Source organism: Microtus pennsylvanicus, chromosome 17, assembly GCF_037038515.1.
Source record: "Microtus pennsylvanicus isolate mMicPen1 chromosome 17, mMicPen1.hap1, whole genome shotgun sequence".
Taxonomy (NCBI): Eukaryota; Metazoa; Chordata; class Mammalia; order Rodentia; family Cricetidae; genus Microtus; species Microtus pennsylvanicus.
In genome coordinates this window covers 15,682,124-15,753,702 of record NC_134595.1, presented here as the reverse complement: position 1 = coordinate 15,753,702, position 71,579 = coordinate 15,682,124, and the positions used below count along the sequence as shown (strand labels likewise).

At 44.9% G+C, this 71,579-nt stretch overlaps 2 protein-coding genes and 1 pseudogene across 2 annotated transcripts in view; all 3 read right to left on the bottom strand.

Moving 5' to 3' along the window:
- Positions 1–31,172: 31,172 nt before the first annotated feature.
- Positions 31,173–37,040, bottom strand: LOC142837186 (uncharacterized protein C2orf78 homolog; annotated as a pseudogene).
- Positions 37,041–49,046: 12,006 nt separating this feature from the next.
- Positions 49,047–54,917, bottom strand: LOC142837185 (uncharacterized protein C2orf78 homolog). The gene is made up of 3 exons (XM_075952145.1): positions 54,911–54,917; positions 52,651–52,926; positions 49,047–50,914 (listed from the first exon to the last, which is right to left on the bottom strand). The coding sequence occupies exons 1-3, from the start codon at positions 54,915–54,917 to the stop codon at positions 49,047–49,049; spliced, it is 2,151 nt and encodes a 716-aa protein (XP_075808260.1).
- An 11,997-nt stretch (positions 54,918–66,914) lies between these two features.
- The window catches only part of LOC142837183 (uncharacterized protein C2orf78 homolog), a 5,872-nt gene continuing 1,207 nt past the window's right edge, over positions 66,915–71,579 (bottom strand). Inside the window, exons 2-3 of the mRNA XM_075952144.1 lie at positions 70,519–70,794; positions 66,915–68,782 (exon numbers count right to left, since the gene is read on the bottom strand). Of these exons, the coding sequence (XP_075808259.1) occupies positions 66,915–68,782; positions 70,519–70,794 (2,144 nt within the window). The remainder of the gene's footprint in view (positions 68,783–70,518; positions 70,795–71,579) is intronic.

Genomic DNA, 71,579 nt, shown 5'->3' with positions numbered 1-71,579 from the left:
TCCTGTTTATGTGTCTGTGTGTCTGTCCATCCCCTCACCAGCACAGGATCCAAGCTGTGAGGGACGTGACACTCTGGACATATCCCAAGGCACACATGTGGTGGTCAGAGGAAACATTTGGAGGTAAGTTCTCCCCTTCCTTGTTGAGCCAAGTCTATTGATTCTTTTGGGGCTGCGTATCTCAGTCTGTCTGGCCTGCGAGCTTGCAGGCCGTTCCATCTCGCCCGCTCACTCTGCTATAGGGATCACACATGTGACCCCCCCCCCCCAAATATTTTCTACTTGGGATCTCGGGTTGTAAAAAAAAAAAATCTTGGGATGTAAAATATGCACTCAGGCTTGGGCAACCATCCCGTTTATATCCTTGTTCTCTTTTTAACCTTAAAGATATTTTTAAATAGAATATTACAGTTTAGGTTCTTTTTTCAAGCCAATTTTAAAAAAAGGGCTTCATTAAAGTAGTGTCTGTGCATGTGTGTATACCTTCGCAGGCACCATTACATTCGCTCTTTCTGTCTTCTTCTGCCTGTTCCGTACACTGTTCCTGACCTGTCTGTGTGGGTTTCCTTCCATCCCCAAGTATTTCCTCATTTTGAATTTATGTCTTATTTATTAATACTATGCCTCCTGCTTCTTTTCCAAAACATCTCTTCTTTTCTTCCTCTCCTACACTGGCCCACTCTTTTTTTCTTGTCCTAAGGATACACACGCACACACACACACACACACACACACACCACTCACACAGAAAGGCACACAGTATACATAAACCACATCTAGCTTGTGCTTATTGGAGAAAACCTGACATTTGTCTCTGAGTCTGGTTTATTTAGTTCACTTTAACATAATGATCTCTTCCTGTGTATCTCATTGTCCTCTGCAGGTACTGATGTGTTATGTTCCTGATTTCTTATCCCCATTCATGTGTTGGTAGACATTCCACATCCTGGCTGGTTCCTTTTCTGAGCCATTGGGAACAGCTATTGTGAAGAGTTCAACAATGAACCTGGCTGTGTAAGCGTCCCTGCCGTACATTGCTGGGTTAGACGGCGTCCTATTTTAGTTGTTTGTTTTTTCAAGTTATCTCTTTTTTTTATTGCTTTATAAATAATACCATTCAAAGTTTCTACCTCCTCCCCTCCTCCTATTTCTCTCCGACTCCCCCCTCCCTCTTCCCCCTCCATCCAGGCCTAGGAAGGTATGCATCCAAACAGAGTAGGATCCCAAAAAGCCTGTACATGCAGTAGAATCAAATCCCAGTACCATTATCATTGGCTTCTCAGTCAGCCCCCATTGTCAGCCACATTCAGAGAGACCGGTTTGATCACATGCTCATTCTGTCCCAGTCCAGCTGACCTTGGTGAGCTCCCATTAGATCAGGGACACTGTCTCAGTGGGTGGACGCCTCACGGTCCTGACTTCCTTGCTCATCTTCTCTCTCCTTCTGCTCTTCAGCTGGACCTTGGGAGCTCAGTCCAGTGCTCTGATGTGGGTCTCTGTCTCTGTTTCCATCCATTGCTGTTCTATGGTGATATTCAAGATATATATAATAGGAACAATGTGATACAAACAGGATTCCATATTCTTCTTCTAAGTCATGTTTGTGTAAAAGAAGAGGGGAGAAGGGAAGGGTTGGGGAGAGCTTGGGGGAGTGTGATAGTTGAGATGGAGGAATGATGGATATGGGAGCAGGGAAGGAGATATCTTAATTGAGAGAGCCATTTTAGGGTTGGCAAAAGACTTGGCTCTAGAGGGGTTCCCAGGTGTCCACGGGAATGTCCCCAGCAAGGTCCCTGGGCAGTAGAGGAGAGGGTGCCTGAACTGGCCTTATCCCTATTTTAGTTGTTATGAGGAACTTCCTGTTGGCAGTCACAGAGGCTGCCCCAGGTTCAGCTCCCACTAGCAGTGTGTAAGCATCCATGATTCTCCACACCTTGCCCAGGACCTGTCGGCCTCGGTTTCCTCGGTACTAGCCATTGTCCCCGGGGTGAGAGGTGACTTGCAAACACTCCTATCACGGATGGGGAGTATGGTGAACACTTGTTTAAGTTTGTGTCTCTTCCTCTGAGGACCACCTCTGTTCACTGCCCTCTTCATGGGTTAGATGAAGTGGTCTCTGCCGTGTCATTTCCAGCTTTCCATGCATTGGGGTGTCAATCAGCTCTAGAGCTGACAACTTTCTGGATTTGTTTTTTGCCTGTTCAACAGGTTAACCCTTTAGTGTGGTCACTTTCCCCTCGTTGTATGGAAGCTTTTAGTTTCCCATAAGCCTGCTTGTGAATCCCTGGGGTTATTTCCTACATTGTGTGGTACAGTGTGCTCTGCCTCTGTAGCACTTCAGCTCTCATCCTTGTGGCTTTGATTCATCTGGAATGATCCTGTGTGGGGTGAGACGGCTTTCAGTCTCCTCCATGCTGATCTCCATTTGGTGACCAAGCTGTTCCTTTCTCACAGATTCACACCACCACCTTTATATAGATTTAGGTGACTCCTGCTACCTGCTCCTCCTCCTCTATTTCTTCCTTTTCCTCCTCCTAGTCCTCTTCCTCTTCCTTCTTCCTTCATTCTTCACCTCTTCCTCTGCTCCTCTCCCCCCTCCCCTCTCTCTCATTTGATGCAGGGTGTCAATGTAAAGCTCTGGTTGTCATGAAACTCATTCCGTAGACCAGGCTGTCCTCAAATTCAAGGATGCACCACCTGCTCTGCCTCCCAAGTACTGGGATGAATGGCCTGTGCCAACACTCCTGACAGTATAGTGATACCTTGTGTTTTAATAAATAAAGCTTTCCTCAAGATCTGAGTGCAGAGCTAAGTCACTAGAGGCCAGGGAGTGGTGGCACACATCTTTAATCCCAGGACTCAAGGCCACCCCTGGGCTACACAAGATTGAATCTGTCTAAAAAGACAGTGCCTTTAATCCCAGCACTAGGGAGGTGGAGTCAGGAGTGACATGGCTGGGTGGAGAAGGTCTATAAGGCAGGGGGAGACAGGAGCACTGCAGTCTACAGTCACTCTGAGGACTGTATCACCTTTTGTTTGTCTGAGTCTTGATGGAGGTAATAGGTCTCTAGTGGCTTGGCTGCTTTGCTTTTCTGATCTTCAGGAAAACTTCATTTATTAAAAGACAAGTAAGATATCCCTACATGGCAGGACGGTTTTCTGCTTTAGGACTACTCCGGTTCTTTGAGGAGTTTTGTACTTCCATATGTAAGAAGATTTTTCTCCCTCAGTCTGTGAAGAACATGGCTGGAGTCAGAGTGCAGATTGAGTTTTATCAGCTGATCACTTTCAGCACTAGAGTCCCATGCTCAAGAGGTCTTTCCAGAACCTTCTTCAGGTTCTACAGTGTCTGAATGTTTTCTTTATCTATGCTGTTTTCTTATCCATGGTTAAACTTATTTGTAGCTTTCCCTCTGTACAAATTGTGAGTAGGATTGGATTTCCTGGTTTCTTTCCTAAGAAATCTGGGATTGACTTGTAGAAACAGAAGAATATCAGGATTAGACATATAGATAAGTTCTATAAACATAAAAATGTAAACACTGTATTATGTCAGAAACTGAATAATTTCTTCAGCACCTTTGGCCTGAGGATTTTTCTTGGGCCTATAGACAACTGTCACTCTGACCATTCAGGGTTAATAATGCGCTGCTTGGGACATGACAATCTGCCAGGCTGCTGGAGGCTTTCTTTGTGTCTAGCAACCTTGAAACACCAAGAATGGCCTAGAAGCTGCGTTATAGGGTTGGTGAGGGAAAGTGACTGTAAACGGTACCTCTGTTCTTCACAGTTTATTAACGATGACTAATCATATGACCTCAGACATGCAGGACCGTGGTGACATTTCATTTGCATTTTAATAAATAAAGCTTGCCTGAAGATCAGAGAGTAAAACAACCACACTGGTCAGCCTTATAGACCAGGCAGCGATGACACCGTTAATCCCAGTAGCCGTGCTAGTTTGTCATAGAAACTGGGTGGTAGTGGTGCACGCCTTTAATCCTAGCCCTAGAGAGAAATCTAAGATGGGAGGAGACGGCTCTCACACAGTCTCATTCTGATGACTTCAGGAGGCAGGATCACCATTTCCCACTGAGGTAGAGGTAAGAGCCAGTGTCTGACTGTTTTTGCTTTTCTGGTCTTCAGGTTGAACCCCATTATCTGTCTCGGGGTTTTTAATCGTGCTACACAAGACAAAGTTAAACATATGTCCTGGGACAGAAATGATATGATCTGTTATTTTGGAACTGCCGAGTTCTATAGAAATAAAGTTCTGTATAAATAAAGAAGCACCCTGACTTTCAGACAGTCTTCGAGAGTCTCCTGACCTCCAATGACCTTACTAAATTCTTTTTTTTTATTGAGAAAAGGAAAAAAAGTATCCGCTTCCTCCCAGCCTCCCCTTTCCCTCCCCCTCCTCCCACCCCTCTCCCCTCCCCCAAACTCCTCTCCCCCTCCCCCTCCAGTCCATAGAGCAGTCAGGTTTCCCTGCCCTGTGGAATGTCCAAGGTCCACACCACTCCGCCCATGTCTAGGAAGGTGAACAACCAGACTGGCTAGGCTCCCACAAAGCCAGAACATGAAGTATGGTCAAAGCCCCGTGCCAATGTCCTTGGCTTCTCATCAGCCCTCATTGTTCGCCATGTTCAGAGAGTCCGGTTTTATCCCATGCTTTTTCAGTCACAGTCCAGCTGGCCTTGGTGAGCTCCCACTAGATCAGCCCCCTTGTCTCAGGGGGTTGGTGTGCCCCTCGTGGTCCTGACTTCCTTGCTCATCTTCTCCCTCCTTCCGCTCCTCATTGGGACCTTGAGAGCTCAGACCAGTTCTCCAGTGTGGGTCCCTGTCTCCATCTCCATCCATCACCAGATGAAGGTTCTATGGTGGTATGCAAGATATTCGTCAGTATTGCCATAGGATAGGGTCATTTCAGGTTGCCTATCCTCAGCTGCCCAAGGGACTAACAGGGGACATCAACATGGGTTCCTGGGATCCCCTCTAGGGTCAAGTCTCTTGCCAACCCTCAAGTGGCTCCCTTAACTAAGAATTGTGGTTCCTTGCTCCCCTGTCCAACCTTCCTTTATCCCAATCCTCCTGTTTCCCCAAGTCCCCCCCTCCTTCCCTTCTAACTTTTCTCTCCCCATCTTCCCTTGCCCCCATCCCACCCCACCCCCAAGATCCCAATTTTCTCCCCAGCAATTTTGTCTACTTCCCATAGCCAAAAGGATAGCTATATGTTTTTCCTTGGGTTCACCTTCTTATTTAGTTTCTTTAGTTTCACCTATTGTAGACTCCGTGACCCTTATTTATGGCTAGAAACCAATTATGACTGAGTACATCCCATGTTTATCTTTTTGGGTCTGGGATACCTCACTCAGGATAGTGTTTTCTATTTCCATCCATTTGCATGCAAAATTCGAGAAGTCATTGTTTTTTACCGCAGCGTAGTACTCTAATGTGTATATATTCCATACTTTCTTCATCCATTCTTCCATTGAAGGGCATCTAGGTTGTTTCCAGGTTCTGGCTATTACAAATAATACTGCTATGAACATAGTTGAACAAATGCTTTTGTCATATGATAGGGCATCTCTTGGGTATATTCCCAAGAGTGGTATTGCTGGGTCCAGGGGTAGGTTGATCCCGAATTTCCTGAGAAACCGAAACACTGACTTCCACAAGTTTGCATTCCCACCAGCAATGGATGAGGGTACCCCTTCCTCCACAGCCTCTCCAGCAAAGGCTATCATTGGTGTTTTTGACGTTAGCCATTCTGACAGGTGTAAGATGATATCTCAAAGTTGTTTTAATTTGCATTTCCCTGATTGCTAAGGAAGTTAAGCACGACCTTAAGTGTCTTTTGGCCATTTGAACTTCTTCTGTTGAGAATTCTCTGTTCAGTTCAGTGCCCCAGTTTTTAATTGGGTTAATTAGCATTTTAAAGTCTAGTTTCTTGAGTTCTCTATATATTTTGGAGATCAGACCTTTGTCTGTTGCGGGGTTGGTGAAGATCTTCTCCCAGTCAGTAGGGTGCCTTTGTGTCTTAGTGACAGTGTCCTTTGCTTTACAGAAGCTTCTCAGTTTTAGTAGGTCCCATTTATTCAATGTTGCCCTTAATGTCTGTGCTTTTGGGGTTATACATAGGAAGGATCTCCTGTGCCCGTCTGTTGTAGGGTATTTCCCACTTTCTCTTCTATCAGGTTCAGTGTGTTCGGGCTGATATTGAGGTCTTTAATCCATTTGGACTTGAGTTTTGTGCACGGTGATAGATATGGGTCTATTTTCATTCTTCTACAGGTTGACATCCAGTTGTGCCAGCACCATTTGTTGAAGATGCTTTCTTTCTTCCAATGTATACTTTTAGCTCCTTTATCAAAAATGAGGTGTTCATAGGTTTGTGGGTTAAAATGGGCCTTCTATACGATTCCATTGGTCGACTTCTCTGTTTTTATGGCAGTACCACACTGTTTTCATTACTGTAGCTCTGTAATAGAGTTTGAAGTCAGGGATGGTAATGCCTCCAGAAGATCCTTTATTGTATAGGATTGTTTTGGCTATCCTGGATTTTTCGTTTCTCCATATAAAGTTGATTATTTTCCTCTCCAGATCTGTGAAGAATTTTGATGGGATTGCATTGAATCTATAGATTGCTTTTGGTAGAATTGCCATTTTTACTATGTTGATCCTCCCAATCCAAGAGCAAGGGAGGTCCATCCATTTTTTGGTATCCTCTTCAATTTCTTTCTTCAATGCCTTAAAGTTCTTGTCAAATAGATCTTTCACTTCCTTGGTTAGATTTACCCTAAGATATTTTATGCTGTTTGTGGCTATCGTGAACAGTGAAGCTTCTCTGATTTCCCTCTCTGCTTCCATATCCTTTGTGTATAAGAGGGCGGCTGATTTTTTGGAATTGATCTTGTATCCTGCCACATTACTAAAGCTGTTTATCAGCTGTAAAAGTTCTTTGGTGGAGTTTTGGGGGTCGCTTAATTACACTATCATATCATCTGCGAATAACGAAAGTTTAACTTCTTCCTTTCCAATTCGTATCCCCTTGATCCCATTATGTTGTCTAATTGCTATTGCTAGAACTTCAAGCACTATATTGAAGAGGTATGGCGAGAGTGGACAGCCTTGTCGTGTTCCTGAGTTAAGCGGGATGGCTTTGAGTTTCTCTCCGTTTAATTTGATGTTAGCTGTCGGCTTGCTGTATATAGCTTTTATTATATTTAAGTATGACCCTTGTATCCCTAATCTCTCCAAGACTTTTAACATAAATGGATGTTGAATTTTGTCGAATGCTTTTTCAGCATCTAATGAAATGATCATATGGTTTTTTCTTTCAGTTTATTTATATGCTGGATTACATTGATAGATTTTCGTATGTTGAACCAGCCCTGCATCTCAGGAATGAAGCCTACTTGATCATAATGGATAATTTTTCGGATGTGTTCTTGGATTCGGTTTGCCAATATTTTGTTGAGGATTTTTGCGTTGATGTTCATGAGTGAGATTGGCCTGTAATTCTCTTTCCTGGTTGAGTCTTTGTGTGGTTTTGGTATCAGAGTAACTGTAGCTTCATAAAAGGAATTAGGTAATGTCCCTTCTGTTTCTATATTGTGGAATACATTAAGGAGTATAGGTATTAGCTCTTCTTGGAAGTTCTGGTAGAATTCTGCAATGAAACCATCTGGTCCTGGGCTTTTTTTGGTAGGGAGGTTTTTGATAACAGCTTTTAATTCTTCGCGACCAACAGGTCTGTTTAGATTGTTCACCTGGTCCTGGTTTAACTTTGGTATATGGTATTTACCTAAAAAAGTGTCCATTTCTTTTACATTTTCCAGTTTTGTGTTATACAGGCTTTTGTAATAAGATCTAATGATTCTCTGAATTTCCTCTGTGTCTGTGGTTATGTCCCCCTTTTCATTTCTGATCTTATTAATTTGCGTATTCTCTCTCTGCCGTTTGATTAGTTTGGATAGGGGTTTATCAATCTTGTTGATTTTCTCCAGGAACCAGCTTCTTGATTCATTGATTCTTTGGATTGTTTTCTGTGTTTCTATTTTGTTGATTTCTGCCCTCAGTTTGATTATTTCCAGTCTCCTACTCCTCCTAGGTGAGTCTGCTTCTTTTTTTTTCTAGAGCTTTCAGGTGGGCTGTTAAGTCTCCAATATGTGCTTTCTCTGTTTTCTTTAAGTGGGCACTTAGTGCTATGAACTTTCCTCTTAGCACTGCTTTCATAGTGTCCCATAAGTTCGAGTATGTTGTTTCTTTATTTTCATTGAATTCAAGGAAGACTTTAATTTCTTTCTTTATTTCTTCCTTAATCCAGGTATGGCTCAGTAGTTGACTGTTCAGTTTCCAAGAGTTTGTAGGCTTTCTGGGGGTAGCATTGTTGTTGAATTCTAACTTTAATCCATGGTGATCTGATAAGACACAGGTGGTTACTAATATTTTTTTGTAACTTTGTAAGTTAGCTTTGCTACCGAGTATGTGGTCAATTTTCGAGAAGGTTCCATGAGCTGCAGAGAAGAAGGTATATTCTTTCCTATTTGGGTGGAATAATCTATAGATGTCTGTTAAGTCCATTTGCTTCATTACCTCCATTAATTCTCTAATTTCTCTGTTAGGTTTCTGTTTGATTGACCTGTCCATTGGTGAGAGAGGAGTGTTGAAGTCTCCTACTATTAGTATGTGTGGTTTGATGGCTGCCTTGAGTTTTAGTAATGTTTCTTTTACGTACGTGGGCGCTTTTATATTAGGGGTGTAGATATTCAGGATTGAGACTTCATCCTGATGAATTGTTCCTGTTATGAGTATAAAATATCCCTCTCCATCTCTTCTGATTGATTTAAGTTTGAAGTCAACTTTGTTAGAAATTAGTATGGCCACACCTGCTTGTTTCTTAGGTCCATTTGCTTGATAAGCCTTTTCCCAGCCCTTTACTCTGAGTAGGTGCCTGTCTTTGTGGTTGAGGTGTGTTTCTTGTAAACAGCAGAATGTTGGATCCTGTTTTCGTATCCAATCTCTTAGCCTGTGCCTTTTTATAGGTGAGTTGAGCCCATTGACATTAAGTGATATTAATGACCAGTGGTTGTTAACTCCGGTCACTTTTTTAGTAGTAGGGTTTGTGTGTTTCCCTTCTTTGAGTTGCACTGGTGAAGGGTCTCTAGATGTCTGAGTTATTGTGGTTATTGTTGGACTCCTTGGTTACTGATTTTCTTTCTATTATTTTCTGTAAGGCTGGATTTGTGGCCACGTATTGTTTAAATTTGTTTTTATCCTGGAAAATTTTGTTTTCTCCATTTATAGTGAATGAAAGCTTGGCTGGATATAGTAGTCTGGGCTTGCATCCATGATCTCTTAGTTTTTGCAGTACATCTATCCAAGACCTTCTGGCTTTCATGGTTTCCAATGAGAAGTCTGGTGTAAGTCTGATAGGTTTACCTTTATAAGTACCTTGGCCTTTTTCCTTTGCGGCTCTTACTATTCTTTCTTTATTTTGTATATTTTGTGTTTTGATTATTATATGGCGAGGGGATGTTTTTTTTTGATCCAGACTATTTGGTGTTCTGTATGCTTCTTGAACCTTCATAGGTACATCTTTCTTCAGGTTGGGAAAGTTTTCTTCTATAATTTTATTAAGTATATTTCCTGGACCATTGAGCTGTACTTCTTCTCCTTCTTCTACTCCAATTATTCTTAGGTTTGGTCTTTTTATTGTGTCCCATATTTCCTGAATGTTTTGTGATGAGAGTTTGTTGGACTTGCTGTTTTCTTTGATCAGTGCGTTTATTTTCTCTATGTTATCCTCAGAATCTGAGATTCTTTCTTCTATCTCTTGTATTCTGCTGGTTATGCTTGTTTCTGTAGTCTTTATTCGTTTACCTAGATTTTCCATGTCCAGCCGGCCCTCTGTTTGTGTTTTCTTCTTTGCCTCCATTTCAGTTTTCAAGTCATGAACTGTTTCCATTATCTGCTTGATTGTTTTTCCTTGGTTTCCTAGGGTATCATTCACTGATTTACTCAATTCCTCAAACTTTCTGTTATACTTCTCATCCATTCTTATAAGGGCATTTTTTTATATGCTGTTTAAGGGCCTCTATCACTTTCATTAAGTCAGTTTTTTCTACTTCTTCTTGATTAAGGTGTTCATGTCCTTCTGTTGTGAGGTCGCTGGGTTCTGGTGGTTTCATGTTGTTTTTCAGATTGTTGGGTGAATTCTTGCCTTGGCGCCTGCCCATCTTTTCCTCCGAGTGCTCCCCGATGGATCTTCCTTTACAAGATCAGGTCTTCTTGCCTACTGATGTACCTTCCCAGTGATGTCACTCCCCAGTGATGTTTCTCCTGGTGTTCAGATCGAATCTCTGTGCTGCTTGGGTGGCTCGCAAACAAAGCGCCCACCTTGCTTGCTGCAGGCAGGCTATGGAGACAAAGGAGCTACCGCCCTCCCTTTTGCCCTCCAGATTCAGGTTTGGTCCCAGCGCCTGAGCAGGCTGAGCTGGGAGGTGCTATGCCGCCAAAGAAGGGAGGGAGGGAGGGAAACAGGAGGTGGGGGGATCTGGATGTAAGCTACATGGGGTAGGAAGAGAGAGGAGGTATCGGGCAGTATAGCTCCTGTAGGATGACCAGGAAGTAAGATGTTTTGAATCAACTTACACATCACCCTCAGGATGGGTCTTACTAACTCAGAGACACCTCTTCCAGAAAGACCCTCAGAGCGTGCCCAGATATCTGCCTCTTAAGCAAACCTAGAGCCTGCCATAGTACCCAGAGCAGGTTCAGGTCTGGGAATCCAAGGTGCACTTAAAGAGAAGAAATAAAGTACAGAAAAATCACTTTAGGTTAAGACATAGGAGGGCTTACAGAGGGTAGGGGAGGGCACAAAAGGTAGATTTGGAAAAACTCCAGAGGAATTGAGTCCGGTCCCACCAGGGAAGATGTTGCTGAGAGATACACTGTGAATAATAAGTACATCTTGATGCTGGAGCCACCAGCTTCTTAGAGCCACTGTCACTTCTCCGTCTGCAGGACAGGAAGGAAGTAGACTGACTGAGAGAGGGCAGGAGTACTCGTTGGTTTCTGTCAACTTGACACAAATGAGTCACAGGAAAGAGGAAACTCAACTAAAAAATTACCTTTGTCTCTTTGTCTTGTGGGCATGTCCATGGGCCGCTTTCTTCATCGTTGATGAGGCCCTTGCAGCCCACCCTGGGCAGTGCCAGCTTTTGTCAGTGGTCCTGAGTCATATGACAATGTAAGCTGAGCAGGCCATGGAGAACAAGTCAGTTATTTTCCCCCAAGGCGATTGCCTCTTCTCCTGCTTGAGTTCTTACCATGACTTTCCTCAGTGGTAGGTTTTGATTGGGATTCACAAGGTAAGTAGACCCTTTCCTCCCTTAGTTGCTTTTGGTCATGATGTAAGACAACAAGCAAGCTGAATGGTGGTTCCACCATTGATGAAACAATGAAGGGCCCTAGTCCATTCCTTCAGGACAAAGTAGTGTAGGAGAAGGCCTCTTGTTTGTTCCCGGCTGCCCAGCCCTGAAATAATCACATAGAAACCGTTCTAATTAAATCTATACTTGGCCCATTAGCTCTGACTTCTTATTGGCTAACTATTACATACTAATTTAACCCATTTCTCTTCATATTTATATCACCATGAGGTGGTGGCTTACCAGCAAAGTTTCAGCATATCTATCTCCTGCAGTGGATCCTGGCATCTTCTGACTCCGCCCTTCTTTCTCCCAGCATTCAGTCCAGTCCTCCCCGCTGACCTAAGTTCTGTCCTATCAACAGGCCAAGGCAGTTTCTTTTTTCATAAATGGTAATCACAGCACACAGAGGGGACTCCACATCAAGGAGGTGAGGTCTGATGGAGAACATGAGCAAGAGAACTGGAAAGATGGATCACGACAGAATGGTCATTTTACTTTGGTCTCTCAGTTCCCACCAGGCATTAGGATCTAGTTTACATTTGTCTCAAAGACAAGTTCTCACTTCCTCCCCTCCTCCCAATCCCTCCACACACCCTCCCACCTCATCCCCATCCACTCCTCAGAGAGGGTAAAGCACATTGCTTTGTGGAAGGTCAGAGGCCCTCTGTACAGTATCCAGGCTGAGCAAGGTATCCATCCAAAGAGAATGGAGTCCCAAAAAGCCAGCACAAGCAGTAGGGATAAATTCTGGTGCTACTGTCAGTGGCCCCTCAGTCTGCCCCAGCCATGCAACTGTCAAGGACATTCCGAGGGACTAGTTTGGTCCTATTCTTTTTTTTTTTTGCTTTTTGTTTTGGCTTTTATTTAAATTTTTTTTATTGAAAAAAAAATTCCACGTCCTCCCAGCCTCCCATTTCCCTCCACCTCCTTCCCCTTCTCTACCCCTCCCCCCACTCCTCTCCTCCTTCCTCTCCAGTCCGAAGAGCAGTCAGGGTTCCCTGACTTGTGGGAAGTCCAAGGTCCTCCCCCCTCCATCCAGGTCTAGGAATGTGAGCGTCCAAACTGGCTAGGCTCCCACAAAGCTAGTACATGCAGTAGGATCAAAACCCAGTGCCATTGTCCCTGGCTTCTCATTAGACCTCATTGTTCGCCATGTTCAGAGTGTCTGGTTTTATCCCATGCTTTTTCAGTCACAGTCCAGCTGGGCTTGGTGAGCTCCCAATAGATCAGCCCCACTGTCTCAGTGGGTGGGTGCACTTCTTGCAGTCCTGACTTCCTTGCTAATGTTCTCCCTCCTTCTGCTCCTCATTGGAACCTTGGGAGCTCATTCCGGTGCTCCAATGTGGGTCTCTGTCTCTATCTCCATCCATCGCCAGATGAATGCATATGGTGATATGCAAGATATTCATCAGTATGGCTATAGGATAGGGCCATTTCAGGTTCCCTATCCTCAGCTGACCAAGGAACTAACTGAGGACATTTCCCTGGGCACCTGGGAGCCCCTCTAGGTTCAAGACTCTTGCCAACCCTAAGGGAGCCATAATTAAGATATATACTTCCCTGCTCCCATATCCACCCTTCCTGTATACCAAACATCCCATTCCCCCAAGTACCCCCATCCTCCCCTTCTCACTTTTCTCTCCCCATCTCCCCTTTCCCCCATCCCACCCCACCCCCAAGATCCCAATTTTTTGCCCGGCAATCTTGTCTACTTCTAATATCCAGGAGGATACCTATATGTTTTTCTTTGGGTTCACCTTCTTATTTAGCTTCTTGTTCCTTCCCAGTATGGCTGGAGTTGGTGAGCTCCCGTTAGCTCAGGTAGACTGTTTCAGGGGGTGTCCCCATAATTGTCTTGATTTCTTTGCTCATATTCTTACTCCTCCCATTCTTCAACTGGACTTTGGAAGCTCAGTTCAGTGCTCTGATGCAGGTCTTTGCCTCTATTTCCATCAATTGCTGGATGAAGGTTCTATGGTGACATTTAAAATATTCATCAGTTTGTCTACAGGGCAAGGCCAGTTCGGGCACCCTCTCCTCTGTTGCTTAGAGTCTTAGCTGGGGTCATCCTTTTGAATTCCTGGGAATTTCTCTAGAGTCAAGGTTTCATACTAGTCCCATAATGGCTCCCTCAATCAAAATATCTCTTTCCTTGCTCTCATCTCTGACCTTCCTCCATCTAGACTATCCTATTCCCTCAAGTTCTACTCACCCCTCCCCTTCTACTTTCCTCTTCCATCCTCCATTCTCCCCTCTACCCCGATGTTCCCAATTTTGTCAGGTGATCTTGTCTATTTCCCCTTTCCAGGTGGATCTATATATGTTTTTCTTAGGGTTCACCTTGTTCCTTAACTTCACTAGAATTATGAAATATAGGCTCAATATCCTTTGTTTATAGCTAGTATCCACTTATTTACATACATACATAGTGAGTACATACCATATTCATCTGTTTGGGTCTGGGTTACCTCACTCAGGATGGTGTTTTCTAGTTCCACCATTTTGCACACAAGTTCCAAGATGTCATTCATTGTTTCCATGTTCTGGCTATTACAAATACTGCTGCTATGAACATATTCAAACAAACGTCTTTAGAGTATGATTGAACATCTTTTGGGAATATGCCTAGGAGTGGTATTGCTGGATTCTGAGGTAGGTTGACGGCCAATTTTCTGAGAAATCACCATACTGATTTCCAAATTGGTTGTACAAGTTTTCTTTCCCACCAGCAATGGATGAGTGTTCTCCTTATTCCACATCCTCTCCAGCATAAGCATCATTGGTGTTTTTGATCTTAGTCATTCTGACAGGTGTAAGATGGTATCTCAGAGTAATTTTGAATTTCTCTTCTGCCTTGACTCTGTGACTTGATGGCTTCAGCTCCTGTGTTTTCTTGGAGCTGTTTTCTCTGGTCTCTTTGGCCTTTTCTTTCCCCTGTGCTCTTGCTACGCTGGGCCTCTTGGGTACAAATATCTGAGATTTGCTCTGCACTTGGTTGGCCGTGTTGTCTATGGTTCCAGGATCATCTTCCTTCAGCATATCCTCGTGATGGGTTCTGGCCTGAAGAGCTCCATGAAACACATCAGAGACTTTCTGGCTTTTCTTTTTGCCTAGTTCAGATAGTCCATTAAAGATGCTGGTGCGTGACTGGGCCTGATCCCTCCTGATGTCTTTGGAGTCTTTGGTTTGGCTTGCTGTGTGATCTTCCATTTGGTCAAGGTCAGTGATGGAGTTTAAGAGTTGGGGAAGGTGAATATCTGCCACCAGAGTAGTCATGTCTGTAAAGTCATTGCTAGACTCCATGACACTCTGCAGAGCCTCAGGGTCTTCCAGACCAAGGCCACTGTTTCCCAAAGTGGCATTTTGAGAAGCTAGCTTCTGCCTCAGGCTCCCAACATCACTGTAGTTCAAGGGCTGCTGCATGCCGGGGTGTGCTGAAGGGAGGGGTGATGCGTCTTGGTTGCATTTTGTGCCCTCATAGGAATCCAGAGGTGTTGATTGCTCAGCATTCATCTCATCTGCATTGTTCTTCTGTGTCTTTTCCAGGCTTGGGGCTGGAGGCAAGGCCAGGAATTCAGAAGGACTGTGCATGAGGGCAGTTAATGACCTGTCCCCACTGACATGTGCTGTTGTCATATGGGCATCCTGGGTGCAGGCATTGCTGAGGTCTGGACTCTGCAGCAGACACAGTGTCTGCTCTGAAGGTGTCAATCCCAGGGTCATCTCCCTCTCCACCACAGAAAAAGAGGAAGTTCAAAGTCAGTGCCTGGTAAGTGAGATGCTACCCCCCCTTTCAGTGCACTTGAGCACTGAGGCTCCTGCAGCAAGCAGTGTTACAGGCATTGCTATGAGTTCTGCTGGAGGAGCAGGGAAAGCAGCCCTCTTTGGAGACACATAGTAACTACTCATTTGTTTCTCATGACCGTGTGATATCATGTTTCTTTTGTGATTGTGTGGTGTGTACATGCTTAGTGATCATGGGGAGGTGACAGAATTCCTTGGTGTGCGTTCTTCCCTGTCTCCCATATTTTCCTTTGGAACAGTGCCTCTCATTGCCTTGGAAGTTTGCTCTGAAACAGGTTGTGTTGCTCACTATTTCCTAATCTTACTCATATCTACCAGTTTCTTTCTGTTCATTGTATTACTCATATGGCCTTGAAGCCTGGATTTTTATATGAGTTTAGGTATCCATATCAGTTCCTCAATTCTGAAAGGCAAGCAGTTCAAAAGCCCTGATATTCCTTAAGCTCCACATTTCACAGATATTTTGTTAGTGATGTGAAAATGTAAGACTGTAGTAGCTTTTAGCTTCAACTTTGTAACAGAGAACATGTCTACATAGTCTTGGCCTTGGGTCACTGCTGAAGATTCAGAAAGAAAAAGAAAAAGAGAAAGAGAAAGTGGAAGAGAGATCTAGAGGAAGAAAAGAGACAGAGACAAAGACAGAGAGAGGTTGAGCGAGACAGATAGGGCTAGATGCTTCATTCCTACTTATCAATATTACACAGGTCAAAGCAAACTGTCACTACATCTTAAGTGTTAGAGAATGTCACAGCAGACACTAGGAGTGTGGGAGAAGACCTCCTCTAGGTCAGATTCAGGGTTCCATTTCTCTCGATACTAGTTTCAACTCAGGGGAAACTTGGTGATACAAAAACAGAAAAAAAATTCTTGGTGACATCTAGAAACTGGAGACATAGATTAGGAAGGAGGTGATTTTAGTGAGCTGGTACGTGGGGCTGATTAGCCTTGGCAGTGAAATGCGTTCCTGTGGTGTGGTCCTTGGACATGTCTAATGAAGGTTGAATGTCACTCACTTTCCTGTATTCTCTCTCATTATAGAGACTGAATATAGGGGTAATAAGCCTGAGCCACAGCCAACATGTCAGGACTCCCATTCTTCCTCTGTGTGGACATCCACTTCTGAAAGGTAGAGCTGTGTCTCATCTGAGGGCTGATCTCACACCTCTCCTCCTGGCTTTACTCACCTTGAAGACTGGTGTCTGGCATGGTTTGAGCAGATGTGGGCCAGTAGATGGGAGAGGTGGAGAAAGGTATTTGGATGTTCATTGGCTGAATCTCCTGTAGTGCCATCACCATCTCTGGGTGCAGAGAGGAAGCCTGATTCCCAGAGCAGGACACAGAGCCATAGGCCTGCTGGCACTGCCAGAATTCTTCAGCCATCGGAGGACCCAGGCTGTTCTGGTCATAATAATAGACCTGACTTCCATGCAGGTAGCAAGGTGCCAGGATATATCGTTGATCTGGTAGATTTGATGGCGTTGCCTGTACAAGGCAGGCAGACAGTGTTGGATAGGATGGTGGTAATGCATTGATATGGAAAGTGTTATCACACTGGGCTGTTATAGACCGAGACGAGGGGGTGGTATTCTGGTCAATGACAGTTAAAGGGGCATCCAGGAACGGAGCTTCCCTTCTGGTGGTGCTTTCTCTGAGATCCCAGTGGAGAACACTTGGATAGAAAAATGTCGAAGTAGAGATCTGGTTCTGGTCAGTTGGCTTAGTCAGCATGGTCGTGCCAGCTCGTTGGTAAAGACAGGCACTGTCCGTGAGCTGCTGGCAGCATGTGCTGGAGTCTGATGACAGGAGCCATGCTGAGCTCACAGCTGGGGTACAGACCCCATAGAAATTGCACACACTTCCTGCTGAGGGTGTGGCATTCCTCAGCACAGGCACAGAGGGCTGCAGAGCACATTCTGTCCCAGTGAAAGGTGCACTTTGGCAATTTTCTGTAGGAAGCAAGAAGAGAGTTGGAAAAATTTGAGATGGAAGCTTTCTATCCCCTGGGAGGGACTGTGTTATCTCCAGGTTGTACTGAGTGGGAGAGTCTAGCACCTATGTTCCCTTACATATCTCAAGCAAATGGGTTAAGATCGATCGGTGGTGCTATGTAGGATGACAATCACTAGATGAACTGTCTGCTTTTTCCTGTGTGGGCATGGAAATCCTGGTCAATCTGCCTTAATCCTCACTCAGATCTAGACACGATGCTCCTTTTTCCTGATTGTAATATAATAATGCCTGTTGGGAGACTTCCTTGCAAATATATTCTACAACAGAGGTTATTATTGGGAAGAGACCCATAGGCATATTCCATACCTGGAACTTTGTCCTGTTCTCTGCAGATCTTACAGTATAGAGTGACCTAAACTCACTCTACGTTGATCAGTCTGGCTTTGAAATCACACAGACAGGTCTGCTTCTGCCTCTAAAGTGCTGGTGCTGGAGCCCCTGCCATGACCACCAGGCCAATCTCTATTTTATTGAGTTTTTTTCTGAAATGATGTTTAACAAATGTGTAAGGAATTTAGGTAATTATTCCTTTCCCCTCTCTCTTTTTTCCCCCTTGGATTTCTTGTATAAATAGGATCTCTTATAATTTCATAACTTTCAAGCATTATTCAAATATGATTTCAGAAATACAACCTACTGACAACATTTCTTCTTGTTTGCACCAGTTTAGTGTGTCCTCTTGAGAATGCTAATGTTTTATGGGGTTCATCTCTGAATATGATTACTTCTCAATTTAATATCTGTTGATTAAATTGTTTTCTTAACAGCTCCTCAGTAACTGTTAATTTTTATATCTCTTCTAAGGGGGAATCCTTGTGAGAATCCCCTCCCCCACAACAGCGTGTCAGTTGCCATGGTCAGACTCTAACTGACTGGACTTCGCAGCCCCAGTTGATCCTATCCAACACCACCAGTGCACATGAGACATGGGGAACTGGGCAGAAAGTGGTTCGGATGCAGTGCAAGAGTAGGGACCAGATCAGGATATTCTTTCTATATGTGCCAGGGAACCTTTGTACAGACTAATCTGAACAGTTACGTTTGGTTAAACATGGCTTGGGAAATGACAATGCCTTGTCTGTTTTGATTATAATCTGGTCGTCTTCAACATTGTGTTCTAAACTACCATTGTTGACCACCAGAGTCCCCTCTGCAGTTTGCCTTCATATATTTATATACTTTTAGACCCGTACTGTGTTTGCCCCCTTCCCTGACTTCCTGTGGGTCTGTCCTTCCAGCAACACTGTCAATATTTCTTTCAGTACAACAACTGCCTTCTCAGATTCCACAATCGTCTTATTCTCTTCCACTCTCCATGTTTAATCCAGGGAAGTCCAAGTAACTGCACACCATGGCAGTCGCCATTTTGTCCACAGTCAATATTCATTTGGTGAGTATAGAGAGAGGCCAGTGTAGAGCTAGTTAGACTTGAACTGACCTCCATCCCACCCAGTTCTCTCTATGTTGTGATTATAGTTGTGTGCCCCCATCCGTGGTGTGACCGATACTGTTAGAGTCGCCCTGAATTTTAAACTAAGACTGGAAACAGTAGTGGGGGGAGACTGTCTCATCAGTGGTGTGGAGTGCTAGATCTCTGCGTGCCTTGTTCATTTTCCTGTGTCTCTGTAGTTTAATACCATCCAAAAAGGCCTGATTTTATTCCCTGGTCACTTTCCTCTGAAAACCCAACAGTACAGACCCCAAGCATAGTGACACTGTTCACTCCTTGAGGTGGATGGAAAACACTTGAGAATAAACTTTCTGTCTAAAATCACATACTTAGTAAGAACCAAAGCTAAATGTGACATTCAAATCTAGATATCTATATCAACATCAATACTATCCACATTCAGCAAAGATTTACTAGTATAGTAAAAGTCAGTGGAGAGGATCACATGTTTTAAAGTCTCTTTCCTTACCTGACATGGTCAAGGGGAGAGGATTAGCAATCCAAAGAACAATGGAACAAGATAATCGGTCGGCTTTGTCTGATCAGCTGACCTCAGTGGCAAGTGTGTCCAGTATCAGACAGCACTCACTGGTCACTGGTCACCTGGACCTGTGATGATCCAAATTTGTTTACAGTCATCACCATGGAAACACCAAGATTCTACCAGGTGCTGGTAGGGTTGGAGGGAGAATGATGTCATAAATGAGGCAACAGCCAATGGGAAGGCTCGATTCCTAACTAGAAGATGGGATTGGTTGGAGAAGATGCCAGGAGACCAACAGTAGCCTTGGAGGCTGGGGTGTGGGCTACTGAAAGAGGCAATCAAGGCATGGGCGTGCCACTTCCCATGGCGTTTAGTCTAGGCTATCATGGCTGTGCTCTTATAAGGTTCACTGATGAAGCAGTGTATAATGTACATATAATGGGTCACCTTCCAACAGAAAGTGTCCCATCAGCCAACACTTACATACAGTGAGTAGTCTTGGGCAGGAGGGAGAACTGCTGTTGAGGGAACTCAGGTGATAGGCCATTCCAGTCCGTCTGGCTTTTGTGCCATCAGCATCTGTCCATGACCCAAGGAAGAGATCAAAGTGTTCCTTTGTGACTATGTGCAAGGTCAGGGCTCGGTGTGCTGCGTGCATATTGATGAACTCTAAGACACTTGTCTTCTTGTTGCTTCTGTTATTCTTTTTTGTCTTGTTTGTCTGTCTGCGGGATTAGAGAGTGGAGACTTTACGCGAGACACCCGGCGATGCGGGGTTAGGACGGAGACACAGACACGCGACCGTCCCACGTGGGTGCACTTTAATGTTGGGGTAACAACAAGTAAGGGACAGGTGTGCAGAGACAAAAGGAGAGAGGGGCAGAGAGAGAGAGAGCTCGTGGTGACCCCTGTTTTTAACGGGGAACACACGGGCGTTTGGGAGAAATGCCCTGCGCCTTTGCGGCTTCCAGTCCAGGGGGATGCTGGGAGCTGTAGTCTGCAAAAGGAACAACATTTCACCCTTTTGGTGTTATTCAAAAAAAATTGTGGGGGGGTCTTAAAGGGTAGGGAATGGGGGCGTAGCCCGGTCTCTCATGACTGCTTCCTGCTGGCTTTGGGCGTCGAGGGATCCAGGGAGTGTCCAGTTATTCTGACGATGTCCTTTGGGCGTCGAGGGATCCAGGGAGTGTCCGATTCTTCTGGCGATGTCCTGTTGGTTATGTCCTGTTTGCAGGCTTTTAAAGGTGGCTGACTGAAGAAATCACATCTGTCTGGCTCCTCCTGAGTATCTGGGTCATAGTTATGTTTCTGGAAGACAAAAGTCGCATTAGTAGAGAGAAAAAAATTAAAGGGGAGAGGAGGTTTGGAAGGAGGTTTGGAAAATTAAAGGGGAAATTTGGGGTGGAGGAGTTTTTGGAGGTCTGGGGTTAAGAATGATAAAAAATTAAATGATACTTATTCCGTTAATGATCCGCTTGTGTTTGATTTGTTTAGGTGGGTCGGGCTGGCTTCCTAGAGCTTAAAGAAAGTGTCTTAAAAGAAAATAGCTTTTAACCGTATACTCCTTAACATTTCAGGGGTCACTGCTGCAGTCAGCGACTGACCTGTTATGTCAAGGAACTTTGTTAAGAATCTGCTTACCGCCTGAGCCCTTGACTCCGTACTTGATGATGATATCTGTAACGGCAGCTGGATGGTTATTTAGGAATTTAAAGAAGGGAGGGTGTGTTAACACAGGAGGATTAAGTGACGGATGGGACCACTGTTTCCCTTAGACTGGAGTCGAGGGGGCTGAACCTGGTATCCTTTGGAACTTAAGAGAACAAGGTCCTGTCTGAGTTACCGTGTATGAAGGATTATCTTGAGCCATGGAGATGAACAGTTTAAGATGTGACAGGTGAATCCAATGGGGAATTCCTTCAAGCTTGGCAGCTGTGGGGGTTAGAAGAATTTCTCTGAGAGAACCCTGCCATTTAGGGGAAAGAGGTGAGGGACGTTGGCCTGGAGGTGAGAGTAATACCTTATCTCCTATTTTAACCGGCGTTGGACATGTATTAGCACATGCTTGAGGTAATGAGTGATCTGTGAAGTCCCACAGTAGCGAAGGTAAGTGGAAAAGGAGGGGAGTGAGCAGGTGATCAGGAAGGGGAGAGGTTCCCGATGAGAGGCTGGGGGTTAAAACCGGCCGCCCATATATGAGTTCAAAGGGTGAAATGAAAAGGGGGCCCTTTGTGAGAGCCCAAAGCCTGAGAAGAGCAAGGGACAGAAGGCTTACCCAGTCGAGGTGGAGTTCCTGTGACATCTTAACAAGAGCTTCCTTTAAAGAGCAGTTAGTCCGTTCTACCTTACCTGAAGACTGAGGGTGGTACAGTGTGTGGAAGTTCCAGGGGATTACAAGTGCCCTAGACAGATTTTGAGAAATCTGGGAAGTAAACTCTGGGCCATTATCTTTTGGCAGATCTGACAGGGGGTCGCTGTGGCTTTTAGGAACCTGATATCCTTAGGTGTGGGTGTTTTAACTATGGGAGAATGGTGATCAGTGACAGCGGGAGCCTAGAGGGGCTTTGGAAGATCGAGGGGGCGGAGCAGGGTGGGGAGGAGACTGAGAGGAGTCTGAAGATGCTTTTGTCTGTCTGTGTGACCTGTGGCAGGGGGAAGCCTCCAGCTGCTTGCATGACCTGTTGGACGAATATTTATGAGGGACTCTATCGGAGGGGCTATGCAAAGTCCTTGTAGATCTGGAATGGGACTTTCTTGGGGATCTGGAAGGGGAACGTTTAGAGGTGTTAGGTGCGTCCTTCCTGTGCCTAGAAGAGACCTTGGAGGAAAGAGGAATGGGTAAGCTGTTGCTGTCACTCGACTGGGGAGAGCGAGAGCGAGTGGCCCCTCGATGCCGGGGGTGGTGGTGGTGGAGGTTTGTCCGCGGGATCCATGGCGGGAGCAGAGGGTTCCTGGAGGGATGGCATTGATAAGAACATGTGTGCAGGTGAACAGTGAGAGGCAACGGAGGGGTCAATCTTAATGGCCATGTAGAAAAATGCCATAATGTACATCATTTCTTTCCATTTAGCCGAACGGTGACAGAAGTTAGCCAATTCCTGTAAAATATCGGGGTCAAATGAACCCTGAGAAGGCCACCTGAAGGAACCCTGTAAATTGTACTTTGGCCAAGTTTTAGAGCAAAGACGGATTAATGTATATCACGGAGGGAATTAGGGCATGAGGTTTCAGAGCTTCCAGCAGCTGCCCCAATGGGGAGGCCAGGGGAACCGTTTGAGAAGGCTTAGCACCCATGGCTATTACTGTGAAACTATCCGCAGATGGCACAGGGAGGTGCCACGAACAAAGCAGCCCTAATTACAGGCGTCCGAGCAACCAGGGGGCCTTGCTATAGCCTAACTGACCCGAACCGAGCTTCCGATGGGGAACAATCCCGGCTAGGAGGAGGCAGTTAAGCCTTTGGGGGCTGCCTGTTGCAGCCGAGAGGCGCTCGCCCCGTAGGGAGCCCGTAAAGAGGACAGAAAAGCGATCAGAAAGAAAACAGAAAAAGATAGAACTGGGAGCTCCGAGCTCCCAGGTGCGGATAAAAAAACAGGTCTAGCTAGCCAAGGGTGGAAGGCCGGGTGGAGGGGGGAGGAGTCGCCAACCTTACCCACTATGCACCAAAGAGAGCCGGGACCTCTCTGGGCTTAATGGGAAGGCGATCCAACCCAGGTGAACTCACGAATTAGTCGCTCTTGGTTCCAGATGGCTGCATTGAACACGTGGGGGAGGTCACAGGTTGTTGGTCCTGACCTTGTCCCGGGGGAGGCCCCGAGCTCTGGGAGGCGCCAAAAGCCCAGAGTAAAGGCCTCAGGCGAGGGCACCGGGACAGAAAGGTTACCGTGTCGAAGACGGCACCAAAAACATGTTATTCTTTTGATCTTAGTCATTCTGACAGGTGTAAGATGGTATCTCAGAGTTATTTTGATTTTCATTTCCCTGACTGCTAAGGATGTTGAACATTCATATTTATCCCCAAGCACAAAACTCAAGTCTAAATGGATCAAAGACCTTAATATAAATCTGACCACACACAACCAAATAGAAGAGAAAGTGGGAAGTAGTCTTCAATGCATGGGCACGTGAGACCACTTCCTAAATATTACCCCAGTAGCACAGACCCTGAGAGCAACAATAAATAAATGGAACTTCCTGAAACTGAGAAACTTCTGTAAAGCAAAGGACACAGTCAATAAGAGGAAAAGGCAGCCTACTGAACGGGAAAAGATCTTCACCAACCCCACATCAGACAAAGGACTGATGTCCAAAATATGTAAAGAACTCAAGAAATTAGACATCAACATTTCAAATAACCCAATTAAAAAATGAGATACAGACCTAAACAGAGAAATCTCAGCTAACTTGGTGCAGGATCAAGTGTCTTTCATGTTATCCTTTACAGACCATTGTCTAAGCAATCCAGAACAGGAGACCAAAGCAGTACATTGAGGTAAGAGGTAAATCAGAGACCACAGGGGATTTCTCCTTCCTGGTACTCTCTAGATTTGCTCAGCCAACATTCTTATATATTCCAAGTCAACTGTGTTTGTATAGTATTGCCGAGCATAGACTAGGTCCTTCTGTGCCATTTAATGATAAAGATCATGTTCTAGGGGCTAGAGAAATGGCTCAGAGTTTAAGAGCATTGCCTGCTCTTCCAAAGGTCCTGAGTTCAATTCCCAGCAACCACGTGTTGGCTCACAACCATCGGTAATTGGGTCTGGTGCCCTCTTCTGGCCTGCAGGCATACACACAGACAGAATATTGTATACATAATAAATAAATATTAAAAAAAGATCATGTTTCACAATCAGTCTGAGAGGCTACTTCAGGGAGGCAACCACTGAATTGAACTCTCCTCTTTCCTTAGGATCCTGGTTTGTTTTATGCTATATAAGCTAAATAGGAGTGTGTGCATTGGTATTTGCAGTCGTCACTATTGCCCCTTTGTTGTATCTCAGTTGTGCTCCAAGTAGCATCGCAAAGTAAGCATTTTTCTGACCAATTGTTTATTATTATCCAATTTTGGGGTTCCCATGAATAACATGGTCCAGAGGTGTCAATGGAATAGTGCATTGTGGGTGATCTCTGATGTCTTTCTTGTGCCTTGCCCCATTACTAGGGGAGCACTTTACATAGCTGTGTTGCTGGCTTCCATTAATGAAAGAGCCCTAGGGACTTTGATTTACTGTCCCATATACCATATCCATGTGAGTTTTTGCTTTATTTTACATATCTACGTATATAAATGATGTCCAGTGCTTGTAACCCACCATTCCTTCACTTTCAATTAATGTGGGCAATCCCACAAGATCATTACTGTTGACGTGGGTGAGAAGGTGTTTGTTCTCTTATTCTGTAGGAATGTACATTGTTAGGGAGACACACATGTGACATTACTTACGCTGACTGCATTTTATGAAAGAAATTAACTGAAATCCACATACCCTGTCAATGAACTCCTGAAGTCTTTAACTCAAAATGACAAAAGTCTTAGTTGTGCCAAGTGTATAGGTGAGAGCAAACTAAAACATAGACCATGCTGTGTTCAATAATACACTCAAGTAAATTCAATAATACATTCAAGTGGATGGGTATATGATGGCCATGTTCTTGTCTTTGAGTCAGTGTAAAGAGATTGGTTTGATACTACCAGATGCGTAAGAGCTGTTATGATGTGCGCTGGCCCCATGAGAATCCTGAAAACTAGGAGCTGAAGGGACTTGTTGTATTATCTAGATTACAAAATTCCATGTGAGGGGATCTTTGCAAGCTGCAGCGGAATAGACTGCCCTCCCTATTTAGAGAATCTTCTTAGTGTGTGACTTTGCACAAAGGCTATCCCCTGATAGAATTGGCATTGGCAGGTCTGCCCAGAGACTGCTCACATGTGTACGAAACATTTCTTATCGTCGGTGGTACCGTGGTATCGTCACAGTGCCTGAAAATTATGGATAGCATCTCCAAGGAGAGCAAAAGTAAGTTAGAGGAAGTTGAGAAATGGGACCCTGAATGAGTGGAATATGGCACTCACTGAAGCCATATGCCTGCTATATTCTATGTCCCAGAAATGATCTTAAGACTCAGGAGATGCTGGTCAAGAAACTCTTCAAGACCTCCCAAAAGATGAAGCTCTTTGGATCCTTTTATTTGGTATGAGTAAGAAGTAGATGATTGTCCCTCTGTTTCAGTTGTAGGATATCTAGAAGTCAGACTTGGACTGAACTGTAACCTCCCTTTCTGCTAGCAGGCTGGCTTTCATAGAAGGGAATTTTTATGTTGTGCCGTGAAGTACAACAGAATCTCCTGTGGCTCAGAGGATCACAGGTCACAGTGGGAAGGGAACTCCTACTGTTTTATTGAAGGGAATGGATGGGCCTTTGTATTTCCCTTCTAAACCTTTGTGCTTCTGCGTGAGATTAGTGCAGCTGCAGGTGTCCATGGAACTGCTCCAGTCTGTCTCCTTTCTCGACTTCCTTTTCTGTGTGCTTTTGGTGCTGATGGAAAAACTGTAAAAGTTTTGGCTGCTGATACTCAGTGGCTGTGGCTGCTGTTGTGGTGAGATGATTGCCTCTTATGCCAAAATGGATCATGCAGAATGCAGTCCATCCAAATATCAGGGACTGTCATGCAAGCAGGAGTGCAGTGGTTTGTATGTAAGAGCTAATGCACTCAGGTAGAGCAGTGTAGCCTGGTTTTTTACCCCATAATAAAATGACTATCCCATAGAGATATGTTAGCTAAGATCAGTTGGACTTGATCTTTCTAGATGGTACAGAATATAAGAAGTAGAGAGTTATCTGAAAGTTGGGGACTTGCAAGTATTGCTCCCGTAGGAGCAGCAAATCAGTTGGTGGGTGTAATGTGAAGTATTGTACCCTCCGTGTATTTCAATATACAGTGTCTTTAAACACCAAAGCAGGTCTACCACTCCTCCTGTCCATGCTGTTCCAAGGCGTTGGATGGATTATTGCTCTGCACATTGCTGTATATTGCAGTTTGTTCAGGATTAGGATATCTGTGTTAGGGCCTGGACTTGGTATCCAGTAGCAGAGCAAATGATAAGAAATTTGTGATGTTGCACACAGTGGAACTCGTTACAGTAAAAACAATGAATGCAGTCAAGGTGATTGCAGGAGAATCCTTGGAACTCGAGATAATTATATTGTACCAAATGTATCCAGTCCCACAGAAACATCTTCTTATCCTGTCTCACTATGTGGATCCTTGGCGACACATCTCTACCTATAGACATTCATGAAATTGTAAGCAGTCCTATAAAGCAGAAGAACATTTCCTAAGATATTTGGTGAGAGCTAAGGAATGGCCAGGTAGTGGGAACTGAGTGCTGTTGTCAGTATACAATATACAGAATAAAATCTGTTCATTGAATAAATAGTACAGTGAGACTTAAAGTCCATGAGAAGAATTCAGTACATCTTTTTGTTAATTGCTTTAATATGTAAAATAATTCCTGAGCTTTGTTCAACAAGTGTTATTCTACAAGACACTTAATTTGAAAACATAAAGATTAAAACAATAATCTTAACATGAATGTATATCCATTCAAATGCCTTTCTGTTTTTCTGAGGAGTACAGTGAAGCCCAGTAGACTCATGGAGTCCCAAGTTCTGTAGTTAAAAAACACAGAGAGAGTGATCAAACAAGAGACCTCCCTAAACTATTGCTTTCCTTCATTCTCTTGTAGTCAATTGTGCCCCTGTCAGGATGCTTGGATAACGGTTGTGGGATCCTTTCGTGCTGGCTTTGTTATATTTATCTAGACCAGTGACTCTGGACAGCAAATAGGCTTTGTTAGAATGGACAGTATTGTGTCTACACAGTAGCTGGGGATTGCCTATTGAGAAAATACAAACACCATAAATATCTAGGGACTGGTTGAATACATTCCTTGAGTCAAATCCAGATGTTGTACTATCTGGAAGTAGATAGGCATTGTCAGAAGTCCAGCCTACAAGTGAAACAAAGGTACTGTCAGAAAAAAGAATCTGAGTTGAGTTGCAGTTGTAAATCCATGCAGCTAAGTCAATACATTCAGTTAAGTCTCTTGTGATTTTAGGTCAGTAGCAAGAATTGCCTTGGCCTACACATGGACTCTTCATCAAATCATGCTGGAAAACCTGGTGATCCACATGTACAGAAAGAATCTTGATTCTACCTGGATCGTTGAAGCATATTTTCAGTTCCAGCACTCTTGAGACAGGGACTCAAAAGACAGAGGAAGCGGCAGAGGCAGAGTCTAGCAGATCACTGAGTTCAAGGCTAACCTGGTCTATGATGTTATTACCAGGACATAGAGCGCTTTGGAGAGAACTCTCTCTCAAGGAAATAAAAGAAAGTGAATAAATGTCACCCTGCGAATATCCAATGCCACTTCCCCAGAGATCAAAGTTCAATAAACTCTTGTAATAATAGAGGACAGAGTAGCAGGAAGAGTTGACAGAGTTCAGGGGAGGCCAGTTTTCTTCTCTCACTTCACCCACAAGAGGTGAAAGCCCTTCCCGGACTCCCGTGTGTGCATGCTGGGGTGGGTTCGAGGCTTTTTCAAGCTGTGGTGGCTGAGCACAGGTGGATTCCTCCTTCTTTTGGTCCTGGGATGGTGTGCTTCTCTTCTGACTTGACTCTTCCTAAACTGCTTCAGCTCCTCTGTTTTCTTGAAGCTGTTTTCTCTGGTCTTCTTGGTATTGTCTTGCTCATGAGCCCCAGCTTATTCCCTCCTGATGACTATGGAGTCTTTGCATAAGGATGCTGTGCATCTCTGAATATGTTTAATACATTGAGTTATTTGAAAAATTGTGGAAGGTGAATATCTGGCCCCGGTGTAGTCATGTCAGCAAAGTCTATGCTGGAGACCATCACAGTGTGCATGTCCAGGCTCATGATGGCCAAAGGTGCTGCTTCTCAAGGAGACATGGTCAACAGCCAGCTTCTGCCTCAGGGTGTTAGTGTCAGTAAAGCATAGCGTGTGCTGCAAGTTGGGGTGTGCTAAAGGGAGAAGTGATGGGACTAGATTTCCTGTGTACCCTTAAGGAATCCATAAGCATTGATAGATTGGCTGTCATCTCATTTAAATTCTTTTCCATTCCCCCCCCCTCCCCAGGATTAGAGCTGTTGGCAAGAACAGGAATTCTGGAGACCTTTGGATGGGGGCAGTCAATGACCTGTCCCTATCAACAGGTGGCGTCCTCATCTGTGAATGCAGGGTGGAATACTAGCAATATTGTGGACTGCAACTGATGGACTGTCTGTCCTGAGGTGTCAGTCCCACGGACACCCCCTTCTCTAACACTGAAAAAGAGTCAAGGAAGAAGTTAGTGACTGGTAAGTGAGATGCTCCCCTCCTTCTGTGCCCTCTCCACTTAGGCCCTTATAGTGATGAGGAAGGCGTTCCTATGATCTCTGTTTGAGTAGCAATTTTTCAGAACAATGAATCTGTGTGGAATTACAGTTGTAAGCGCAAGCAGTTCAGCCTCTGTGACTCTTGGTAGCTATCAAAAAATGTACTGTTGCTAACATACATCCTCACATAATCATGGTGGGGAAATCGGTGACCCACATATACAGAAAGGAAGGTGCTTTCCCCTGTGATTTTGGTGCATTCCTTTAGTCGCAGCACTCTTGAGGCAGGGACACAGGCAAAGGCATTACAAAGGCAGTGTCAGGCATATCTTTGTGATTTCAAGGCTAGCCTGATTAGTGAGGTCAGTTCCCAAATATTCAGTGATATGAAGAGAAACATTGTCTCAAGAAACTAAACTTATAAATAAATTAATTCTATTTCTTATGTGTCACCCCATACAAGGTTAATGGCATATGCCTCAGAGGACAATGTGTTACAAACTCTGAAACAGTTAGAGCACAGAATAGTGCAAGGAGGTTAAGATTCAGGGACAGGTCAGGATGGAGGAAAATATCAGGCGATCAAATGTCAGTTGATCAATGGTTGCTCAGGGAAGTAAAGGATTCTTTGCCAGCAAGAGAAGCCATTATTTGAGGGTTTTTTCTTGAAAACCAAGTGAAATCTTTGCTACTGATAGCTCGGTTAGAAGATTAATATCTAGATGATTTAGAATTAAATAAGTAAATCGTAAGAAAGAAGACAACACAGGTATTAAAGGGGATAGAAAAAGACTGTTCTCACAGATTTTGGAAAAACTGAGGGTGAGTACATCCAAATGTTCTGATTCAGGAGGAATCAGGGAAATGCATAGTGAACCTCCAGTGGATGCCATTCAAGGCCGACTAGAAAAAGTGACCAATGCTGCTAATGGGAATTCACAGTGAGGAATGCTATCTACTGCTGCTGGGGATTGGACGTTTTCCATCCTGACTGGCTGTCAGTGTTCCGGGACCACCAAAGCCTGCATCTGGCCCACCCCATGGTTCATGTGCACCTTCCCAAAGAACTCGGGACATTAGAGAGGCACTTGCCCGTCAGTGTTGATTGCAGCACTGTCTACAGTACATCAGGGAACCAGGCGTGGTGTCCAACAGTGTTTCCATGGGTGAAAAACATGTGATGTTCGTAGACAGTCAAGTCTTTGCAGCAATAGAGAGGCTAAGGTTATGTTGTTTGCATTATGTGTACTCAACTTGGGTGTGATGAGATGGCTTCTTAGACAAGAACACTTGATTTTCTCGCAGAGTCCCCAGGTCGAATTCAGAGCACCTCATGATGGTTTTCAGTCTCTCTTAATTCCAGACTCCAGAGACCTGATGCCCAGATTTGGCCTCTGTGAGCACTCCACACATTTGTTACACAGTAGCTCTTGTGGACAACACACACACACACACACACACACACACACACACACACACACGAGAAATGAACATGTTAAATGGATAATTTCAAAGATTGATACAATTTGAGATAAACCCAGTAATCCAAATCAACCCATATCAGAAAGATACTTGCCTTGAAGAATTTCTTTCAAGGTAGGATCTTGATTATGCATACATGGACTCTATGTTTCATATCATGAAAATGCAGGCAGATCTCTATGGCAGAGTACTGATGTTTAAAGGGCTCGTGTTTGAGGTTCATAATGGGAGAAAGTGTGGTGACAGCAGGAGTGTGTTCAGTTTACAGTATACACTCTAGGAAACCTACCATGTTTAGTAACTCTGACCCGGATAATCACACAGAAACCACATTAATTACAGTACTGTTCGGCCAATGACCCCAGCATATTCCTGGCTAACTCTAACATCTTAATAAAGCCAAGTAATATTAATCTGTTCTCACCGTGAGTCTGTGACCTATTGGCAATGTTCTGGCATTCAGGCATCTTTCTCCTTCGGCAGCTACATGGCATCTTTTTGAGTTTGCCTGCTTTCTCTCTATATCTCAGCTCGAATTTCCTACCTAGCTTTGACCTGCTCAGTCATTGGCTGAAACAGCTTTACTCATTAATGACCAATGGTAATAAAACATATTCACAGCATACAGAGGGGACTTCCACATCATCCTAGGATCCTGAAAATTAAAGTCCAGGAAAATAATCTTATTGCCACTAGAGCTTTTTGCTACAGCTTTAACATTAAATAAGTAGTACCACTGACTTATAGCATATGTTGTATCTATGTAACATGTATTATTACATAACTAGGAAACATAAATTAATAATAGTAAAGTTCTAAGGAAGACATCAAAGCCCTCTCTATATACTCATGGATAAAATCACAGTCTTAAGTTTCTACAGTCAATTATAGTGTCTTCAAATATTTATAAATTTATAAACTATGTCTTTCCATTCATATATATGCATATATCTAAATATTATTCTGCATTACTATGTATGTATCTACATATCTACACATTAGGCTAAGCCTCTAAGCTTCATGTATGCATGAATATCTATGTGTATCTACATCTTACCTGTGTATGATGAACAGCGTTGTGTCCCAAAGGTTTGGGCAGCACTTACACTGCATAGCCATAATATCTCGAAATTTCCATATCTTTCTCCCTCTGAAGGAAAAGCTGTGGTTTTCCCAGGGAGGTACACTTGGCAGCATTCTCTCGCTCCTGTTGAGCCCGCCTCTTCATGGCCTCCCTCTCTGGCCTCTGCTCTTCAGTGATGGGCTGTGAGATGACTGGCCCTGGAATGTCCACTTTCCTCCATGGGATGGGTTGGCAACTGAAGTCTAGCAGCAGGTATTGGGTTTTAGCTTTGGGAGATGAGAGGGCCTTGTTGCTGGCAGCAGAAAGAGGCTCCCTGTGGAGTGAAGTGTGAGATGATGCTCTGTAGGGTGCAGGCAAAGAGGCAGCCGGCTGAGGCCCAGGGCAAGACTGGATGGGCTTGGTTATGTTGGCTCGTGTGGCACTGGTGCCGTTTGGCAGAGCTGGCTTGTCAGAGGCCATCAGTGATGTGCTGGCAGGAGCTGGTTGGGATGGCTTGAGCGTGGGAGGCTGAGCTGAGTGGGAGTGAGGCCTCACTGGGTAAGCCACAGTGGGCCTGCGTGAAGCCAGGCAGAGGAGCTTTCTAGAAACAGGTTTGGTTTGAGGCTTGTCCAGGACTGGGAAAGGCAGAGGTACTAACTTGACCTTCCCAGGTTGGGGAAGCTCATACTGGGATGGAGATGGATACCGCTTGGGAGCACTGCTCCCTGGTCTCTGAATCTTGCCCAGGCTTTTGTCAAGGCTTTGGCCCTCACGTGGCATATCCAGCAGTGATGTGGTATCAGGACCCGTCCTGGGATCTTTGTTGCTGCTGAAGTTCAGCAGAGCCCGGGAGGAGGAGATGCCAGTTTTCCTCTCACTCTTCTTCCCCAGTGGGTGAAAGACCTGCACGGACTCCAGCATGTGCATGCCGAGGTGAGTTCGAGGCTTCTTAAAGCTGTCATGGCTGAGCTCAGGTGGATTCCTCTTCCTCTTGGTCTTGGGGATGGCGGGCTTCTCTTTTGCCTTGACTCTGTGACTTGATGGCTTCAGCTCCTGTGTTTTCTTGGAGCCGTTTTCTCTGGTCTCTTTGGCCTTTTCTTTCCCCTGTGCTCTTGCTACGCTGGGCCTCTTGGGTACAAATATCTGAGATTTGCTCTGCACGTGGTTGGCCGTGTTGTCTATGGTCCCAGGATCATTTTCCTTCAGCATATCCTCGTGATGGGTTCTGGCCTGAAGAGCTCCATGAAACACATCAGAGACTTTCTGGCTTTTCTTTTTGCCTAGTTCAGATAGTCCATTAAAGATGCTGGTGCGTGACTGGGCCTGATCCCTCCTGATGTCTTTGGAGTCTTTGGTTTGGCTTGCTGTGTGATCTTCCATTTGGTCAAGGTCAGTGATAGAGTTTAAGAGTTGGGGAAGGTGAATATCTGCCACCAGAGTAGTCATGTCTGTAAAGTCATTGCTAGACTCCATGACACTCTGCAGAGCCTCAGGGTCTTCCAGACCAAGGCCACTGTTTCCCAAAGTGGCATTTTGAGAAGCTAGCTTCTGCCTCAGGCTCCCAACATCACTGTAGTTGAAGGGCTGCTGCATGCCAGGGTGTGCTGAAGGGAGGGGTGATGCGTCTTGGTTGCATTTTGTGCCCTCATAGGAATCCAGAGGTGTTGATTGCTCAGCATTCATCTCATCTGCATTGTTCTTCTGTGTCTTTTCCAGGCTTGGGGCTGGAGGCAAGGCCAGGAATTCAGAAGGACTGTGCATGAGGGCAGTTAATGACCTGTTCCCACTGACAGGTGCTGTCTTCATCTGGGCATCCTGGGTGCAGGCATTGCCGAGGTCTGGACTCTGTAGCAGACACAGTGTCTGCTCTGAAGGTGTCAATCCCAGGGTCATCTCCCTCTCCACCACTGAAAAAGAGGAAGTTCAAAGTCAGTGCCTGGTAAGTGAGATGCTACCCCCCCTTTCAGTGCACCTGAGAACTGAGGCTCCTGCAGCAAGCAGTGTTACAGGCATTGCTATGAGTTCTGCTGGAGGAGCAGGGAAAGCAGCCCTCTTTGGAGACACATAGTAACTTACTCATTTGTTTCTCATGACCGTGTGATATCATGTTTTCTTTTGTGATTGTGTGGTGTGTACATGCTTAGTGATCATGGGGAGGTGGTAGAATTCCTTGGTGTGTGCTCTTCCCTGTCTCCCATATTTTCCTTTGGAACAGTGCCTCTCATTGCCTTGGAAGTTTGCTCTGAGACAGGTTGTGTTGTTCACTATTTCCTAATCTTACTCATCTCTACCAGTTTCTTTCTGTTCATTGTATTACTCATATGGCCTTGAAGCCTGGATTTTTATATGAGTTTAGGTATCCATATCAGTTCCTCAATTCTGAAAGGCAAGCAGTTCAAAAGCCCTGATATTCCTTAAGCTCCACATTTCACAGATTTTTTTGTTAGTGATGTGAAAATGTAAGACTCTAGTAGGTTTTAGCTTCAACTTTGTAACAGAGAACATGTCTACATAGTCTTGGCCTTGGGTCACTGCTGAAGATTCAGAAAGAAAAGAGAAAGAGAAAGTGGAAGAGAGATCTAGAGGAAGAAAAGAGACAGAGACAAAGACAGAGAGAGGTTGAGCGAGACAGATAGGGCTAGATGCTTCATTCCTACTTATCAATATTACACAGGTCAAAGCAAACTGTCACTACATCTTAAGTGTTAGAGAATGTCACAGCAGACACTAGGAGTGTGGGAGAAGACCTCCTCTAGGTCAGATTCAGGGTTCCATTTCTCTCGATACTAGTTTCAACTCAGGGGAAACTTAGTGATACAAAAACAGAAAAAAAATTCTTGGTGACATCTAGAAACTGGAGACATAGATTAGGAAGGAGGTGATTTTAGTGAGCTGGTACGTGGGGCTGATTAGCCTTGGCAGTGAAATGCGTTCCTGTGGTGTGGTCCTTGGACATGTCTAATGAAGGTTGAATGTCACTCACTTTCCTGTATTCTCTCTCATTATAGAGACTGAATATAGGGGTAATAAGCCTGAGCCACAGCCAACATGTCAGGACTCCCATTCTTCCTCTGTGTGGACATCCACTTCTGAAAGGTAGAGCTGTGTCTCGTCTGAGGGCTGATCTCACACCTCTCCTCCTGGCTTTACTCACCTTGAAGACTGGTGTCTGGCATGGTTTGAGCAGATGTGGGCCAGTAGATGGGAGAGGTGGAGAAAGGTGTTTGGATGTTCATTGGCTGAATCTCCTGTAGTGCCATCACCATCTCTGGGTGCAGAGAGGAAGCCTGATTCCCAGAGCAGGACACAGAGCCATAGGCCTGCTGGCACTGCCAGAATTCTTCAGCCATCGGAGGACCCAGGCTGTTCTGGTCATAATAATAGACCTGACTTCCATGCAGGTAGCAAGGTGCCAGGATATATCGTTGATCTGGTAGATTTGATGGCGTTGCCTGTACAAGGCAGGCAGACAGTGTTGGATAGGATGGTGGTAAACATTGATATGGAAAGTGTTATCACACTGGGCTGTTATAGACCGAGACGAGGGGGTGGTATTCTGGTCAATGACAGTTAAAGGGGCATCCAGGAACGGAGCTTCCCTTCTGGTGGTGCTTTCTCTGAGATCCCAGTGGAGAACACTTGGATAGAAAAATGTCGAAGTAGAGATCTGGTTCTGGTCAGTTGGCTTAGTCAGCATGGTCGTGCCAACTCGTTGGTAAAGACAGGCACTGTCCGTGAGCTGCTGGCAGCATGTGCTGGAGTCTGATGACAGGAGCCATGCTGAGCTCACAGCTGGGGTACAGACCCCATAGAAATTGCACACACTTCCTGCTGAGGGTGTGGCATTCCTCAGCACAGGCACAGAGGGCTGCAGAGCACATTCCGTCCCAGTGAAAGGTGCACTTTGGCAATTTTCTGTAGGAAGCAAGAAGAGAGTTGGAAAAATTTGAGATGGAAGCTTTCTATCCCCTGGGAGGGACTGTGTTATCTCCAGGTTGTACTGAGTGGGAGAGTCTAGCACCTATGTTCCCTTACATATCTCAAGCAAATGGGTTAAGATCGATCGGTGGTGCTATGTAGGATGACAATCACTAGATGAACTGTCTGCTTTTTCCTGTGTGGGCATGGAAATCCTGGTCAATCTGCCTTAATCCTCACTCAGATCTAGACACGATGCTCCTTTTTCCTGATTGTAATATAATAATGCCTGTTGGGAGACTTCCTTGCAAATATATTCTACAACAGAGGTTATTATTGGGAAGAGACCCATAGGCATATTCCATACCTGGAACTTTGTCCTGTTCTCTGCAGATCTTACAGTATAGAGTGACCTAAACTCACTCTACGTTGATCAGTCTGGCTTTGAAATCACAGAGACAGGTCTGCTGCTGCCTCTAAAGTGCTGGTGCTGGAGCCCCTGCCATGACCACCAGGCCAATCTCTATTTTATTGAGTTTTTTTTTCTGAAATGATGTTTAACAAATGTGTAAGGAATTTAGGTAATTATTCCTTTCCCCTCTCTCTTTTTTCCCCCTTGGATTTCTTGTATAAATAGGATCTCTTATAATTTCATAACTTTCAAGCATTATTCAAATATGATTTCAGAAATACAACCTACTGACAACATTTCTTCTTGTTTGCACCAGTTTAGTGTGTCCTCTTGAGAATGCTAATGTTTTATGGGGTTCATCTCTGAATATGATTGCTTCTCAATTTAATATCTGTTGATTAAATTGTTTTCTTAACAGCTCCTCAGTAACTGTTAATTTTTATATCTCTTCTAAGGGGGAATCCTTGTGAGAATCCCCTCCCCCACAACAGCGTGTCAGTTGCCATGGTCAGACTCTAACTGACTGGACTTCGCAGCCCCAGTTGATCCTATCCAACACCACCAGTGCACATGAGACATGGGGAACTGGGCAGAAAGTGGTCTGGATGGAGTGCAAGAGTAGGGACCAGATCAGGATATTCTTTCTATATGTGCCAGGGAACCTTTGTACAGACTAATCTGAACAGTTACGTTTGGTTAAACATGGCTTGGGAAATGACAATGCCTTGTCTGTTTTGATTATAATCTGGTCGTCTTCAACATTGTGTTCTAAACTACCATTGTTGACCACCAGGGTCCCCTCTGCAGTGTGCCTTCATATATTTATATACTTTTAGACCCGTACTGTGTTTGCCCCCTTCCCTGACTTCCTGTGGGTCTGTCCTTCCAGCAACACTGTCAATATTTCTTTCAGTACAACAACTGCCTTCTCAGATTCCACAATCGTCTTATTCTCTTCCACTCTCCATGTTTAATCCAGGGAAGTCCAAGTAACTGCACACCATGGCAGTCGCCATTTTGTCCATAGTCAATATTCATTTGGTGAGTATAGAGAGAGGCCAGTGTAGAGCTAGTTAGACTTGAACTGACCTCCATCCCACCCAGTTCTCTCTATGTTGTGATTATAGTTGTGTGCCACCATCCGTGGTGTGACCGATACTGTTAGAGTCGCCCTGAATTTTAAACTAAGACTGGAAACAGTAGTGGGGGGAGACTGTCTCATCAGTGGTGTGGAGTGCTAGATCTCTGCGTGCCTTGTTCATTTTCCCGTGTCTCTGTAGTTTAATACCATCCAAAAGGGCCTGATTTTATTCCCTGGTCACTTTCCTCTGAAAACCCAACAGTACAGACCCCAAGCATAGTGACACTGTTCACTCCTTGAGGTGGATGGAAAACACTTGAGAATAAACTTTCTGTCTAAAATCACATACTTAGTAAGAACCAAAGCTAAATGTGACATTCAAATCTAGATATCTATATCAACATCAATACTATCCACATTCAGCAAAGATTTACTAGTATAGTAAAAGTCAGTGGAGAGGATCACATGTTTTAAAGTCTCTTTCCTTACCTGACATGGTCAAGGGGAGAGGATTAGCAATCCAAAGAACAATGGAGCAAGATAATCGGTCGGCTTTGTCTGATCAGCTGACCTCAGTGGCAAGTGTGTCCAGTATCAGACAGCACTCACTGGTCACTGGTCACCTGGACCTGTGATGATCCAAATTTGTTTACAGTCATCACCATGGAAACACCAAGATTCTACCAGGTGCTGGTAGGGTTGGAGGGAGAATGATGTCATAAATGAGGCAACAGCCAATGGGAAGGCTCGATTCCTAACTAGAAGATGGGATTGGTTGGAGAAGATGCCAGGAGACCAACAGTAGCCTTGGAGGCTGGGGTGTGGGCTACTGAAAGAGGCAATCAAGGCATGGGCGTGCCACTTCCCATGGCGTTTAGTCTAGGCTATCATGGCAGTGCTCTTATATGGTTCACTGATGAAGCAGTGTATAATGTACATATAATGGGTCACCTTCCAACAGAAAGTGTCCCATCAGCCAACACTTACATACAGTGAGTAGTCTTGGGCAGGAGGGAGAACTGCTGTTGAGGGAATTCAGGTGATAGGCCATTCCAGTCCGTCTGGCTTTTGTGCCATCAGCATCTGTCCATGACCCAAGGAAGAGATCAAAGTGTTCCTTTGTGACTATGTGCAAGGTCAGGGCTCGGTGTGCTGCGTGCATGTTGATGAACTCTAAGACACTTGTCTTCTTGTTGGTTCTGTTATTCTTTTTTGTCTTGTTTGTCTGTCTGCGGGATTAGAGAGTGGAGACTTTACGTGAGACACCCGGCGATGCGGGGTTAGGACGGAGACACAGACACGCGACCGTCCCACGTGGGTGCACTTTAATGTTGGGGTAACAACAAGTAAGGGACAGGTGTGCAGAGACGAAAGGAGAGAGGGGCAGAGAGAGAGAGAGAGCTCGTGGTGACCCTGTTTTTAACGGGGAACACACGGGCGTCTTGGAGAAATGCCCTGCGCCTTTGCGGCTTCCAGTCCAGGGGGATGCTGGGAGCTGTAGTCTGCAAAAGGAACAACATTTCACCCTTTTGGTTTTATTAAAAAAATTGTGGGGGGTCTTAAAGGGTAGGGAATGGGGGCGTAGCCCGGTCTCTCATGACTGCTTCCTGCTGGCTTTGGGCGTCGAGGGATCCAGGGAGTGTCCAGTTATTCTGATGATGTCCTTTGGGCGTCGAGGGATCCAGGAGTGTCCGATTATTCTGGCAATGTCCTGTTGGTTATGTCCTGTTTGCAGGCTTTTAAAGGTGGCTGACTGAAGAAATCACATCTGTCTGGCTCCTCCTGAGTATCTGGGTCATAGTTATGTTGCTGGAAGACAAAAGTCGCATTAGTAGAGAGAAAAAAATTAAAGGGGAGAGGAGGTTTGGGAGGAGGTTTGGAAAATTAAAGGGGAAATTTGGGGTGGAGGAGTTTTTGGAGGTCTGGGGTTAAGAATGATAAAAAAATTAAATGATACTTATTCCGTTAATGATCCGCTTGTGTTTGATTTGTTTAGGTGGGTCGGGCTGGCTTCCTAGAGCTTAAAGAAAGTGTCTTAAAAGAAAATAGCTTTTAACCGTATACTCCTTAACATTTCAGGGGTCACTGCTGCAGTCAGCGACTGACCTGTTGTGTCAAGGAACTTTGTTAAGAATCTGCTTACCGCCTGAGCCCTTGACTCCGTACTTGATGATGATATCTGTAACGGCAGCTGGATGGTTATTTAGGAATTTAAAGAAGGGAGGGTGTGTTAACACAGGAGGATTAAGTGACGGATGGGACCACTGTTTCCCTTAGACTGGAGTCGAGGGGGCTGAACCTGGTATCCTTTGGAACTTAAGAGAACAAGGTCCTGTCTGAGTTACCGTGTATGAAGGATTATCTTGAGCCGTGGAGATGAACAGTTTAAGATGTGACAGGTGAATCCAATGGGGAATTCCTTCAAGCTTGGCAGCTGTGGGGGTTAGAAGAATTTCTCTGAGAGAACCCTGCCATTTAGGGGAAAGAGGTGAGGGACGTTGGCCTGGAGGTGAGAGTAATACCTTATCTCCTATTTTAACCGGCGTTGGACATGTATTAGCACATGCTTGAGGTAATGAGTGATCTGTGAAGTCCCACAGTAGCGAAGGTAAGTGGAAAAGGAGGGGAGTGAGCAGGTGATCAGGAAGGGGAGAGAGAGGTTCCCGATGAGAGGCTGGGGGTTAAAACCGGCCGCCCATACATGAGTTCAAAGGGTGAAATGAAAAGGGGGCCCTTTGTGAGAGCCCAAAGCCTGAGAAGAGCAAGGGACAGAAGGCTTACCCGGTCGAGGTGGAGTTCCTGTGACATCTTAACGAGAGCTTCCTTTAAAGAGCAGTTAGTCCGTTCTACCTTACCTGAAGACTGAGGGTGGTACAGTGTGTGGAAGTTCCAGGGGATTACAAGTGCCCTAGACAGATTTTGAGAAATCTGGGAAGTAAACTCTGGGCCATTATCTTTTGGCAGATCTGACAGGGGGCCGCTGTGGCTTTTAGGAACCTGATATCCTTAGGTGTGGGTGTTTTAACAACGGGAGAATGGTGATCAGTGACAGCGGGAGCCTAGAGGGGCTTTGGAAGATCGAGGGGGCGGAGCAGGGTGGGGAGGAGACTGAGAGGAGTCTGAAGATGCTTTTGTCTGTCTGTGTGACCTGTGGCAGGGGGAAGCCTCCAGCTGCTTGCATGACCTGTTGGACGAATATTTATGAGGGACTCTATCGGAGGGGCTATGCGAAGTCCTTGTAGATCTGGAATGGGACTTTCTTGGGTATCTGGAAGGGGAACGTTTAGAGGTGTTAGGTGCGTCCTTCCTGTGCCTAGAAGAGACCTTGGAGGAAAGAGGAATGGGTAAGCTGTTGCTGTCACTCGACTGGGGAGAGCGAGAGCGAGTGGCCCCTCGAGGCCGGGGGTGGTGGTGGTGGAGGTTTGTCCGCGGGATCCATGGCGGGAGCAGAGGGTTCCTGGAGGGATGGCATTGATAAGAACATGTGTGCAGGTGAACAGTGAGAGGCAACGGAGGGGTCAATCTTAATGGCCATGTAGAAAAATGCCATAATGTACATCATTTCTTTCCATTTAGCCGAACGGTGACAGAAGTTAGCCAATTCCTGTAAAATATCGGGGTCAAATGAACCCTGAGAAGGCCACCTGAAGGAACCCTGTAAATTGTACTTTGGCCAAGTTTTAGAGCAAAGACGGATTAATGTATATCACGGAGGGAATTAGGGCATGAGGTTTCAGAGCTTCCAGCAGCTGCCCCAATGGGGAGGCCAGGGGAACCGTTTGAGAAGGCTTAGCACCCATGGCTATTACCGTGAAACTATCCGCAGATGGCACAGGGAGGTGCCACGAACAAAGCAGCCCTAATTACAGGCGTCCGAGCAACCAGGTGGCCTTGCTATAGCCTAACTGACCCGAACCGAGCTTCCGATGGGGAACAATCCCGGCTAGGAGGAGGCAGTTAAGCCTTTGGGGGCTGCCTGTTGCAGCCGAGAGGCGCTCGCCCCGTAGGGAGCCCGTAAAGAGGACAGAAAAGCGATCAGAAAGAAAACAGAAAAAGATAGAACTGGGAGCTCCGAGCTCCCAGGTGCGGATAAAAAAACAGGTCTAGCTAGCCAAGGGTGGAAGGCCGGGTGGAGGGGGGAGGAGTCGCCAACCTTACCCACTATGCACCAAAGAGAGCCGGGACCTCTCTGGGCTTAATGGGAAGGCGATCCAACCCAGGTGAACTCACGAATTAGTCGCTCTTGGTTCCAGATGGCTGCATTGAACACGTGGGGGAGGTCACAGGTTGTTGGTCCTGACCTTGTCCCGGGGGAGGCCCCGAGCTCTGGGAGGCGCCAAAAGCCCAGAGTAAAGGCCTCAGGCGAGGGCACCGGGACAGAAAGGTTACCGTGTCGAAGACGGCACCAAAAACATGTTATTCTTTTGATCTTAGTCATTCTGACAGGTGTAAGATGGTATCTCAGAGTTATTTTGATTTTCATTTCCCTGACTGCTAAGGATGTTGAACATTCATATTTATCCCCAAGCACAAAACTCAAGTCTAAATGGATCAAAGACCTTAATATAAATCTGACCACACACAACCAAATAGAAGAGAAAGTGGGAAGTAGTCTTCAATGCATGGGCACGTGAGACCACTTCCTAAATATTACCCCAGTAGCACAGACCCTGAGAGCAACAATAAATAAATGGAACTTCCTGAAACTGAGAAACTTCTGTAAAGCAAAGGACACAGTCAATAAGAGGAAAAGGCAGCCTACTGAATGGGAAAAGATCTTCACCAACCCCACATCAGACAAAGGACTGATGTCCAAAATATGTAAAGAACTCAAGAAATTAGACATCAACATTTCAAATAACCCAATTAAAAAATGAGATACAGACCTAAACAGAGAAATCTCAGCTAACTTGGTGCAGGATCAAGTGTCTTTCATGTTATCCTTTACAGACCATTGTCTAAGCAATCCAGAACAGGAGACCAAAGCAGTACATTGAGGTAAGAGGTAAATCAGAGACCACAGGGGATTTCTCCTTCCTGGTACTCTCTAGATTTGCTCAGCCAACATTCTTATATATTCCAAGTCAACTGTGTTTGTATAGTATTGCCGAGCATAGACTAGGTCCTTCTGTGCCATTTAATGATAAAGATCATGTTCTAGGGGCTAGAGAAATGGCTCAGAGTTTAAGAGCATTGCCTGCTCTTCCAAAGGTCCTGAGTTCAATTCCCAGCAACCACGTGTTGGCTCACAACCATCGGTAATGGGGTCTGGTGCCCTCTTCTGGCCTGCAGGCATACACACAGACAGAATATTGTATACATAATAAATAAATATTAAAAAGAGATCATGTTTCACAATCAGTCTGAGAGGCTACTCCAGGGAGGCAACCACTGAATTGAACTCTCCTCTTTCCTTAGGATCCTGGTTTGTTTTATGCTATATAAGCTAAATAGGAGTGTGTGCATTGGTACTTGCAGTCGTCACTATTGCCCCTTTGTTGTATCTCAGTTGTGCTCCAAGTAGCATCGCAAAGTAAGCATTTTTTCTGACCAATTGTTTATTATTATCCAATTTTGGGGTTCCCATGAATAACATGGTCCAGAGGTGTCAATGGAATAGTGCATTGTGGGTGATCTCTGATGTCTTTCTTGTGCCTTGCCCCATTACTAGGGGAGCACTTTACATAGCTGTGTTGCTGGCTTCCATTAATGAAAGAGCCCTAGGGACTTTGATTTCCTGTCCCATATACCATATCCATGTGAGTTTTTGCTTTATTTTACATATCTACGTATATAAATGATGTCCAGTGCTTGTAACCCACCATTCCTTCACTTTCAAGTAACGTGGGCAATCCCACAAGATCATTACTGTTGACGTGGGTGAGAAGGTGTTTGTTCTCTTATTCTGTAGGAATGTACATTGTTAGGGAGACACACATGTGACATTACTTACGCTGACTGCATTTTATGAAAGAAATTAACTGAAATCCACATACCCTGTCAATGAACTCCTGAAGTCTTTAACTCAAAATGACAAAAGTCTTAGTTGTGCCAAGTGTATAGGTGAGAGCAAACTAAAACATAGACCATGCTGTGTTCAATAATACACTCAAGTAAATTCAATAATACATTCAAGTGGATGGGTATATGATGGCCATGTTCTTGTCTTTGAGTCAGTGTAAAGAGATTGGTTTGATACTACCAGATGCGTAAGAGCTGTTATGATGTGCGCTGGCCCCATGAGAATCCTGAAAACTAGGAGCTGAAGGGACTTGTTGTATTATCTAGATTACAAAATTCCATGTGAGGGGATCTTTGCAAGCTGCAGCAGAATAGACTGCACTCCCTATTTAGAGAATCTTCTTAGTGTGTGACTTTGCACAAAGGCTATCCCCTGATAGAATTGGCATTGGCAGGTCTGCCCAGAGACTGCTCACATGTGTACGAAACATTTCTTATCGTCGGTGGTACCGTGGTATCGTCACAGTGCCTGAAAATTATGGATAGCATCTCCAAGGAGAGCAAAAGTAAGTTAGAGAAGTTGAGAAATGGGACCCTGAGTGAGTGGAATATGGCACTCACTGAAGCCATATGCCTGCTATATTCTATGTCCCAGAAATGATCTTAAGACTCAGGAGATGCTGGTCAAGAAACTCTTCAAGACCTCCCAAAAGATGAAGCTCTTTGGATCCTTTTATTTGGTATGAGTAAGAAGTAGATGATTGTCCCTCTGTTTCAGTTGTAGGATATCTAGAAGTCAGACTTGGACTGAACTGTAACCTCCCTTTCTGCTAGCAGGCTGGCTTTCATAGAAGGGAATTTTTATGTTGTGCCGTGACGTACAACAGAATCTCCTGTGGCTCAGAGGATCACAGGTCACAGTGGGAAGGGAACTCCTACTGTTTTATTGAAGGGAATGGATGGGCCTTTGTATTTCCCTTCTAAACCTTTGTGCTTCTGCGTGAGATTAGTGCAGCTGCAGGTGTCCATGGAACTGCTCCAGTCTGTCTCCTTTCTCGACTTCCTTTTCTGTGTGCTTTTGGTGCTGATGGAAAAACTGTAAAAGTTTTGGCTGCTGATACTCAGTGGCTGTGGCTGCTGTTGTGGTGAGATGATTGCCTCTTATGCCAAAATGGATCATGCAGAATGCAGTCCATCCAAATATCAGGGACTGTCATGCAAGCAGGAGTGCAGTGGTTTGTATGTAAGAGCTAATGCACTCAGGTAGAGCAGTGTAGCCTGGTATTTTACCCCATAATAACATGACTATCCCATAGAGATATGTTAGCTAAGATCAGTTGGACTTGATCTTTCTATATGGTACAGAATATAAGAAGTAGAGAGTTATCTGAAAGTTGGGGACTTGCAAGTATTGCTCCCGTAGGAGCAGCAAATCAGTTGGTGGGTGTAATGTGAAGTATTGTACCCTCCGTGTATTTCAATATACAGTGTCTTTAAACACCAAAGCAGGTCTACCACTCCTCCTGTCCATGCTGTTCCAAGGCGTTGGATGGATTATTGCTCTGCACATTGCTGTATATTGCAGTTTGTTCAGGATTAGGATATCTGTGTTAGGGCCTGGACTTGGTATCCAGTAGCAGAGCAAATGATAAGAAATTTGTGATGTTGCACACAGTGGAACTCGTTACAGTAAAAACAATGAATGCAGTCAAGGTGATTGCAGGAGAATCCTTGGAACTCGAGATAATTATATTGTACCAAATGTATCCAGTCCCACAGAAACATCTTCTTATCCTGTCTCACTATGTGGATCCTTGGCGACACATCTCTACCTATAGACATTCATGAAATTGTAAGCAGTCCTATAAAGCAGAAGAACATTTCCTAAGATATTTGGTGAGAGCTAAGGAATGGCCAGGTAGTGGGAACTGAGTGCTGTTGTCAGTATACAATATACAGAATAAAATCTGTTCATTGAATAAATAGTACAGTGAGACTTAAAGTCCATGAGAAGAATTCAGTACATCTTTTTGTTAATTGCTTTAATATGTAAAATAATTCCTGAGCTTTGTTCAACAAGTGTTATTCTACAAGACACTTAATTTGAAAACATAAAGATTAAAACAATAATCTTAACATGAATGTATATCCATTCAAATGCCTTTCTGTTTTTCTGAGGAGTACAGTGAAGCCCAGTAGACTCATGGAGTCCCAAGTTCTGTAGTTAAAAAACACAGAGAGAGTGATCAAACAAGAGACCTCCCTAAACTATTGCTTTCCTTCATTCTCTTGTAGTCAATTGTGCCCCTGTCAGGATGCTTGGATACAGGTTGTGGGATCCTTTCGTGCTGGCTTTGTTATATTTATCTAGACCAGTGACTCTGGACAGCAAATAGGCTTTGTTAGAATGGACAGTATTGTGTCTACACAGTAGCTGGGGATTGCCTATTGAGAAAATACAAACACCATAAATATCTAGGGACTGGTTGAATACATTCCTTGAGTCAAATCCAGATGTTGTACTATCTGGAAGTAGATAGGCATTGTCAGAAGTCCAGCCTACAAGTGAAACACAGGTACTGTCAGAAAAAAGAATCTGAGTTGAGTTGCAGTTGTAAATCCATGCAGCTAAGTCAATACATTCAGTTAAGTCTCTTGTGATTTTAGGTCAGTAGCAAGAATTGCCTTGGCCTACACATGGACTCTTCATCAAATCATGCTGGGAAACCTGGTGATCCACATGTACAGAAAGAATCTTGATTCTACCTGGATCGTTGAAGCATATTTTCAGTTCCAGCACTCTTGAGACAGGGACTCAAAAGACAGAGGAAGCGGCAGAGGCAGAGTCTAGCAGATCACTGAGTTCAAGGCTAACCTGGTCTATGATGTTATTACCAGGACATAGAGCGCTTTGGAGAGAACTCTCTCTCAAGGAACTAAAAGAAAGTGAATAAATGTCACCCTGCGAATATCCAATGCCACTTCCCCAGAGATCAAAGTTCAATAAACTCTTGTAATAATAGAGGACAGAGTAGCAGGAAGAGTTGACAGAGTTCAGGGGAGGCCAGTTTTCTTCTCTCACTTCCCCCACAAGAGGTGAAAGCCCTTCCCGGACTCCCGTGTGTGCATGCTGGGGTGGGTTCGAGGCTTTTTCAAGCTGTGGTGGCTGAGCACAGGTGGATTCCTCCTCCTTTTGGTCCTGGGATGGTGTGCTTCTCTTCTGACTTGACTCTTCCTAAACTGCTTCAGCTCCTCTGTTTTCTTGAAGCTGTTTTCTCTGGTCTTCTTGGTATTGTCTTGCTCATGAGCCCCAGCTTATTCCCTCCTGATGACTATGGAGTCTTTGCATAAGGATGCTGTGCATCTCTGAATATGTTTAATACATTGAGTTATTTGAAAAATTGTGGAAGGTGAATATCTGGCCCCGGTGTAGTCATGTCAGCAAAGTCTATGCTGGAGACCATCACAGTGTACATGTCCAGGCTCATGATGGCCAAAGGTGCTGCTTCTCAAGGAGACATGGTCAACAGCCAGCTTCTGCCTCAGGGTGTTAGTGTCAGTAAAGCACAGCGTGTGCTGCAAGTTGGGGTGTGCTAAAGGGAGAAGTGATGGGACTAGGTTTCCCGTGTGCCTTTAAGTAATTCATAAGCATTGATAGATTGGCTGTCATCTCATTTAAATTCTTTTCCATCCCCCCCACCCCCAGGATTAGAGCTGTTGGCAAGAACAGGAATTCTGGAGACCTTTGGATGGGGGCAGTCAATGACCTGTCCCTATCAACAGGTGGCGTCCTCATCTGTGAATGCAGGGTGGAATACTAGCAATATTGTGGACTGCAACTGATGGACTGTCTGTCCTGAGGTGTCAGTCCCACGGACACCTCCTTCTCCAACACTGAAAAAGAGTCAAGGAAGAAGTTAGTGACTGGTAAGTGAGATGCTCCCCTCCTTCTGTGCCCTCTCCACTTAGGCCCTTATAGTGATGAGGAAGGCGTTCCTATGATCTCTGTTTGAGTAGCAATTTTTCAGAACAATGAATCTGTGTGGAATGACAGTTGTAAGCGCAAGCAGTTCAGCCTCTGTGACTCTTGGTAGCTATCAAAAAATGTACTGTTGCTAACATACATCCTCACATAATCATGGTGGGGAAATCGGTGACCCACATATACAGAAAGGAAGGTGCTTTCCCCTGTGATTTTGGTGCATTCCTTTAGTCGCAGCACTCTTGAGGCAGGGACACAGGCAAAGGCATTACAAAGGCAGTGTCAGGCATATCTTTGTGATTTCAAGGCTAGCCTGATTAGTGAGGTCAGTTCCCAAATATTCAGTGATATGAAGAGAAACATTGTCTCAAGAAACTAAACTTATAAATAAATTAATTCTATTTCTTATGTGTCACCCCATACAAGGTTAATGGCATATGCCTCAGAGGACAATGTGTTACAAACTCTGAAACAGTTAGAGCACAGAATAGTGCAAGGAGGTTAAGATTCAGGGACAGGTCAGGATGGAGGAAAATATCAGGCGATCAAATGTCAGTTGATCAATGGTTGCTCAGGGAAGTAAAGGATTCTTTGCCAGCAAGAGAAGCCATTATTTGAGGGTTTTTTCTTGAAAACCAAGTGAAATCTTTGCTACTGATAGCTCGGTTAGAAGATTAATATCTAGATGATTTAGAATTAAATAAGTAAATCGTAAGAAAGAAGACAACACAGGTATTAAAGGGGATAGAAAAAGACTGTTCTCACAGATTTTGGAAAAACTGAGGGTGAGTACATCCAAATGTTCTGATTCAGGAGGAATCAGGGAAATGCATAGTGAACCTCCAGTGGATGCCATTCAAGGCCGACTAGAAAAAGTGACCAATGCTGCTAATGGGAATTCACAGTGAGGAATGCTATCTACTGCTGCTGGGGATTGGACGTTTTCCATCCTGACTGGCTGTCAGTGTTCCGGGACCACCAAAGCCTGCATCTGGCCCACCCCATGGTTCATGTGCACCTTCCCAAAGAACTCGGGACATTAGAGAGGCACTTGCCCGTCAGTGTTGATTGCAGCACTGTCTACAGTACATCAGGGAACCAGGCGTGGTGTCCAACAGTGTTTCCATGGGTGAAAAACATGTGATGTTCGTAGACAGTCAAGTCTTTGCAGCAATAGAGAGGCTAAGGTTATGTTGTTTGCATTATGTGTACTCAACTTGGGTGTGATGAGATGGCTTCTTAGACAAGAACACTTGATTTTCTCGCAGAGTCCCCAGGTCGAATTCAGAGCACCTCATGATGGTTTTCAGTCTCTCTTAATTCCAGACTCCAGAGACCTGATGCCCAGATTTGGCCTCTGTGAGCACTCCACACATTTGTTACACAGTAGCTCATGTGGACAACACACACACACACACACACACACACACACACACACACACACACACACACACAAGAGAAATGAACATGTTAAATGGATAATTTCAAAGATTGATACAATTTGAGATAAACCCAGTAATCCAAATCAACCCATATCAGAAAGATACTTGCCTTGAAGAATTTCTTTCAAGGTAGGATCTTGATTATGCATACATGGACTCTATGTTTCATATCATGAAAATGCAGGCAGATCTCTATGGCAGAGTACTGATGTTTAAAGGGCTCGTGTTTGAGGTTCATAATGGGAGAAAGTGTGGTGACAGCAGGAGTGTGTTCAGTTTACAGTATACACTCTAGGAAACCTACCATGTTTATTAACTCTGACCCGGATAATCACACAGAAACCACATTAATTACAGTACTGTTCGGCCAATGACCCCAGCATATTCCTGGCTAACTCTAACATCTTAATAAAGCCAAGTAATATTAATCTGTTCTCACCGTGAGTCTGTGACCTATTGGCAATGTTCTGGCATTCAGGCATCTTTCTCCTTCGGCAGCTACATGGCATCTTTTTGAGTTTGCCTGCTTTCTCTCTATATCTCAGCTCGAATTTCCTACCTAGCTTTGACCTGCTCAGTCATTGGCTGAAACAGCTTTACTCATTAATGACCAATGGTAATAAAACATATTCACAGCATACAGAGGGGACTTCCACATCATCCTAGGATCCTGAAAATTAAAGTCCAGGAAAATAATCTTATTGCCACTAGAGCTTTTTGCTACAGCTTTAACATTAAATAAGTAGTACCACTGACTTATAGCATATGTTGTATCTATGTAACATGTATTATTACATAACTAGGAAACATAAATTAATAATAGTAAAGTTCTAAGGAAGACATCAAAGCCCTCTCTATATACTCATGGATAAAATCACAGTCTTAAGTTTCTACAGTCAATTATAGTGTCTTCAAATATTTATAAATTTATAAACTATGTCTTTCCATTCATATATATGCATATATCTAAATATTATTCTGCATTACTATGTATGTATCTACATATCTACACATTAGGCTAAGCCTCTAAGCTTCATGTATGCATGAATATCTATGTGTATCTACATCTTACCTGTGTATGATGAACAGCGTTGTGTCCCAAAGGTTTGGGCAGCACTTACACTGCATAGCCATAATATCTCGAAATTTCCATATCTTTCTCCCTCTGAAGGAAAAGCTGTGGTTTTCCCAGGGAGGTACACTTGGCAGCATTCTCTCGCTCCTGTTGAGCCCGCCTCTTCATGGCCTCCCTCTCTGGCCTCTGCTCTTCAGTGATGGGCTGTGAGATGACTGGCCCTGGAATGTCCACTTTCCTCCATGGGATGGGTTGGCAACTGAAGTCTAGCAGCAGGTATTGGGTTTTAGCTTTGGGAGATGAGAGGGCCTTGTTGCTGGCAGCAGAAAGAGGCTCCCTGTGGAGTGAAGTGTGAGATGATGCTCTGTAGGGTGCAGGCAAAGAGGCAGCCGGCTGAGGCCCAGGGCAAGACTGGATGGGCTTGGTTATGTTGGCTCGTGTGGCACTGGTGCCGTTTGGCAGAGCTGGCTTGTCAGAGGCCATCAGTGATGTGCTGGCAGGAGCTGGTTGGGATGGCTTGAGCGTGGGAGGCTGAGCTGAGTGGGAGTGAGGCCTCACTGGGTAAGCCACAGTGGGCCTGCGTGAAGCCAGGCAGAGGAGCTTTCTAGAAACAGGTTTGGTTTGAGGCTTGTCCAGGACTGGGAAAGGCAGAGGTACTAACTTGACCTTCCCAGGTTGGGGAAGCTCATACTGGGATGGAGATGGATACCGCTTGGGAGCACTGCTCCCTGGTCTCTGAATCTTGCCCAGGCTTTTGTCAAGGCTTTGGCCCTCACGTGGCATATCCAGCAGTGATGTGGTATCAGGACCCGTCCTGGGATCTTTGTTGCTGCTGAAGTTCAGCAGAGCCCGGGAGGAGGAGATGCCAGTTTTCCTCTCACTCTTCTTCCCCAGTGGGTGAAAGACCTGCACGGACTCCAGCATGTGCATGCCGAGGTGAGTTCGAGGCTTCTTAAAGCTGTCATGGCTGAGCTCAGGTGGATTCCTCTTCCTCTTGGTCTTGGGGATGGCGGGCTTCTCTTTTGCCTTGACTCTGTGACTTGATGGCTTCAGCTCCTGTGTTTTCTTGGAGCCGTTTTCTCTGGTCTCTTTGGCCTTTTCTTTCCCCTGTGCTCTTGCTACGCTGGGCCTCTTGGGTACAAATATCTGAGATTTGCTCTGCACGTGGTTGGCCGTGTTGTCTATGGTCCCAGGATCATCTTCCTTCAGCATATCCTCGTGATGGGTTCTGGCCTGAAGAGTTCCATGAAACACATCAGAGACTTTCTGGCTTTTCTTTTTGCCTAGTTCAGATAGTCCATTAAAGATGCTGGTGCGTGACTGGGCCTGATCCCTCCTGATGTCTTTGGAGTCTTTGGTTTGGCTTGCTGTGTGATCTTCCATTTGGTCAAGGTCAGTGATGGAGTTTAAGAGTTGGGGAAGGTGAATATCTGCCACCAGAGTAGTCATGTCTGTAAAGTCATTGCTAGACTCCATGACACTCTGCAGAGCCTCAGGGTCTTCCAGACCAAGGCCACTGTTTCCCAAAGTGGCATTTTGAGAAGCTAGCTTCTGCCTCAGGCTCCCAACATCACTGTAGTTGAAGGGCTGCTGCATGCCAGGGTGTGCTGAAGGGAGGGGTGATGCGTCTTGGTTGCATTTTGTGCCCTCATAGGAATCCAGAGGTGTTGATTGCTCAGCATTCATCTCATCTGCATTGTTCTTCTGTGTCTTTTCCAGGCTTGGGGCTGGAGGCAAGGCCAGGAATTCAGAAGGACTGTGCATGAGGGCAGTTAATGACCTGTTCCCACTGACAGGTGCTGTCGTTGTCTGGGCATCCTGGGTGCAGGCATTGCCGAGGTCAGGACTCTGTAGCAGACACAGTGTCTGCTCTGAAGGTGTCAATCCCAGGGTCATCTCCCTCTCCACCACTGAAAGAGAGGAAGTTCAATATCAGTGCCTGGTAAGTGAGATGCTACCCCCCCTTTCAGTGCACCTGAGCACTGAGGCTCCTGCAGCAGTGTTACAGGCATTGCTATGAGTTCTGCTGGAGGAGCAGGGAAAGCAGCCCTCTTTGGAGACACATAGTAACTACTCATTTGTTTCTCATGACCGTGTGATATCATGTTTTCTTTTGTGATTGTGTGGTGTGTACATGCTTAGTGATCATGGGGAGGTGGTAGAATTCCTTGGTGTGTGCTCTTCCCTGTCTCCCATATTTTCCTTTGGAACAGTGCCTCTCATTGCCTTGGAAGTTTGCTCTGAGACAGGTTGTGTTGTTCACTATTTCCTAATCTTACTCATCTCTACCAGTTTCTTTCTGTTCATTGTATTACTCATATGGCCTTGAAGCCTGGATTTTTATATGAGTTTAGGTATCCATATCAGTTCCTCAATTCTGAAAGGCAAGCAGTTCAAAAGCCCTGATATTCCTTAAGCTCCACATTTCACAGATTTTTTTGTTAGTGATGCGAAAATGTAAGACTGTAGTAGCTTTTAGCTTCAACTTTGTAACAGAGAACATGTCTACATAGTCTTGGCCTTGGGTCACTGCTGAAGATTCAGAAAGAAAAAGAAAAAGAGAAAGAGAAAGTGGAAGAGAGATCTAGAGGAAGAAAAGAGACAGAGACAAAGACAGAGAGAGGTTGAGCGAGACAGATAGGGCTAGATGCTTCATTCCTACTTATCAATATTACACAGGTCAAAGCAAACTGTCACTACATCTTAAGTGTTAGAGAATGTCACTAGCAGACACTAGGAGTGTGGGAGAAGACCTCCTCTAGGTCAGATTCAGGGTTCCATTTCTCTCGATACTAGTTTCAACTCAGGGGAAACTTAGTGATACAAAAACAGAAAAAAAATTCTTGGTGACATCTAGAAACTGGAGACATAGATTAGGAAGGAGGTGATTTTAGTGAGCTGGTACGTGGGGCTGATTAGCCTTGGCAGTGAAATGCGTTCCTGTGGTGTGGTCCTTGGACATGTCTAATGAAGGTTGAATGTCACTCACTTTCCTGTATTCTCTCTCATTATAGAGACTGAATATAGGGGTAATAAGCCTGAGCCACAGCCAACATGTCAGGACTCCCATTCTTCCTCTGTGTGGACATCCACTTCTGAAAGGTAGAGCTGTGTCTCGTCTGAGGGCTGATCTCACACCTCTCCTCCTGGCTTTACTCACCTTGAAGACTGGTGTCTGGCATGGTTTGAGCAGATGTGGGCCAGTAGATGGGAGAGGTGGAGAAAGGTGTTTGGATGTTCATTGGCTGAATCTCCTGTAGTGCCATCACCATCTCTGGGTGCAGAGAGGAAGCCTGATTCCCAGAGCAGGACACAGAGCCATAGGCCTGCTGGCACTGCCAGAATTCTTCAGCCATCGGAGGACCCAGGCTGTTCTGGTCATAATAATAGACCTGACTTCCATGCAGGTAGCAAGGTGCCAGGATATATCGTTGATCTGGTAGATTTGATGGCGTTGCCTGTACAAGGCAGGCAGACAGTGTTGGATAGGATGGTGGTAATGCATTGATATGGAAAGTGTTATCACACTGGGCTGTTATAGACCGAGACGAGGGGGTGGTATTCTGGTCAATGACAGTTAAAGGGGCATCCAGGAACGGAGCTTCCCTTCTGGTGGTGCTTTCTCTGAGATCCCAGTGGAGAACACTTGGATAGAAAAATGTCGAAGTAGAGATCTGGTTCTGGTCAGTTGGCTTAGTCAGCATGGTCGTGCCAACTCGTTGGTAAAGACAGGCACTGTCCGTGAGCTGCTGGCAGCATGTGCTGGAGTCTGATGACAGGAGCCATGCTGAGCTCACAGCTGGGGTACAGACCCCATAGAAATTGCACACACTTCCTGCTGAGGGTGTGGCATTCCTCAGCACAGGCACAGAGGGCTGCAGAGCACATTCTGTCCCAGTGAAAGGTGCACTTTGGCAATTTTCTGTAGGAAGCAAGAAGAGAGTTGGAAAAATTTGAGATGGAAGCTTTCTATCCCCTGGGAGGGACTGTGTTATCTCCAGGTTGTACTGAGTGGGAGAGTCTAGCACCTATGTTCCCTTACATATCTCAAGCAAATGGGTTAAGATCGATCGGTGGTGCTATGTAGGATGACAATCACTAGATGAACTGTCTGCTTTTTCCTGTGTGGGCATGGAAATCCTGGTCAATCTGCCTTAATCCTCACTCAGATCTAGACACGATGCTCCTTTTTCCTGATTGTAATATAATAATGCCTGTTGGGAGACTTCCTTGCAAATATATTCTACAACAGAGGTTATTATTGGGAAGAGACCCATAGGCATATTCCATACCTGGAACTTTGTCCTGTTCTCTGCAGATCTTACAGTATAGAGTGACCTAAACTCACTCTACGTTGATCAGTCTGGCTTTGAAATCACAGAGACAGGTCTGCTGCTGCCTCTAAAGTGCTGGTGCTGGAGCCCCTGCCATGACCACCAGGCCAATCTCTATTTTATTGAGTTTTTTTTCTGAAATGATGTTTAACAAATGTGTAAGGAATTTAGGTAATTATTCCTTTCCCCTCTCTCTTTTTTCCCCCTTGGATTTCTTGTATAAATAGGATCTCTTATAATTTCATAACTTTCAAGCATTATTCAAATATGATTTCAGAAATACAACCTACTGACAACATTTCTTCTTGTTTGCACCAGTTTAGTGTGTCCTCTTGAGAATGCTAATGTTTTATGGGGTTCATCTCTGAATATGATTGCTTCTCAATTTAATATCTGTTGATTAAATTGTTTTCTTAACAGCTCCTCAGTAACTGTTAATTTTTATATCTCTTCTAAGGGGGAATCCTTGTGAGAATCCCCTCCCCCACAACAGCATGTCAGTTGCCATGGTCAGACTCTAACTGACTGGACTTCGCAGCCCCAGTTGATCCTATCCAACACCACCAGTGCACATGAGACATGGGGAACTGGGCAGAAAGTGGTCTGGATGGAGTGCAAGAGTAGGGACCAGATCAGGATATTCTTTCTATATGTGCCAGGGAACCTTTGTACAGACTAATCTGAACAGTTACGTTTGGTTAAACATGGCTTGGGAAATGACAATGCCTTGTCTGTTTTGATTATAATCTGGTCGTCTTCAACATTGTGTTCTAAACTACCATTGTTGACCACCAGGGTCCCCTCTGCAGTGTGCCTTCATATATTTATATACTTTTAGACCCGTACTGTGTTTGCCCCCTTCCCTGACTTCCTGTGGGTCTGTCCTTCCAGCAACACTGTCAATATTTCTTTCAGTACAACAACTGCCTTCTCAGATTCCACAATCGTCTTATTCTCTTCCACTCTCCATGTTTAATCCAGGGAAGTCCAAGTAACTGCACACCATGGCAGTCGCCATTTTGTCCATAGTCAATATTCATTTGGTGAGTATAGAGAGAGGCCAGTGTAGAGCTAGTTAGACTTGAACTGACCTCCATCCCACCCAGTTCTCTCTATGTTGTGATTATAGTTGTGTGCCACCATCCGTGGTGTGACCGATACTGTTAGAGTCGCCCTGAATTTTAAACTAAGACTGGAAACAGTAGTGGGGGGAGACTGTCTCATCAGTGGTGTGGAGTGCTAGATCTCTGCGTGCCTTGTTCATTTTCCTGTGTCTCTGTAGTTTAATACCATCCAAAAGGGCCTGATTTTATTCCCTGGTCACTTTCCTCTGAAAACCCAACAGTACAGACCCCAAGCATAGTGACACTGTTCACTCCTTGAGGTGGATGGAAAACACTTGAGAATAAACTTTCTGTCTAAAATCACATACTTAGTAAGAACCAAAGCTAAATGTGACATTCAAATCTAGATATCTATATCAACATCAATACTATCCACATTCAGCAAAGATTTACTAGTATAGTAAAAGTCAGTGGAGAGGATCACATGTTTTAAAGTCTCTTTCCTTACCTGACATGGTCAAGGGGAGAGGATTAGCAATCCAAAGAACAATGGAGCAAGATAATCGGTCGGCTTTGTCTGATCAGCTGACCTCAGTGGCAAGTGTGTCCAGTATCAGACAGCACTCACTGGTCACTGGTCACCTGGACCTGTGATGATCCAAATTTGTTTACAGTCATCACCATGGAAACACCAAGATTCTACCAGGTGCTGGTAGGGTTGGAGGGAGAATGATGTCATAAATGAGGCAACAGCCAATGGGAAGGCTCGATTCCTAACTAGAAGATGGGATTGGTTGGAGAAGATGCCAGGAGACCAACAGTAGCCTTGGAGGCTGGGGTGTGGGCTACTGAAAGAGGCAATCAAGGCATGGACGTGCCACTTCCCATGGCGTTTAGTCTAGGCTATCATGGCAGTGCTCTTATATGGTTCACTGATGAAGCAGTGTATAATGTACATATAATGGGTCACCTTCCAACAGAAAGTGTCCCATCAGCCAACACTTACATACAGTGAGTAGTCTTGGGCAGGAGGGAGAACTGCTGTTGAGGGAACTCAGGTGATAGGCCATTCCAGTCCGTCTGGCTTTTGTGCCATCAGCATCTGTCCATGACCCAAGGAAGAGATCAAAGTGTTCCTTTGTGACTATGTGCAAGGTCAGGGCTCGGTGTGCTGCGTGCATGTTGATGAACACTAAGACACTTGTCTTCTTGTTGCTTCTGTTATTCTTTTTTGTCTTGTTTGTCTGTCTGCGGGATTAGAGAGTGGAGACTTTACGCGAGACACCCGGCGATGCGGGGTTAGGACGGAGACACAGACACGCGACCGTCCCACGTGGGTGCACTTTAATGTTGGGGTAACAACAAGTAAGGGACAGGTGTGCAGAGACGAAAGGAGAGAGGGGCAGAGAGAGAGAGAGAGCTCGTGGTGACCCCTGTTTTTAACGGGGAACACACGGGCGTCTGGCAGAAATGCCCTGCGCCTTTGCGGCTTCCAGTCCAGGGGGATGCTGGGAGCTGTAGTCTGCAAAAGGAACAACATTTCACCCTTTTGGTTTTATTAAAAAAAATTGTGGGGGGTCTTAAAGGGTAGGGAATGGGGGCGTAGCCCGGTCTCTCATGACTGCTTCCTGCTGGCTTTGGGCGTCGAGGGATCCAGGGAGTGTCCAGTTATTCTGACGATGTCCTTTGGGCGTCGAGGGATCCAGGGAGTGTCCGATTATTCTGGCGATGTCCTGTTGGTTATGTCCTGTTTGCAGGCTTTTAAAGGTGGCTGACTGAAGAAATCACATCTGTCTGGCTCCTCCTGAGTATCTGGGTCATAGTTATGTTGCTGGAAGACAAAAGTCGCATTAGTAGAGAGAAAAAATTTAAAGGGGAGAGGAGGTTTGGGAGGAGGTTTGGAAAATTAAAGGGGAAGTTTGGGGTGGAGGAGTTTTTGGAGGTCTGGGGTTAAGAATGATAAAAAAATTAAATGATACTTATTCCGTTAATGATCCGCTTGTGTTTGATTTGTTTAGGTGGGTCGGGCTGGCTTCCTAGAGCTTAAAGAAAGTGTCTTAAAAGAAAATAGCTTTTAACCGTATACTCCTTAACATTTCAGGGGTCACTGCTGCAGTCAGCGACTGACCTGTTATGTCAAGGAACTTTGTTAAGAATCTGCTTACCGCCTGAGCCCTTGACTCCGTACTTGATGATGATATCTGTAACGGCAGCTGGATGGTTATTTAGGAATTTAAAGAAGGGAGGGCGTGTTAACACAGGAGGATTAAGTGACGGATGGGACCACTGTTTCCCTTAGACTGGAGTCGAGGGGGCTGAACCTGGTATCCTTTGGAACTTAAGAGAACAAGGTCCTGTCTGAGTTACCGTGTATGAAGGATTATCTTGAGCCATGGAGATGAACAGTTTAAGATGTGACAGGTGAATCCAATGGGGAATTCCTTCAAGCTTGGCAGCTGTGGGGGTTAGAAGAATTTCTCTGAGAGAACCCTGCCATTTAGGGGAAAGAGGTGAGGGACGTTGGCCTGGAGGTGAGAGTAATACCTTATCTCCTATTTTAACCGGCGTTGGACATGTATTAGCACATGCTTGAGGTAATGAGTGATCTGTGAAGTCCCACAGTAGCGAAGGTAAGTGGAAAAGGAGGGGAGTGAGCAGGTGATCAGGAAGGGGAGAGAGAGGTTCCCGATGAGAGGCTGGGGGTTAAAACCGGCCGCCCATACATGAGTTCAAAGGGTGAAATGAAAAGGGGGCCCTTTGTGAGAGCCCAAAGCCTGAGAAGAGCAAGGGACAGAAGGCTTACCCAGTCGAGGTGGAGTTCCTTTGACATCTTAACGAGAGCTTCCTTTAAAGAGCAGTTAGTCCGTTCTACCTTACCTGAAGACTGAGGGTGGTACAGTGTGTGGAAGTTCCAGGGGATTACAAGTGCCCTAGACAGATTTTGAGAAATCTGGGAAGTAAACTCTGGGCCATTATCTTTTGGCAGATCTGACAGGGGGCCGCTGTGGCCTTTAGGAACCTGATATCCTTAGGTGTGGTTGTTTTAACAACGGGAGAATGGTGATCAGTGACAGCGGGAGCCTAGAGGGGCTTTGGAAGATCGAGGGGGCGGAGCAGGGTGGGGAGGAGACTGAGAGGAGTCTGAAGATGCTTTTGTCTGTCTGTGTGACCTGTGGCAGGGGGAAGCCTCCAGCTGCTTGCATGACCTGTTGGACGAATATTTATGAGGGACTCTATCGGAGGGGCTATGCGAAGTCCTTGTAGATCTGGAATGGGACTTTCTTGGGTATCTGGAAGGGGAACGTTTAGAGGTGTTAGGTGCGTCCTTCCTGTGCCTAGAAGAGACCTTGGAGGAAAGAGGAATGGGTAAGCTGTTGCTGTCACTCGACTGGGGAGAGCGAGAGCGAGTGGCCCCTCGAGGCCGGGGGTGGTGGTGGTGGAGGTTTGTCCGCGGGATCCATGGCGGGAGCAGAGGGTTCCTGGAGGGATGGCATTGATAAGAACATGTGTGCAGGTGAACAGTGAGAGGCAACGGAGGGGTCAATCTTAATGGCCATGTAGAAAAATGCCATAATGTACATCATTTCTTTCCATTTAGCCGAACGGTGACAGAAGTTAGCCAATTCCTGTAAAATATCGGGGTCAAATGAACCCTGAGAAGGCCACCTGAAGGAACCCTGTAAATTGTACTTTGGCCAAGTTTTAGAGCAAAGACGGATTAATGTATATCACGGAGGGAATTAGGGCATGAGGTTTCAGAGCTTCCAGCAGCTGCCCCAATGGGGAGGCCAGGGGAACCGTTTGAGAAGGCTTAGCACCCATGGCTATTACCGTGAAACTATCCGCAGATGGCACAGGGAGGTGCCACGAACAAAGCAGCCCTAATTACAGGCGTCCGAGCAACCAGGGGGCCTTGCTATAGCCTAACTGACCCGAACCGAGCTTCCGATGGGGAACAATCCCGGCTAGGAGGAGGCAGTTAAGCCTTTGGGGGCTGCCTGTTGCAGCTGAGAGGCGCTCGCCCCGTAGGGAGCCCGTAAAGAGGACAGAAAAGCGATCAGAAAGAAAACAGAAAAAGATAGAACTGGGAGCTCCGAGCTCCCAGGTGCGGATAAAAAAACAGGTCTAGCTAGCCAAGGGTGGAAGGCCGGGTGGAGGGGGGAGGAGTCGCCAACCTTACCCACTATGCACCAAAGAGAGCCGGGACCTCTCTGGGCTTAATGGGAAGGCGATCCAACCCAGGTGAACTCACGAATTAGTCGCTCTTGGTTCCAGATGGCTGCATTGAACACGTGGGGGAGGTCACAGGTTGTTGGTCCTGACCTTGTCCCGGGGGAGGCCCCGAGCTCTGGGAGGTGCCAAAAGCCCAGAGTAAAGGCCTCAGGCGAGGGCACCGGGACAGAAAGGTTACCGTGTCGAAGATGGCACCAAAAACATGTTATTCTTTTGATCTTAGTCATTCTGACAGGTGTAAGATGGTATCTCAGAGTTATTTTGATTTTCATTTCCCTGACTGCTAAGGATGTTGAACATTCATATTTATCCCCAAGCACAAAACTCAAGTCTAAATGGATCAAAGACCTTAATATAAATCTGACCACACACAACCAAATAGAAGAGAAAGTGGGAAGTAGTCTTCAATGCATGGGCACGTGAGACCACTTCCTAAATATTACCCCAGTAGCACAGACCCTGAGAGCAACAATAAATAAATGGAACTTCCTGAAACTGAGAAACTTCTGTAAAGCAAAGGACACAGTCAATAAGAGGGAAAGGCAGCCTACTGAATGGGAAAAGATCTTCACCAACCCCACATCAGACAAAGGACTGATGTCCAAAATATGTAAAGAACTCAAGAAATTAGACATCAACATTTCAAATAACCCAATTAAAAAATGAGATACAGACCTAAACAGAGAAATCTCAGCTAACTTGGTGCAGGATCAAGTGTCTTTCATGTTATCCTTTACAGACCATTGTCTAAGCAATCCAGAACAGGAGACCAAAGCAGTACATTGAGGTAAGAGGTAAATCAGAGACCACAGGGGATTTCTCCTTCCTGGTACTCTCTAGATTTGCTCAGCCAACATTCTTATATATTCCAAGTCAACTGTGTTTGTATAGTATTGCCGAGCATAGACTAGGTCCTTCTGTGCCATTTAATGATAAAGATCATGTTCTAGGGGCTAGAGAAATGGCTCAGAGTTTAAGAGCATTGCCTGCTCTTCCAAAGGTCCTGAGTTCAATTCCCAGCAACCACGTGTTGGCTCACAACCATCGGTAATGGGGTCTGGTGCCCTCTTCTGGCCTGCAGGCATACACACAGACAGAATATTGTATACATAATAAATAAATATTAAAAAAAGATCATGTTTCACAATCAGTCTGAGAGGCTACTCCAGGGAGGCAACCACTGAATTGAACTCTCCTCTTTCCTTAGGATCCTGGTTTGTTTTATGCTATATAAGCTAAATAGGAGTGTGTGCATTGGTACTTGCAGTCGTCACTATTGCCCCTTTGTTGTATCTCAGTTGTGCTCCAAGTAGCATCGCAAAGTAAGCATTTTTCTGACCAATTGTTTATTATTATCCAATTTTGGGGTTCCCATGAATAACATGGTCCAGAGGTGTCAATGGAATAGTGCATTGTGGGTGATCTCTGATGTCTTTCTTGTGCCTTGCCCCATTACTAGGGGAGCACTTTACATAGCTGTGTTGCTGGCTTCCATTAATGAAAGAGCCCTAGGGACTTTGATTTCCTGTCCCATATACCATATCCATGTGAGTTTTTGCTTTATTTTACATATCTACGTATATAAATGATGTCCAGTGCTTGTAACCCACCATTCCTTCACTTTCAAGTAACGTGGGCAATCCCACAAGATCATTACTGTTGACGTGGGTGAGAAGGTGATTGTTCTCTTATTCTGTAGGAATGTACATTGTTAGGGAGACACACATGTGACATTACTTACGCTGACTGCATTTTATGAAAGAAATTAACTGAAATCCACATACCCTGTCAATGAACTCCTGAAGTCTTTAACTCAAAATGACAAAAGTCTTAGTTGTGCCAAGTGTATAGGTGAGAGCAAACTAAAACATAGACCATGCTGTGTTCAATAATACACTCAAGTAAATTCAATAATACATTCAAGTGGATGGGTATATGGTGGCCAAGTTCTTGTCTTTGAGTCAGTGTAAAGAGATTGGTTTGATACTACCAGATGCGTAAGAGCTGTTATGATGTGCGCTGGCCCCATGAGAATCCTAAAAACTAGGAGCTGAAGGGACTTGTTGTATTATCTAGATTACAAAATTCCATGTGAGGGGATCTTTGCAAGCTGCAGCGGAATAGACTGCCCTCCCTATTTAGAGAATCTTCTTAGTGTGTGACTTTGCACAAAGGCTATCCCCTGATAGAATTGGCATTGGCAGGTCTGCCCAGAGACTGCTCACATGTGTACGAAACATTTCTTATCGTCGGTGGTACCGTGGTATCGTCACAGTGCCTGAAAATTATGGATAGCATCTCCAAGGAGAGCAAAAGTAAGTTAGAGAAGTTGAGAAATGGGACCCTGAGTGAGTGGAATATGGCACTCACTGAAGCCATATGCCTGCTATATTCTATGTCCCAGAAATGATCTTAAGACTCAGGAGATGCTGGTCAAGAAACTCTTCAAGACCTCCCAAAAGATGAAGCTCTTTGGATCCTTTTATTTGGTATGAGTAAGAAGTAGATGATTGTCCCTCTGTTTCAGTTGTAGGATATCTAGAAGTCAGACTTGGACTGAACTGTAACCTCCCTTTCTGCTAGCAGGCTGGCTTTCATAGAAGGGAATTTTTATGTTGTGCCGTGACGTACAACAGAATCTCCTGTGGCTCAGAGGATCACAGGTCACAGTGGGAAGGGAACTCCTACTGTTTTATTGAAGGGAATGGATGGGCCTTTGTATTTCCCTTCTAAACCTTTGTGCTTCTGCGTGAGATTAGTGCAGCTGCAGGTGTCCATGGAACTGCTCCAGTCTGTCTCCTTTCTCGACTTCCTTTTCTGTGTGCTTTTGGTGCTGATAGAAAAACTGTAAAAGTTTTGGCTGCTGATACTCAGTGGCTGTGGCTGCTGTTGTGGTGAGATGATTGCCTCTTATGCCAAAATGGATCATGCAGAATGCAGTCCATCCAAATATCAGGGACTGTCATGCAAGCAGGAGTGCAGTGGTTTGTATGTAAGAGCTAATGCACTCAGGTAGAGCAGTGTAGCCTGGTTTTTTACCCCATAATAAAATGACTATCCCATAGAGATATGTTAGCTAAGATCAGTTGGACTTGATCTTTCTAGATGGTACAGAATATAAGAAGTGGAGAGTTATCTGAAAGTTGGGGACTTGCAAGTATTGCTCCCGTAGGAGCAGCAAATCAGTTGGTGGGTGTAATGTGAAGTATTGTACCCTCCGTGTATTTCAATATACAGTGTCTTTAAACACCAAAGCAGGTCTACCACTCCTCCTGTCCATGCTGTTCCAAGGCGTTGGATGGATTATTGCTCTGCACATTGCTGTATATTGCAGTTTGTTCAGGATTAGGATATCTGTGTTAGGGCCTGGACTTGGTATCCAGTAGCAGAGCAAATGATAAGAAATTTGTGATGTTGCACACAGTGGAACTCGTTACAGTAAAAACAATGAATGCAGTCAAGGTGATTGCAGGAGAATCCTTTGAACTCGAGATAATTATATTGTACCAAAATGTATCCAGTCCCACAGAAACATCTTCTTATCCTGTCTCACTATGTGGATCCTTGGCGACACATCTCTACCTATAGACATTCATGAAATTGTAAGCAGTACTATAAAGCAGAAGAACATTTCCTAAGATATTTGGTGAGAGCTAAGGAATGGCCAGGTAGTGGGAACTGAGTGCTGTTGTCAGTATACAATATACAGAATAAAATCTGTTCATTGAATAAATAGTACAGTGAGACTTAAAGTCCATGAGAAGAATTCAGTACATCTTTTTGTTAATTGCTTTAATATGTAAAATAATTCCTGAGCTTTGTTCAACAAGTGTTATTCTACAAGACACTTAATTTGAAAACATAAAGATTAAAATAATAATCTTAACATGAATGTATATCCATTCAAATGCCTTTCTGTTTTTCTGAGGAGTACAGTGAAGCCCAGTAGACTCATGGAGTCTCAAGTTCTGTAGTTAAAAAACACAGAGAGAGTGATCAAACAAGAGACCTCCCTAAACTATTGCTTTCCTTCATTCTCTTGTAGTCAATTGTGCCCCTGTCAGGATGCTTGGATACAGGCTGTGGGATCCTTTCGTGCTGGCTTTGTTATATTTATCTAGACCAGTGACTCTTGACAGCACATAGGCTTTGTTAGAATGGACAGTATTGTGTCTACACAGTAGCTGGGGATTGCCTATTGAGAAAATACAAACACCATAAATATCTAGGGACTGGTTGAATACATTCCTTGAGTCAATCCAGACGTTGTACTATCTGGAAGTAGATAGGCATTGTCAGAAGTCCAGCCTACAAGTGAAACACAGGTACTGTCAGAAAAAAGAATCTGAGTTGAGTTGCAGTTGTAAATCCATGCAGCTAAGTCAATACATTCAGTTAAGTCTCTTGTGATTTTAGGTCAGTAGCAAGAATTGCCTTGGCCTACACATGGACTCTTCATCAAATCATGCTGGGAAACCTGGTGATCCACATGTACAGAAAGAATCTTGATTCTACCTGGATTGTTGAAGCATATTTTTAGTTCCAGCACTCTTGAGACAGGGACTCAAAAGACAGAGGAAGCGGCAGAGGCAGAGTCTAGCAGATCACTGAGTTCAAGGCCAACCTGGTCTATGATGTTATTACCAGGACATAGAGATCTTTGGAGAGAACTCTCTCTCAAGGAACTAAAAGAAAGTGAATAAATGTCACCCTGCGAATATCCAATGCCACTTCCCCAGAGATCAAAGTTAAATAAACTCTTGTAATAATAGAGGACAGAGTAGCAGGAAGAGTTGACAGAGTTCAGGGGAGGCCAGTTTTCTTCTCTCACTTCCCCCACAAGAGGTGAAAGCCCTTCCAGGACTCCCGCGTGTGCCTGCTGGGGTGGGTTCTAGGCTTAAAGCTGTGGTGGCTGAGCACAGGTGGATTCCTTCTCCTTTTCGTCCTGGGATGGTGTGCTTCTCTTCTGACTTGACTTCCTAAATTGCTTCAGCTCCTCTGTTTTCTTGAAGCTGTTTTCTCTGGTCTTCTTGGTATTGTCTTGCTCATGAGCCCCAGCTTATTCCCTCCTGATGACTATGGAGTCTTTGCATAAGGATGCTGTGCATCTCTGAATATGTTTAATACATTGAGTTATTTGAAAAATTGTGGAAGGTGAATATCTGGCCCCGGTGTAGTCATGTCAGCAAAGTCTATGCTGGAGACCATCACAGTGTGCATGTCCAGGCTCATGATGGCCAAAGGTGCTGCTTCTCAAGGAGACATGGTCAACAGCCAGCTTCTGCCTCAGGGTGTTAGTGTCAGTAAAGCACAGCGTGTGCTGCAAGTTGGGGTGTGCTAAAGGGAGAAGTGATGGGACTAGGTTTCCCGTGTGCCTTTAAGTAATTCATAAGCATTGATAGATTGGCTGTCATCTCATTTAAATTATTTTCCATCCCCCCCACCCCCAGGATTAGAGCTGTTGGCAAGAACAGGAATTCTGGAGACCTTTGGATGGGGGCAGTCAATGACCTGTCCCTATCAACAGGTGGCGTCCTCATCTGTGAATGCAGGGTGGAATACTAGCAATATTGTGGACTGCAACTGATGGACTGTCTGTCCTGAGGTGTCAGTCCCACGGACACCCCCTTCTCCAACACTGAAAAAGAGTCAAGGAAGAAGTTAGTGACTGGTAAGTGAGATGCTCCCCTCCTTCTGTGCCCTCTCCACTTAGGTCCTTATAGTGATGAGGAAGGCGTTCCTATGATCTCTGTTTGAGTAGCAATTTTTCAGAACAATGAATCTGTGTGGAATGACAGTTGTAAGCGCAAGCAGTTCAGCCTCTGTGACTCTTGGTAGCTATCAAAAAATGTACTGTTGCTAACATACATCCTCACATAATCATGGTGGGGAAATCGGTGACCCACATATTCAGAAAGGAAGGTGCTTTCCCCTGTGATTTTGGTGCATTCCTTTAGTCCCAGCACTCTTGAGGCAGGGACACAGGCAAAGGCATTACAAAGGCAGTGTCAGGCATATCTTTGTGATTTCAAGGCTAGCCTGATTAGTGAGGTCAGTTCCCAAATATTCAGTGATATGAAGAGAAACATTGTCTCAAGAAACTAAACTTATAAATAAATTAATTCTATTTCTTATGTGTCACCCCATACAAGGTTAATGGCATATGCCTCAGAGGACAATGTGTTACAAACTCTGAAACAGTTAGAGCACAGAATAGTGCAAGGAGGTTAAGATTCAGGGACAGGTCAGGATGGAGGAAAATATCAGGCGATCAAATGTCAGTTGATCAATGGTTGCTCAGGGAAGTAAAGGATTCTTTGCCAGCAAGAGAAGCCATTATTTGAGGGTTTTTTCTTGAAAACCAAGTGAAATCTTTGCTACTGATAGCTCAGTTAGAAGATTAATATCTAGATGATTTAGAATTAAATAAGTAAATCATAAGAAAGAAGACAACACAGGTATTAAAGGGGATAGAAAAAGACTGTTCTCATAGATTTTGGAAAAACTGAGGGTGAGTACATCCAAATGTTCTGATTCAGGAGGAATCAGGGAAATGCATAGTGAACCTCCAGTGGATGCCATTCAAGGCCGACTAGAAAAAGTGACCAATGCTGCTAATGGGAATTCACAGTGAGGAATGCTATCTACTGCTGCTGGGGATTGGACGTTTTCCATCCTGACTGGCTGTCAGTGTTCCGGGACCACCAAAGCCTGCATCTGGACCACCCCATGGTTCATGTGCACCTTCCCAAAGAACTCGGGACATTAGAGAGGCACTTGCCCGTCAGTGTTGATTGCAGCACTGTCTACAGTACATCAGGGAACCAGGCGTGGTGTCCAACAGTGTTTCCATGGGTGAAAAACATGTGATGTTCGTAGACAGTCAAGTCTTTGCAGCAATAGAGAGGCTAAGGTTATGTTGTTTGCATTATGTGTACTCAACTTGGGTGTGATGAGATGGCTTCTTAGACAAGAACACTTGATTTTCTCGCAGAGTCCCCAGGTCGAATTCAGAGCACCTCATGATGGTTTTCAGTCTCTCTTAATTCCAGACTCCAGAGACCTGATGCCCAGATTTGGCCTCTGTGAGCACTCCACACATTTGTTACACAGTAGCTCTTGTGGACAACACACACACACACACACACACACACACACACACACACACACACACACGAGAAATGAACATGTTAAATGGATAATTTCAAAGATTGATACAATTTGAGATAAACCCAGTAATCCAAATCAACCCATATCAGAAAGATACTTGCCTTGAAGAATTTCTTTCAAGGTAGGATCTTGATTATGCATACATGGACTCTATGTTTCATATCATGAAAATGCAGGCAGATCTCTATGGCAGAGTACTGATGTTTAAAGGGCTCGTGTTTGAGGTTCATAATGGGAGAAAGTGTGGTGACAGCAGGAGTGTGTTCAGTTTACAGTATACACTCTAGGAAACCTACCATGTTTAGTAACTCTGACCCGGATAATCACACAGAAACCACATTAATTACAGTACTGTTCGGCCAATGACCCCAGCATATTCCTGGCTAACTCTAACATCTTAATAAAGCCAAGTAATATTAATCTGTTCTCACCGTGAGTCTGTGACCTATTGGCAATGTTCTGGCATTCAGGCATCTTTCTCCTTCGGCAGCTACATGGCATCTTTTTGAGTTTGCCTGCTTTCTCTCTATATCTCAGCTCGAATTTCCTACCTAGCTTTGACCTGCTCAGTCATTGGCTGAAACAGCTTTACTCATTAATGACCAATGGTAATAAAACATATTCACAGCATACAGAGGGGACTTCCACATCATCCTAGGATCCTGAAAATTAAAGTCCAGGAAAATAATCTTATTGCCACTAGAGCTTTTTGCTACAGCTTTAACATTAAATAAGTAGTACCACTGACTTATAGCATATGTTGTATCTATGTAACATGTATTATTACATAACTAGGAAACATAAATTAATAATAGTAAAGTTCTAAGGAAGACATCAAAGCCCTCTCTATATACTCATGGATAAAATCACAGTCTTAAGTTTCTACAGTCAATTATAGTGTCTTCAAATATTTATAAATTTATAAACTATGTCTTTCCATTCATATATATGCATATATCTAAATATTATTCTGCATTACTATGTATGTATCTACATATCTACACATTAGGCTAAGCCTCTAAACTTCATGTATGCATGAATATCTATGTGTATCTACATCTTACCTGTGTATGATGAACAGCGTTGTGTCCCAAAGGTTTGGGCAGCACTTACACTGCATAGCCATAATATCTCGAAATTTCCATATCTTTCTCCCTCTGAAGGAAAAGCTGTGGTTTTCCCAGGGAGGTACCCTTGGCAGCATTCTCTCGCTCCTGTTGAGCCCGCCTCTTCATGGCCTCCCTCTCTGGCCTCTGCTCTTCAGTGATGGGCTGTGAGATGACTGGCCCTGGAATGTCCACTTTCCTCCATGGGATGGGTTGGCAACTGAAGTCTAGCAGCAGGTATTGGGTTTTAGCTTTGGGAGATGAGAGGGCCTTGTTGCTGGCAGCAGAAAGAGGCTCCCTGTGGAGTGAAGTGTGAGATGATGCTCTGTAGGGTGCAGGCAAAGAGGCAGCCGGCTGAGGCCCAGGGCAAGACTGGATGGGCTTGGTTATGTTGGCTCGTGTGGCACTGGTGCCGTTTGGCAGAGCTGGCTTGTCAGAGGCCATCAGTGATGTGCTGGCAGGAGCTGGTTGGGATGGCTTGAGCGTGGGAGGCTGAGCTGAGTGGGAGTGAGGCCTCACTGGGTAAGCCACAGTGGGCCTGCGTGAAGCCAGGCAGAGGAGCTTTCTAGAAACAGGTTTGGTTTGAGGCTTGTCCAGGACTGGGAAAGGCAGAGGTACTAACTTGACCTTCCCAGGTTGGGGAAGCTCATACTGGGATGGAGATGGATACCGCTTGGGAGCACTGCTCCCTGGTCTCTGAATCTTGCCCAGGCTTTTGTCAAGGCTTTGGCCCTCACGTGGCATATCCAGCAGTGATGTGGTATCAGGACCCGTCCTGGGATCTTTGTTGCTGCTGAAGTTCAGCAGAGCCCGGGAGGAGGAGATGCCAGTTTTCCTCTCACTCTTCTTCCCCAGTGGGTGAAAGACCTGCACGGACTCCAGCATGTGCATGCCGAGGTGAGTTCGAGGCTTCTTAAAGCTGTCATGGCTGAGCTCAGGTGGATTCCTCTTCCTCTTGGTCTTGGGGATGGCGGGCTTCTCTTTTGCCTTGACTCTGTGACTTGATGGCTTCAGCTCCTGTGTTTTCTTGGAGCCGTTTTCTCTGGTCTCTTTGGCCTTTTCTTTCCCCTGTGCTCTTGCTACGCTGGGCCTCTTGGGTACAAATATCTGAGATTTGCTCTGCACGTGGTTGGCCGTGTTGTCTATGGTCCCAGGATCATCTTCCTTCAGCATATCCTCGTGATGGGTTCTGGCCTGAAGAGTTCCATGAAACACATCAGAGACTTTCTGGCTTTTCTTTTTGCCTAGTTCAGATAGTCCATTAAAGATGCTGGTGCGTGACTGGGCCTGATCCCTCCTGATGTCTTTGGAGTCTTTGGTTTGGCTTGCTGTGTGATCTTCCATTTGGTCAAGGTCAGTGATGGAGTTTAAGAGTTGGGGAAGGTGAATATCTGCCACCAGAGTAGTCATGTCTGTAAAGTCATTGCTAGACTCCATGACACTCTGCAGAGCCTCAGGGTCTTCCAGACCAAGGCCATTGTTTCCCAAAGTGGCATTTTGAGAAGCTAGCTTCTGCCTCAGGCTCCCAACATCACTGTAGTTGAAGGGCTGCTGCATGCCAGGGTGTGCTGAAGGGAGGGGTGATGCGTCTTGGTTGCATTTTGTGCCCTCATAGGAATCCAGAGGTGTTGATTGCTCAGCATTCATCTCATCTGCATTGTTCTTCTGTGTCTTTTCCAGGCTTGGGGCTGGAGGCAAGGCCAGGAATTCAGAAGGACTGTGCATGAGGGCAGTTAATGACCTGTTCCCACTGACAGGTGCTGTCGTTGTCTGGGCATCCTGGGTGCAGGCATTGCCGAGGTCAGGACTCTGTAGCAGACACAGTGTCTGCTCTGAAGGTGTCAATCCCAGGGTCATCTCCCTCTCCACCACTGAAAGAGAGGAAGTTCAATATCAGTGCCTGGTAAGTGAGATGCTACCCCCCCTTTCAGTGCACCTGAGCACTGAGGCTCCTGCAGCAGTGTTACAGGCATTGCTATGAGTTCTGCTGGAGGAGCAGGGAAAGCAGCCCTCTTTGGAGACACATAGTAACTACTCATTTGTTTCTCATGACCGTGTGATATCATGTTTTCTTTTGTGATTGTGTGGTGTGTACATGCTTAGTGATCATGGGGAGGTGGTAGAATTCCTTGGTGTGTGCTCTTCCCTGTCTCCCATATTTTCCTTTGGAACAGTGCCTCTCATTGCCTTGGAAGTTTGCTCTGAGACAGGTTGTGTTGTTCACTATTTCCTAATCTTACTCATCTCTACCAGTTTCTTTCTGTTCATTGTATTACTCATATGGCCTTGAAGCCTGGATTTTTATATGAGTTTAGGTATCCATATCAGTTCCTCAATTCTGAAAGGCAAGCAGTTCAAAAGCCCTGATATTCCTTAAGCTCCACATTTCACAGATTTTTTTGTTAGTGATGCGAAAATGTAAGACTGTAGTAGCTTTTAGCTTCAACTTTGTAACAGAGAACATGTCTACATAGTCTTGGCCTTGGGTCACTGCTGAAGATTCAGAAAGAAAAAGAAAAAGAGAAAGAGAAAGTGGAAGAGAGATCTAGAGGAAGAAAAGAGACAGAGACAAAGACAGAGAGAGGTTGAGCGAGACAGATAGGGCTAGATGCTTCATTCCTACTTATCAATATTACACAGGTCAAAGCAAACTGTCACTACATCTTAAGTGTTAGAGAATGTCACTAGCAGACACTAGGAGTGTGGGAGAAGACCTCCTCTAGGTCAGATTCAGGGTTCCATTTCTCTCGATACTAGTTTCAACTCAGGGGAAACTTAGTGATACAAAAACAGAAAAAAAATTCTTGGTGACATCTAGAAACTGGAGACATAGATTAGGAAGGAGGTGATTTTAGTGAGCTGGTACGTGGGGCTGATTAGCCTTGGCAGTGAAATGCGTTCCTGTGGTGTGGTCCTTGGACATGTCTAATGAAGGTTGAATGTCACTCACTTTCCTGTATTCTCTCTCATTATAGAGACTGAATATAGGGGTAATAAGCCTGAGCCACAGCCAACATGTCAGGACTCCCATTCTTCCTCTGTGTGGACATCCACTTCTGAAAGGTAGAGCTGTGTCTCGTCTGAGGGCTGATCTCACACCTCTCCTCCTGGCTTTACTCACCTTGAAGACTGGTGTCTGGCATGGTTTGAGCAGATGTGGGCCAGTAGATGGGAGAGGTGGAGAAAGGTGTTTGGATGTTCATTGGCTGAATCTCCTGTAGTGCCATCACCATCTCTGGGTGCAGAGAGGAAGCCTGATTCCCAGAGCAGGACACAGAGCCATAGGCCTGCTGGCACTGCCAGAATTCTTCAGCCATCGGAGGACCCAGGCTGTTCTGGTCATAATAATAGACCTGACTTCCATGCAGGTAGCAAGGTGCCAGGATATATCGTTGATCTGGTAGATTTGATGGCGTTGCCTGTACAAGGCAGGCAGACAGTGTTGGATAGGATGGTGGTAATGCATTGATATGGAAAGTGTTATCACACTGGGCTGTTATAGACCGAGACGAGGGGGTGGTATTCTGGTCAATGACAGTTAAAGGGGCATCCAGGAACGGAGCTTCCCTTCTGGTGGTGCTTTCTCTGAGATCCCAGTGGAGAACACTTGGATAGAAAAATGTCGAAGTAGAGATCTGGTTCTGGTCAGTTGGCTTAGTCAGCATGGTCGTGCCAACTCGTTGGTAAAGACAGGCACTGTCCGTGAGCTGCTGGCAGCATGTGCTGGAGTCTGATGACAGGAGCCATGCTGAGCTCACAGCTGGGGTACAGACCCCATAGAAATTGCACACACTTCCTGCTGAGGGTGTGGCATTCCTCAGCACAGGCACAGAGGGCTGCAGAGCACATTCTGTCCCAGTGAAAGGTGCACTTTGGCAATTTTCTGTAGGAAGCAAGAAGAGAGTTGGAAAAATTTGAGATGGAAGCTTTCTATCCCCTGGGAGGGACTGTGTTATCTCCAGGTTGTACTGAGTGGGAGAGTCTAGCACCTATGTTCCCTTACATATCTCAAGCAAATGGGTTAAGATCGATCGGTGGTGCTATGTAGGATGACAATCACTAGATGAACTGTCTGCTTTTTCCTGTGTGGGCATGGAAATCCTGGTCAATCTGCCTTAATCCTCACTCAGATCTAGACACGATGCTCCTTTTTCCTGATTGTAATATAATAATGCCTGTTGGGAGACTTCCTTGCAAATATATTCTACAACAGAGGTTATTATTGGGAAGAGACCCATAGGCATATTCCATACCTGGAACTTTGTCCTGTTCTCTGCAGATCTTACAGTATAGAGTGACCTAAACTCACTCTACGTTGATCAGTCTGGCTTTGAAATCACACAGACAGGTCTGCTGCTGCCTCTAAAGTGCTGGTGCTGGAGCCCCTGCCATGACCACCAGGCCAATCTCTATTTTATTGAGTTTTTTTTTCTGAAATGATGTTTAACAAATGTGTAAGGAATTTAGGTAATTATTCCTTTCCCCTCTCTCTTTTTTCCCCCTTGGATTTCTTGTATAAATAGGATCTCTTATAATTTCATAACTTTCAAGCATTATTCAAATATGATTTCAGAAATACAACCTACTGACAACATTTCTTCTTGTTTGCACCAGTTTAGTGTGTCCTCTTGAGAATGCTAATGTTTTATGGGGTTCATCTCTGAATAT

Bases quoted from the DNA above. Each gene is read 5' to 3' on its own strand.
- LOC142837185 (XM_075952145.1), bottom strand. The intron at 50,915-52,650 runs GTGTTCTCCACT...CCTCTCTTTCAG, and splicing joins TTCGACATTTTTCTATCCAA to TGGTGGAGAGGGAGATGACC.